Source organism: Myxocyprinus asiaticus, chromosome 31 (assembly GCF_019703515.2).
Source record: "Myxocyprinus asiaticus isolate MX2 ecotype Aquarium Trade chromosome 31, UBuf_Myxa_2, whole genome shotgun sequence".
In the NCBI taxonomy this organism is placed as follows: Eukaryota; Metazoa; Chordata; class Actinopteri; order Cypriniformes; family Catostomidae; genus Myxocyprinus; species Myxocyprinus asiaticus.
This window is the reverse complement of record NC_059374.1, coordinates 10454175-10526263: the sequence shown is the minus strand read 5'-3', so window position 1 is coordinate 10526263 and position 72089 is coordinate 10454175. Positions and strand designations below refer to the sequence as shown.

At 36.5% G+C, this 72089-nt stretch overlaps 2 protein-coding genes and 1 long non-coding RNA gene across 4 annotated transcripts; 2 read left to right on the top strand and 1 right to left on the bottom strand.

The window, feature by feature from the left end:
* Positions 1-26769: 26769 nt before the first annotated feature.
* LOC127422020 (uncharacterized protein C11orf87 homolog) lies at positions 26770-30207 on the bottom strand. The gene is made up of 2 exons (XM_051665335.1): positions 29805-30207; positions 26770-29259 (listed from the first exon to the last, which is right to left on the bottom strand). The coding sequence occupies exon 2, from the start codon at positions 29118-29120 to the stop codon at positions 28671-28673; it is 450 nt and encodes a 149-aa protein (XP_051521295.1). The 5' UTR covers positions 29121-29259; positions 29805-30207; the 3' UTR covers positions 26770-28670.
* A 1231-nt stretch (positions 30208-31438) lies between these two features.
* LOC127422022 (uncharacterized) lies at positions 31439-38288 on the top strand. Its single transcript, XR_007894128.1, has 3 exons — positions 31439-31668; positions 37374-37489; positions 37779-38288. It is a non-coding gene; the product is annotated as an uncharacterized LOC127422022 (long non-coding RNA).
* Positions 38289-47243: 8955 nt separating this feature from the next.
* On the top strand, positions 47244-66610 carry LOC127422006 (eukaryotic translation initiation factor 4H-like). 2 transcript variants are annotated; one of them, XM_051665310.1, is made up of 8 exons: positions 47244-47404; positions 56180-56367; positions 56475-56539; positions 57709-57802; positions 59745-59822; positions 62485-62631; positions 64412-64527; positions 65592-66610. In XM_051665310.1, the coding sequence occupies exons 1-8, from the start codon at positions 47268-47270 to the stop codon at positions 65595-65597; spliced, it is 831 nt and encodes a 276-aa protein (XP_051521270.1). In that variant the 5' UTR covers positions 47244-47267; the 3' UTR covers positions 65598-66610. The 2 variants fall into 2 exon arrangements, with proteins under 2 accessions (XP_051521270.1, XP_051521271.1); XM_051665311.1 differs by lacking the exon at positions 59745-59822.
* Positions 66611-72089: the final 5479 nt, after the last annotated feature.

The window sequence follows — 72089 nt, the reverse complement described above, 5'->3', positions numbered from 1 at the left end:
CCTGGTAACGTGCATGTAAAATGGCTAGAAATAGCATTTTAGCTTAGCGTAAAGCTGACAATTTACACAAGGTTTATTTCTATTTCTTCTGCTCCAAACTTACTTCAAACTTACTTCTCTGTCTGCTCGTATGAATGTAACACATCATAAGAAAGTGTTTCACCGCTTTTCATATGTATAAATGTTTTCCATCTGAGAGGACTAATTATTAAATTAAACAAATTACAATAAAATGCAAAGTAATCTCTTCAGTAATCAAAATACTTTTGGAATGTAACTGTATTCTAAATACCAATGATTTAAATTGTAACTGTAGTGGAATACAGTTACTTATATTTTGTATTTTAAATATGTATTCCCATTACATGTATTTTGTTACTCCTGGACCCTGCCCACAGATGCTCAATTTGATTGAGATCTGGGGAATTTGGAGGCCAGGGCAACACCTTGAACTCTTCATCATGTTCCTCAAACCATTCCCGAACGATGTGTGGAGTGTGGCATGGCGCATTATTCTGCTGAAAGAGGCCACTGCCATCAGGGAATACCATTGCCATGAAGGGGTGTACCTGGTCTGCAACGATGTTTAGGTAGGTGGCACGTGTCAAACTGACATCCACATGAATGGCCCAACCCAGGGTTTCCAGCAGAACATTGCCCAGATCCTCACATTCCCTCCATCGGCTTGTCATCTTCCTTGTCATTAAAGGGTTAGTTCACCCAAAAATTAAAATCCTCTCATAATTTACTTACGTTTAAGCCATCCCAGATGTGTATGACTTTCCCTCTTCAGCAGAACAGAAGTGAAGATTTTTATAAGCACATTTCAGCTCTGTCCAAACAATTCAAGTAAACAGGTGCTGGTTGTTTGACAGTCCAAAAGGCATATTTAGGCAGCATAAAAGTAATCCACACAACTCCAGTCGATCAATTAATGTCTTCAGAAATATGAGCTAAAGAAGCCCAAGTTATGATACCATTGTTGTCAGATTTTCTGTCTTCTTGCTTCAGACCTTTTTCACTTCTTCTGCAGTACAGCTACTGAATCTCCTGTTGTCTCCACTTCTAAAGCACGCTAATATTTATTTTCCATTGTGTTCTTTTCGCTCTTCACAACACCAAACAACACTGCGCTAAGCATAGTCAAGCATATCTACATAGGCGGCAGCCAATTAGCGTGAGGATTATCTTCTTCTACGTCTTCTACGGGTCATATAATTTCAACATGATGAAACACATTGAAGGGGGTAAACCGCACCATGTATAATAAAAACAATTTTTATTGAAAAATATGAGTACAGTCTTCATCTCATGTGAGTGTACACCATTCAGATCACTCTTCACAAAAATACAATTCAGTTGTTAATGTGTAAAACTTTTTAAATTAGCCCCAAATTACTGAATGCACCTTTAAAAACCTCATCTGTTTGGGTGAAAATTGTACTTGCTTTTAGCCCCACTCAGTGGAAATTTCACCTTGGAACTGCAGTGATACCTGAAATGAATCATGTCACCACATTCATGTAATTTTCATGAGACCAGGCTGTTAAATCAAATTAAAGGCAGTAAAACAAACACAACCATGATGTATAAATACTTTTAAGTTTTATTTCGGTGTATTTCCTGTAGAAACAGAAAGTTTGGGTGGGACATATCGAAAGGCCCTTTTTTGTTTAATAGCCTATTCATGAGTTCACATGTTTATGTCATCTTGAGAGAACAGTAGATGGTTAAACTGGTTTGACTTGATGTCCACAATGGAGGTTCTCAAGTGCAAGACTTGACTTGTGCTCTAAGTTCTAAAAATCTGTTTAGTGCATACAGAATAATCCATATTTTTGGTCTGTTTCTCTGGAAGTGAAAAACTATCAAAATCTGTCTTGTTAATGTCTCACCCTGTACAGGTTTGCTGATGCTGCTTTTGTGTCTTGCAGATGTTTGGGTGGAGTGTTTCTCATGCTATCAACCAGCGTTAATGAGTCTCTGAAGACCTGCTGTAGACACATTTCCATTGATTAAAATTTCATTCACTCGTAATGTAAATTGTCACAGACAACCACATCCCAACATATAGGAGAAAATGTTAATCTAATTTCTCCTCAGCACAGCAATGAAGCCAAAAAATAATTTCTAATCATAGTCAAAAGTGGGCAATTAATTGCTATGCATCATTAATGAAAAAGATATTGAGATTTTTTCATCCATATTCTTGTTGCTCTTATGCATGTGTTTATTTATTTTACATACCAAGGAAAAACTCAGACACAAAGGCAAAGCACTAAATTGGCCTGTTTCTATGGAAATAAGGAGCGCTGTCTTGAGAACAAGAGTAGGTTGTTACAATACAAGCTCTATTTTTGAGGCCAGACAGTTCAGTTCATTGCTCACCAGTGTAAAAACTGTAGGATAAAAATTGCTTGTTAAGTGTGAGAAAAACAAAGGGGTGCTCATTAAAGTTAGACATCTTAAGCTTGTTTACTGTATTCTGCTTTTGATTACTTTAGCAAGGAATACACTTCCCAATCTTTAAGTGCAATAAAAAAAAACACTGCTCTCAGAAAAAAAAGTTGACACATTTTTAAATACTATGAACATACATTCCAGTGATCATTATAAAAATGCTTGATACTTTACTATTTGGCAGCAACATAATTTGCTAGACGTTTACATTTAGATTTCTTAGCAACACTTCACATTAATGTTCCCTTTGTTAAGGGTTTATAAAGGGGTTTATTGATGACTAATAATTAATTTGCATATGCATTATAATTAATTGATATGTGGTTAAAATACTATTAATAAAAAAATTACTTTCATGCAATACTTGCCAAAAAGTGAGCAATTTGACCTCACATGTTATAAATGCTTAATAACACATATTCAACATTAGTAACCTATGAAAATGTGCATAAATGTAAAGTGGACACATATGAAGAATTTATTATGAAGTACCTAAAATTTCAGTATGGCTTGATAGTCATCAGGCTTTATTATATGATATATGCTGTGAATGAGCATGAAGTTAAATAGGACTGGGTAAGTTAAGACTGATCTTACAGTGAAATCGGAAATAGTAGGTTGACTTTTCTTAAATTAAAATCGGTCTGTGCTAACCAAAATTTTAAACACTGTCACCAGTGGCCAAAGCAGCGTTGCTGGACGTATGGGCACGTTTGAGGTCCATTTTATGGGTGTAATGTCCACAGAGGGACATTATGTTCACATGACCCAGATAAGATGCGTTTCAGAGGGTATACGAAGTGCAGCACTTCAACATGGTCACTAAAGGATGTTCAACAAATAAATAAGCTAAATAACTATAACTTCTTACAGCACAAAACTATCTAAGTAAGAAAAGTAAGAAATAGGAAAGTCTTCAATATAGAGTGGCACAAAACCGCATATGCACATCCTGAACACAGAATGGTGTGCTTCAATGTAACCGCTGCACGACATGGCCGCATTATCACCTCGGGGTGTGCATTATTTTTCAGTAATTCAACGGTCTGTCATCAATTACTTACTTAACTTGGGTTCAATGTATGTTTAACGTCTTTGTTATTCAGGAACACTACAGTCTTTGTGCATGGAGGATCAAGACAGTTCAATGCAACACATCATTCCAGGGCTATTCATCTGGATTCATCTCAAAAAGCAGATGAGAATCTCTTTCAACTGGTCAACAACTTTAAGGTGAAATATACAATGAGGCATTTTTAATAATGATTCACTCAACTGATGATACTGGTAAAATGAATAATGAGAGCAACTTTTAATTATAGACAAAGGTGGCTCATGATGAGGATACTTTATTTTTAGTCTTGGATGATTTTCATTGATGTGTCTGAATTGGTGAGAAAATCTCTAGCTTTTTGACCTTTCTAAATTCTATCTAAATTTAACCTTGCTAAAGCAACCTGTGTATTGAAATACAGTATGTGACAATTATGTGTGCTTTTCTTTAAATATTGACAAAGATTTCTGTTTGGAGACAAGATATTGAAAATTATTGGTAAAGTGGCCTAAATACTGTATTTCAAGCCCAATGTCCCATTTCAAGTCCATTGCAGATCACAGGACTCACCACCCAAATATGTACAGTTGAAGTCAGAAGTTTACATACACTTAGGTTGAAGTCATTAAAACAAATTTTTTAACCACCACAGATTTCATATTAGCAAACTATAGTTTTGGCAAGTTGTTTAGGACATCTACTTTGTGCATGACACAAGTAATTTTTCCAACAATTGTTTACAGACAGATTGTTTCACTTTTAATTGACTATATCACAGTTCCAGTGGTCAGAAGTTTACATTCACTGAGTAAGCTGTGTCTTTAAGCAGCTTGGAAAATTCCAGAAAATGATGTCAAGCCTAATGTAGCTTCTGATAGGAGGTGTACTGAATTGGAGGTGTACCTGTGGATGTAATTTAAGGCCTACCTTCAAACTCAGTGCCTCTTTGCTTGACAATATGGGCAAATCAAAAGAAATTAGCCAAGACCTCAGAAAAAAAATTGTGGACCTCCACAAGTCTGGTTCATCCTTGAGAGCAATTTCCAAACGCCTTAAGTTACCACGTTCATCTGTACAAACAATAGTACGCAAGTGTAAACACCATGGGACCATGCAGCCATCATACCACTCAGGAAGGAGACGCATTCTGTCTCCTAGAGATGAACATAGTTTGGTGCGAAAAGGGCAGATCAATCCCAGAACAACAGCAAAGGGCCTTGTGAAGATGCTGGAGGAAACAGGTTCACAAGTATCTAAATCCACAGTAAAATGAATCCAATATCGACATAACCTGAAAGGCTGCTCAGCAAGGAAGAAGCCAATGCTTCAAAACCACCATAAAAAAGCCAGACTACAGTTTGCAAGTGCACATGGGGACAGTCTTACATTTTGGAGAAATTTCCTCTGGTCTGATAAAACAACAATTTTACTTTTTGGCCATAATGACCATCGTTATGTTTGGATGAAAAAGGGTGAGGCTTGTAAGCTGAAGAACACCATCCCAACTGTGAAGCATAAGGGTGGCAGCATAATGCTGTGCAGGTGCTTTGCTGCAGGAGGGACTGGTGCACAAAACAGATGGCATTATGAGGAAGGAAAATTATGTTGACATCTCAATACATCAGCCATTAAGTTAAAACTTGGTCACAAATGGGTCTTCCAAATGGACAATGACCCCCAAGCATACCTCCAAAGTTGTGGCAAAATGACTTAAGGACAACAAGTCAAGGTATTGGAGTGGCCATCACAAAGCCCTGACCTCAATCCAATAGAAAATTTGTGGGCAGAACTGAAAAAGCATGTGCGAGCAAGGAGGCCTACAAACCTGACTCAGTTACACCAGTTCTGTCTGGAGGAATGGGCCAAAATTCCAGCAACTTATTGTGAGAAGCTTGTAGAAGGCTACCCAAAACATTTGACCCAAGTTAAACAATTTTAAGGCAATGCTACCAAATACTAACAAAGTGTATGTAAACTTCTTACCCACTGGGAATGTGATGAAAGAAATTAAAGCTGAAATAAATCATTCTCTCTACTATTATCCTGACATTTCACATTCTTAAAATAAAATAGTGACCCTAACTGACCTAAGACAGGCAATGTTTTCTATGATTAAATTTCAGGACTTCAGGATGTTTTTTAAATGTATTTGGCTAAGGTGTATGTAAACTTCTGACTTCAACTGTATGTTAAGGAGCTGCTGATCGCACTTCAACCTCAACCTGAGAACACACTTTGGTCAGTTGCACAATTAGCAAATTCTTGCATTTTACTACTTTTATCTGGCTAATTTATACAGTTTGCCTCTAAGATTGAGTAGTGAAATGTAATAATTTTTTAGATTGCATCTTCTCCTCTTAAACCTCAAGAGAACTGAAGAAAACAACCAAGATCAGTTCAGCTCAAGGTGCAAACAATCATGTGAGGGTAATTTAAGGTGTGTAAAGTTTTTGTTTGTCTTATCTGATTAAAATAAATTGTTTAGAATTATTTATATATATATATATATAAAGAGAGCACAGATTTTGTGCCATTTTGAATAGTTGAGGAAATAATATGTTAAAAGTTATGTCTTAAATTGAAAAGATGTGTTATTGCTTGAGAAAACACTGCTTGAGCCAAACTTGAACCTTATTTGCTCATTGACCACAGGAAAGGAGCCAGTCTCACCATCATCTGCATCGTCCTCTGCATTGGTAAGAAAAAGAACAAATCCAGAAGGTTCTATATTTTCCTTGACCAGAAGGTGATCCCATGCAAGGCTGAGACATCAGTGAGGACTGAGCTGTTCAAAGCTCACAACATCTTCAGTTTCTTCTATGATGGAGCTCTTGCTATTTTTATGCCAGGATGTCCCTTTTACTTACGAACATACAGTGACTTCAAAAAGCACCTCAACACTGCATAGACACTCCATGTGGACATACGCCAGGATGTCACCACACAAAGAGAAAATAAGGAGGAAGTTTCAAGTGATTGGTCAGTCTGTACCATTTCAGTTGACACTTTACAGGTTCCTTCTGCTACTACACAAGGTTTTGTTGTAATGCATTTGCTGTCATCAATATGCACTTAAATTGTTTTATTTGTGTGTTTTATGCCATACTCTTTTTTTGGTGATGTTATTGAAAGGAGTATCAATCAAGATACGGATATTCAATAGCGTTCTCAACAACTGATGGATTGTTTGTGTGGGGTCACCATAATTTCTTCAAATCACTATTTACTGATAATAATTGTAATTATTTTTTCAAAAGGTCTGTAAATATATTGAGTTTTTAAATTTTTGAGGTAGGAGTAAACACTTTGTAATTTCAATGATAAGGAAATGTGTGTTGTTTCAACTACCAATTGAGCTAGAAATTCTGGTACTGAATATACGTGGAACCCATGGAACTCTCCTGGAACATCCCATGATCTCCAGTTGTTTAACAATATCTGTACTATTGTTAAACGTGAAGCATATGTAGCAAGTGGCTCAGTTGTAGTGACTACGCCACCCCGGGACAACGGGGAAAACAACCCAAATAAGGGCACACAGGTACGATCCACTTAGAAGAGGCAAGAGGCGTGAGTTTCCATACAAATATAATTTTATTAAAGCTAAAATAGTTGGCCAACAATCATTTAAAACCAGCAATCAAAAAAGAATAGAAAACAGAGAAAAAGAACACCAAAGAAATTAACAATAATCATGCAGGGGCTGAGGCTCAGTGGCGATTTTAGGGGTGGCCTGTGGTGGCCTGGGCCACCCCTGAAATCTCATTGGCCACCCATATACAAACACATAAACAAAAAGAAATAATACTAATACAACCCAAAAAAAACGTCAAGCCTGAATGTCCATTGGTTTGCCGGAGGTTCACCACTACCGGCGAACAGCTGCAAACTTCGGGCAAACATTTGCGGTGAATCAAAACATCATTTGTATGTGAAAATAACAAGCGCCAAATTTGCTGCAAGTTTGCAGCTAGTTTAGATTTTTTGTAAGGGCAACTCTTTAATCACAGATTGATAGTATCTTTATCACATTATTATTTGCTTTCACTTGGGTTTCTCTAACAAGGGCACCACATGTTTGCCTGACCACAAACATCACAAACAATGTTTACCTGATTCAGCTGAGCTTTTGTGCTGGAGATGCACAACACTTGAAATAGTTTCACTGTTAACTCATGTTCTTTCTTAACGCCTGTTGCACACATCACGCTGAAGCAGCACGTGAGCAGCACAGAAGCAGTGCATTAGGAAAACTTTGCAGAAAACAACGCTTGTGCTTTTTCACCAACATTGTTTCTGCTGCAGAAACTGCTGCAATCTATACAGAAAATAAAGTTATATAAAGTTAATAAAATTATTATAAGGAGTGATCTATTGGTCAGAGTTGGCAACATTTGGCGTGAGACATGCACTTTCAGGCTTTGTCTCACGCTCTCACTCTACCCAAGTAAAACTTATGCCAAATGACAAGACAACATCATTCAACCTAAACAAAATAGAATAAAGTTACAAATACGCTCATAGGATTTTTCCGTCAGCATGGGGATTGGAATTTCAGGCCGCCAAAGCAGATTTAGTTACATTTATCTCGCGTTCAGCCCTTTATAGCGATAAATATGCATCCCAACTGAAACTTGCATCTGGTTTCGAGTGCTTCACAAAAAAACGCAGTCTAGAAATCACGAGACTGATTATTCTCCCCTTAGCCAATCATTTTTTAATGGATAAAAAAAACAATCCAGACAGGGATGTATTCTCCCCTTAGCCAATAATTTTGATGAATAAAAAAAAAACACAATCAGGACAGGAATGTAGCGAACACAGATGGAGGGAAAATAGCAGAGTAAAAGAACAATTCCAAAATAAACTTGATAAATTCACTGTATGGCCACCTCTTCAGTCACCACTACACCACCGCATACTGCAGTTCAAAATGAAACTGTGATTGGTGGATTTACATGTCATATCTAAAAGTCTCTTTCCTGTCAAAGTGGACAGTTCTTGGCCAGAATAAGCTGAAATGTGGGCCAGACATGATGCAGATAGCCAAAAGTCTGGCTACAAAAGTCTAACCATAGTGTGACACATCTGTTTGAGTCACTGCTTGACAAGAGTCCTCTTCAAGCTCACTAAAATCCTCCAAGGGCTTTTATTGGAATTCTGTGATTCAGTGTAGCGCTCCGGGAGTCCGTATAAATTGTATCTGAAAATGCTTGGCTTGTTTCTTCCAATCTCTTTCCAGATGAAATAACTGAAACTATCCCTCTTTTATATCATCTCTCTGTAGAAGACATTTGATTTGTGTTGGCTCTCTCATTGTAATTGCCATTGCAATTAAGTTCTGCTGCTTCCAGAGATACCCAGTTGCAGACAAAATCTGAATAGCCATAAACACATAATAGAATTTAATCTTTTAGGCTATTGATGAAAATTAATAATCACATTATGACACCACATTGCCAGTAAACCCCTCATTATTCTTCATTAGGGGATTATTTTATGGGAAAGGCATTTTGTAAGGCAATATATATTAATAAACAAACAACCCCAATCTCAACCCCAATCTTTTTAATTAAAATCACTCAAGTCATTTAAATCACTTCCTGTGTATGGACAAAGTCTGCATGATAAAATTCCTCTTGTATCAACAAAACTTCAATTCATAGATTAAGTTGATTTCCCAGATTTTGTAATTCCAGCTAGCACCTTGTCTTCTGAGTACAGCCACTTAAAATTATTTAAGGAGAAGGCAGATGTGCCAGATAAACTGGCTGTGTGTGCATGCATACATATAAAAAAAAAAAGTCCATTCGGAAAGGAATACTAATGAATTGCTAATGGAATTTTGAATAAATCCCAAAGGATCCTGATAGGATCAAATAAAATCCCTTTAGAATCAAATTAAGTCCTACTGGAGAAACTGACATTTCTGTTTTTAGAGGTCTAAGCATGAAGTGAATTGTTCTTTACATGGTCTTTTTACATAAAATGCAACAACTCAAAAAAGAAATGGCTGATTTTCACAAAACTTTTTATACATAAGCAAGGCCTAAATTGGAGGAATCATGCCACATTCACACACAACAGTCATGTCAACTCTCTGAAAGATTTAGCATGTTAATGTGGGTATGACATATTGATAGGATATTGGTCTTGGCAGACTAGATCTGCTATGCTGCTGCTGCTACTGCAGAGCAAGTATAGAGACTTGCTACTGCTAGAACATAAACAGACATACTGTGTTAGCACAACCCAATCTCATGAGATGTCATACAAATTCGTACAAGATGGCTAATTCGTATGAAATCGTGCGAGTTTGTTCGTATGAATTGTATAGACCTTCCCGGGATGTGTAATGCAGAAATAATCAAAAGTTTCATGTGTCAGGCGTTGTGTACATGCTTCTTAATTTTATGCCCTTACTCAAACCCCATATTTAAACCTAACCATAGAGTCACAAAACATGATTTGAAGTGGAAAGAGAATGTTTTTGATTGACGGAAGAAAGTAATTGTCGTGTTTTAGAAGGAGACCAGGAAGAGTCACCTGATTTGCTGTTGTAAAACTCAACTCGTACAATTTCATTCGATTTAGCCAACTCATACGAATCCATACGATTTCTCTGTGAGACTGTGTTTGTTAGCATGCAGGACATGCTGCCGCACAAATAGACATAAATACAATCCTCCAATAAAGCAGGGAAAGCTGCACAAACACATAACACATAAACACAAAACACAACCCCCCAACCCAGCAGATCTATTGCCAAGAATTGTGTACTGCTGCTGTTCCGAAGACCCACGTGCACAGAGTGTATGCTAACTTAGGTGTGCCATGGCCACTGGCTGATGGCGTAAAGCTAATGAACAAAATGTTTATGTGTGCCTTGGCCTGCTTGGCTGAAAGGCTTAAACAGCTAGTGACATGATTCATAATGTGTACCTGGACCTGGAAAGCCCAGAGCTTATTTAACTAGTGACTTAGCCTACCTATGTGTGTATTTATTTAAACTAATGACCTAAAGATAGTGATGTGTGCTAAGGCTTACCTTGTTAAAGACATGCTTCTTAATGTGTCATGGCCAAAAGCAGACTTTACCGTGCAAGTTAGTAGAAGCAAAAGCCCCAGCAACCACCTAAGCATTTTCAGAGATAAACTCTTTCAGTGCACAGGAGTGAAACTGGCTAATCTGAAAAACTGAGATATTGAAATGTAAGACAAAGAGAGAGAGACAATTTGATTGGCTAGCGATGTGTGCCAGGCCGGATTTGGCTAAGGCTTACCTTGTTAAAGATGCACTTCTATGTGTCATGGCCAAAAGCAGACCTTACCGTGCAAACTGATAGAAGAAAAAGCCCCAGCAACCACCTGAGCATTTTCAGATAAAAACTCTCGCAGCAGTGAAACCGGCTTATCTTCAAAACTGAGCTATTTAAGATAAAGAGAGGGACACAATTTCATTAGCTAACTGATTACATGTCAAAGGACCAATCAGCTTACACCACTGAGCTGACTGGCTTACAGATAGCAAGTTAAGAATCTATCAGCTTGGGCTATAGTTTCATGGCTGAACAGTCATTACATAGAAAGAATTTACTGTTTATGAATTGTTGCCAACAAATACATGTAAAAAAAAAAAAAAAAGAAGAAGAAGAAGAACTGCTAATCCCTACTGAAACAATTGCTGATTGCAGCTATATTTCCAATAATCTTAATTGATGTTTATAGGAAGGAAATTACATTAGCAATATTTATTTATTTATTTTATTTTTTTTTTATTTTATTTTTTTTGTGACTAGGGTAAGTTCATGTGTGGATATTACTTGTAAATTCCCGAGAAGCAGGTGGAGCGAATTTATACCAGTTTTACATAACTGTTTTTCATTCATTTATGATTTTATAAAAAATAATAAAAAAGCAATAATCTTTCTTACTTTATGTTTTTATATTTTAGAAGCAGCTGGGTGCTAAGGCTTAAAGATAAATGCTGGAATCTCAAGTGTTTCCTCAACCTTCAAATGCCCTTACCAATTCCACATATCTTTACTCCAGAGCACCTTCATAATGAATTCATTAAAATTATTAAAACAACATTATATTGCACTCTTGCAGACAACTGAAATTACACACTATTGTTATTTAACATAATTGCCACAGAGCTTTGTTGTGTTTCTGTCATATAGGCTATTTAGAGTAGAGGATAGATTTTAATCCAGTGAATATTTCTCAGGGTAGGTTTATTTCTGAAAGTCAATTTCTGTATAGACAAATATTATTTAACACTTGTATACACTTATTACACTATGTTTATTTGAGAAGAATACCCTTTTTTTTATTTATTTTTTTATTTTTGTAAATATGAAATACCATCTAAATTTTAAAAAGTAATTTTCCAGAACATATCTGTGTTTAGAATCTATTATAGGCTATTGAAGAGTTCTGCCAAAAAACGGTACAGCAGTTCTGAAACACAAAATCCATGAAGCAACAAAAATAGACAAGGTAACATTAAAAATATCATGTCATTACTTTGACCACCAGAAAGTGTAATTAATTAATTATTAAAACACATGTGACAACTTGCCCCAGTATCATTGTGACAACCTGTCATTTATGAAAAACCCTTGTCCTGAGAATGTAGCTCAACCTTTTTAGCTACAATCTACCCTTGCCTTAATGTATCCCAATGTGCTTATTAAGGTTCAATTGTTTAAATAATATTCCAAAAATAACTATTGATTGTAACAATTAAAGATGGAAAAGGAGGAAGCTGGGACCGGCTTGACAAATACATAGAAATGTAATGACACTTTTCAGTGTGTAAAGAAACAAAAACACACACTGCTTTTCAGCCAGCTACGTCAAATCATAAAACACACACAAGAATGCGGACAAGCTTCGTGCATCTCTGTCCCGTCTGCCGCCGTCTCTTCTCCTTAAATACTCCCGCCTCCCCTCTCTGGAACGCGGGACGCCACTCGGCTCCACCCTGCTCACCACATCGGTGTATTAGGATTTCAGCTGAAGGATATAATTCCAACACCTCGTTCAAGACTTCAAGACCTCGTTTTGAAACCAAATAACCACTCCATGAGAAAACATAGACTGATCCCACTGTGAATTTGGCAATAGGAGGTTAAAAGTTTTGCTGCGGAAATCAGTCTGTGCTTACTGAAATTCTAACCACTGCCCCCAGTGGCTGAAGCTGGAAGTGTTGTTGATGTGAAATTTTTACAGGGTGGTGCCAAAAGCGAGTTGTAAATGATGTAATACAGTCAACAGGAATGCATATTTTACTAACCATACACCCTAACCCAAACCTCAACCCTAAACCTAACCATCTGTGGAGTAAAAATGTAAATTTTAAGTGAAAATGAAACATCCGAATCACACTCATCATTTTTCATGTGAACGTGATTACTTGATGGTTTCCATAGGACCGGAATCTGTGTTGCAGAGATTGCTCATACAACGCTCTATCTATGGCACACAAGGGAAAGGTGAACATGCTTGAATTAATGCAAAAATGTCCGATGGAGGACAGCACTTGCCAGTAATTTGGGAGATGAGGAATGATGCTTGAAAAGTGACTCAACCTTACAGTTACTGAGATATATCCCTTGTGACAACTAAGCCCGGTCTTCCCTACATGTTAAGAAAATGGCAAAATGAATGTGAAACCTTTACATTGTGACAAGCAGTAAACCTCTGAGTCGTAAGACAAAGAGGTCTAAATTTAGAAACATTATGATCAATGAAGGGCCACTGAGAATGCAGATCCAGGTGATCATCTCTGCTCTCAGCACTAACCCCTTTTGTTTCATATCAATGTTGAAGAGAACAGGGTTGTCGAGCTTAAAAAAAGCATGTCCACGTGTAATGCTAGGTTTGATGTTATTGATGTAAACACCACTGGTTCTCATAAAATTACTTTTTGGAGCTTGTTGATGTATGGAAAAGATTCTTCCAAATTTTCAGTTTAGACCATGTTCACACAAATTTGTTTGAAACCTCAGTTTTCATTTTCCTAACATCATCGTCTTCCAAGGAATGCGGTTATGGAGAGAGTTTTTGAAAGTCTCCATTTTTAGTGGAATAGAAACACTGATCTAGTGTTGATGAGAGACGTATACATAGCGAAATTAATGTGTTGTCAAACAAAAACGTGGACAAGGCTTTAGTTGTTTGGAAATGAGTCATTGGTAGGGTGGTGGAATGCTAAAAGTAAATGCAAGAGTTGCATTGCAGACATAACGTACAACCAACCATATACTTGTTACCCTTAGATACAATACATCAGGCCTCTTTGAAAGTGTAATTGATCTCAGTTCACAAACTATCCCCAGTGCAATACAGAGAGGACAACACCAATACTGTTGATACTGACAAATTGCAACAGTAGTCAGGAGACATGCTGCCTTGTCTTACTGGGTAATTATGCCTTCTCTCATTTAGCTTCCCTCCAGCAGGACTAAATTTGTTTGTGAGGTGCAGAGAGGCATATGAAATAACATCAGTTATGACTGTCAGTGCTAAGAAATGGGTTCATCATATCACACAAGCGGTGGTTATATCATCGGTTCAGGGATCATTTATTTCAAAAATGTTTCATGTTTCATGTTTTTTGTATGGTATCTCTGTTAACAGTGTACATTCATCACTAATTCCAGCTATTGTGATAATTTAAAGTAACCCATGGTGTCATTTCATGGTATCTCAGCTTCAATAGTGGACGAGTCTTTTGTCAGGTTAGAAGTTTTGGTAACACTTTCTATGAAGCCCATATTTATAATGCATTTTAAAGGCATTATACATACATTATTCTGCATTCATAATGTCTCATAATACACCTTATAAGTTATAACTTCTCATAAATAATTATAACTACAGTTTTAATACATTATAAGACTTCCTCTATTCATAAAAATACATAAGAATATAATACATTATAAAACAAGCTATATCCAATTTTAATGCAGCAGAAGCTAATAAAGTTAATTATATAAGTGCTGTCATGCAAAAGCAGCATATGTAAACAGTCAAAAGGCTTTATGTCGTGATCATATTAAAAGTGGTCTTTGCCTGCTTTAAGTAAAGTTGCAAAAGCAATATCTTCTTATAAACAGCCATAACACAAACTTGTAACATACAATACAAGTAAAACTTATATAATGGAAGTTATTTATAAAATAAGTCTCTAAGTAAGATGCACAGACATTACAGTTGATTGAGTAGAGTCCAGTTTTTTTTAATTATTTTTTATTTTTATTTTTTTTATTCTCATATATAAATGAGACATTGACATTGCTTTTGTCACTTTACTTAAAGCATACTTATTATATAATGCAAATATTTAGAATACATTATAACTTCTGCAGATAAAACTGGATGTTGCTTGTGTTATAATGTATTATACTCTAAGGTATAACTATGAAAATGTAAGTATTATAATGTATTATAATTGTGGTTACAGTTATTTAAGAGAAATGATAACATATTATAAGGTGTATTGTGAGATTGCATTATAAATACAGGCTTCATAGAAAGTGTTACTGAAGTTTTATCTCGCTTCCATATGCATAGCATAGCTTAGGCTATATATAGGGGAGATCAGTGCTAGTTGTCACATGGGCTGGTTGTCTGGTTGTCTGGTTGTCTATAAGTAACTAAAAGTTTTTAAGTCAAAAATCCAATTGCACAAATGCATTGTAAAAAAAAAAAAATTGTTTGTCATTATGTACTGATCTTTGTTTCCATCTATTTTTTTGTCATTTCTACTGACTTTTTAGAGTCTAAAAGTAATTTTCTTCACCAGTAATTCAATTCAGATTGGTCAAAAAAGTTCTTCCAGTTAAAACACTGCAGGTGTTATTTTTAGCAACTTTTGCACCTCTTTGATTTTACTTAAATTTAAAGGCGCAGTCACACATACCTTTAAAACAGTCATCTCAATGGGAATCCATGCAATGGACTTTCCCCTCATGGATTTCGCGTGGAATTCAAGTTTGGTGAACTTTGACAGGCGAATTTGTTTGACCAATGGGAAGGTGCTTTGTTTGGCAGTGACCTCTGTGTGGGGTGGTTCTTTGTAGACAGCTACACTTAATATTCAGAAAGGACAAGGATATCATTTTACTTAAGTCTCACAGAGTATACAGTGCAGCTTTAAAAAGAGACTGCTTGACAATTATATTTTTGCTGATTTCACATGTACAGTACGTGTGACTGCACCTTAAGGCAGCAATTGAAGCATTCTATTTTAGTGGATTTTTATTTTTTAATTTTTTTACAGTGTTGATGATGCATCATTCATATTTCAAACTACAAAAGGGATGGCCAAGTTAAGAAACTGAATTTAGTGACTGTAGGTCAAATGTTTTGGTGCTAAAATCGGTTTGTGCTTACCAAAATTTGAAGCACTGCCCCTACTGGCAGAAGCTGAAAGTGTTGTGGTGAAATGTCCTCGGAGTGGTGTCAAAAGTGAGCTGTATTTTTAGTACTAAAGAGTTTGGGTATGGGTTATGGTTTTAGGGTAATAAAATATGCATTCCTGTTGACTGAATTACATCATTTACAACTACAAATTAGGGCTGTCATAATTAACGCGTTAACGCATGCGATTATTAAAACATGTAAATTTTTCTTAATCACTGTTAACGCATTTACCGTTATTACAGCATAAACACTGGTGTGAAGGGCAGAAACTTTGTAATGTGTCCTTCCGGAGTCATTACACTGATGCACATGCTGTTCAAAATTGTTCATAATGTTGATAAATTATACATCTTTATAATATGTCAACATTATTAACTCTTTTTTGACTGGACTATATAGTATATGTGAACTAATTTAAGCAAAGTGACATCACACCCCCCCAAACTAACTGATGTCACTTTGTTTAAATTAGTTCACATTTACTATATAGTCTAGTCAAAAAAGAGTTAATAATGTTGACATATTATAAAGATGTATAATTTGTCAACATTATGAACAATTTTGAACAGCACACTATATGGTAAATGTGAACTAATTTAAGCAAAGTAAAGTCAAACCCATGGGTGGGGTCAATGAGCATCAACAGGTTAAGTTCAGAAATCAATATTTGGTTGAATAACGCTGATTTTCAATCACAGCTTTCATGCGTCTTGGCATGCTCTCTACCAGTCTTTCACATTGCTGTTGGGTGACTTTATCACGCATTGTGTTGTACAATAAATAGAGCTGAGAGCTCCTTTCTCCATCATTTTATCACTGACAGGGAAGCATTGTCAGAGATTCTTTTATTTACTGAGGTAACAACCTCCGCGGCTCTATCATAGGAGAGTATTACGACAGTACCACCCAAAGAATGTCAATGGGACCACCACGTTATACTACTATATGCTAAGCTTTAGGCTTTGGTGCTGTGGCATGTGCGTCAGTGTAATGACTCCGGAAGGACACATTACAAAGTTTCTGCCCTTCACACCAGTGCTGTAATAACGGTAAATGCGTTAATAGCGATTAAGAAAAATTAACCCGTTAAACTTTTTTAATAATCGCATGCGTTAACGCGTTAATTATGACAGCCCTAATTTGTAGTTGTAAATGATGTAATTCAGTCAACAGGAATGCATATTTTATTACCCTAAAACTATAACCCATACCCAAACTCTTAACCTAACCGGTAGTGGAGTAAAAAGTGAAAATTTAGAGTGAAACCCATTGTTTATGTGAACGCAATCAATTCCTGGTTTCTATGGGACCAGAACTCGTATTTTGGAGTTAACATGATTACTTCCTTGTTTCCTTGGTACCCGAACCCAAATCTTAGTTCGCTCACACAGCACGCTATCAGTAGCATCACAGGAAAAGGTGAACACATTTGAATGGATGCAAAAATGTGATTGGGGATGGCTGATTGTTAGTTATTCAGCAGAATGGTGTCAATTTTAGGGTACAGTCAGAAGCAGCATATTGATTTCCTGTGTGATCTTGTTGCAATAGCAATCCTTAAAATCAACATGAAATCAAAATGACCTTATTTACTTTCGTACTTTTTTATCTTTGTTTGTCTTCGTAATCTTTATTAAAAATAATAACATTACAAATCCCTCTTACTTTTCAACTGCTCTCCTCCAACCACCTGGCTACATTCTGGTATGCAACACCTACTTTTCACAATCCAGTCAATTTCCAAAACAATAAAGATGGCAATGGCCCAGGGCCAATATGAGAGACTTGCAGGCCAGTTGATGGAACTGTCACTTGCTCAATAGGGTCAGCACTGCTTCTTACTACATCTTATGTCCAATGGTCATGGTACATGTGTTCTGTGAATGTTGTTGTTGATGAATCATGCTGATTTAAAGTTGATGTGTGTAATTTGTTTCAGTGTTATAATATGAGAATACTTTGTCCTATCCCATCTTAAAGTGGAAAGACAATTCTAAGAAGACCATTTGTAGGTTGATTTCCCAAAAAAATTTAAACACTGTGGCTTCTTGATATTGTCAAACAACTCGTTGGAGCATTTTGACCAGCCAGAAACAGCATCAGGTCATAGCATTAGGTCAGGCAAAACCTTGACTGGCCTTGACATTTTTATGCAGATGTGCCTCTAGAATAACTTTGTGCTGAAATAAATATGATAAATCATAAAACAGTTTTATTATGCATGATTAAAAACTACTAACATTGAAACAACATATGGATTTATGTACAACACTTTTTTTTAACTTTCAGATTAATTAGTCACCCAGCCCTAATTTTCTTAAACACACCAAATAATATAAAATTCACACATTAATGTGATGTGGGCTGAACGAGCTGTTATGTGTAGAATGCGGTGCCAATGGCAGAGTCAGCCCACTCACAATGAGACATAGAGCGTGGGAGAGTAGGCTGTGTTGTGGGCACAAGTTTGGCACACTACGCTGTGTAGAAAACACAGGTGTATCCGGCTCAAACTATCTCTTATTGGCTAGAGAAGAGGCACAAAGATCACCCACATGCTTTGTTTGATTTCCTGTTTCCCTTTGTCTGTGGTATCACACAAAAACAGATATGCGCTAATATTCAATTTAAAGAGAAGCCAAAACAATAAGCGTGATTGAGAGGAGATATTCTTCTCTTCTCCCCATTGATGCTCTGAAGGCTTCTGTCGCCATTGTTCACATTCCACTCAAAGTGGGTATTGCTGCAGTCAAACAATTAGCCTTTTGACAAAGATGGGGGGGTTAATAATTGTTTAATATGTGAAGGGTGACTGTATTCGGCTCCAGTGTGCAGTTTAGTGGGCTGACAGCTGTGCTCTACTCCTGTGTTTCCAATCCTACACCTCTGACATGAACAGGTGAACAGCACAATTGTGTTTCTGTAAGGGATAACATCAGTGTTGGGGAAGCTACTTTGAAACTGTAGCATCCTAAGCTACATGTTACTCATAACTTAGTTAACCTACAGTCAAGCTACTCTATTAAAAAGTAGTAAGCTACACTACAAGCTACTAACAAAAAGTAGTATGTAACTACATTGAAGTTTTTTTAAAGAAGACAATATTTTGATAAATACGGGGCGGGTGGCAACCCTAGTCATTGCTACTACAGTATCACTACAGCAATGTGGTTAAAGGAATGGTTAAAGGAATATGCTGTGATCAAATCAAGTTAAGCTCAATTGACAGCTTTTGTGGCATAATGTTGATTACCACAAAAAATAATTTCAATGTTTTCTTTTTTTTTTTTTTTTTTTTTAGAAGCAAAAATCGAGTTTACAGTGAGGCACTTACAATGAAAGTGAATAGGACCAATTTTTGGAGGGTTGAAAGACAGAAATGTTAAGCTTAGAATTTTATAAAAGAACTTACATTAACTATTCTGTTAAAATTTATGTATTATCTGAGCTGTAAATTTGTTTAAATAGTTGTTTTTACAGTCGTTTTTGGGTATGTTGACATTACATTGTCATGGCAATGAAGTTGTAAAATTGGCTATAACTTTACACAGAAAAGGTAAGTAAGCAATATTATCACATTAAAATAATGTTAACACACATATTGTTTACATCTTCGTGGCTATACTTTTGAAATAGTGTGTATTTTAATGTTTACCAATTGACCCCATTCACTTCCATTGCAAGTGCTTCACTGGAACCCAGATTTTTGCTTTTTTTAAAGAAAAGGAGAGGCAAGTCAAAATTATTTTTTGTGCTAATCAATATTATGCCACAAATGCTGTCAATTGAGCTTAAAGGTGCTGTAAGCGATTTTGCCGTTTTGGAATTTCCATGAGCTGAGCCGTTGAATTAGCCACACCCCCTCTTCCCAAAACCCCGCCCTACAAAGATACTTTAGAGACCAACACTGAGCAGAAGACCATCATCCCACCATTGACAAACACCACAGTAGAAACTGTGAAGAAAAACATGGCATAAAATTGTCATTAAGCCTCAATAATTCGCTGCAACCACTACACTATGAGAACATGCAAAATAATTGATAGGCAGGAAGTGTCAGAGACCACGGCCTGCAGACACATTTTTGTTTGCTGTTTACAGAGTCAAGAGCTGTCACTGAGATATCTCATGACACTTATTTCATTCATATCTTTCAGGGAGTATGACATTTTTTTGCATACCTTTCCATGAAAAAATCGCTTACAGCACATTTAACTTGTATTGAACCCGGAATATTCCTTCAAAGTTGCACTACGGAACTCTAGACTCTCTAGTGCAATCTATGTTGGAAACCTAAAATTGCAAGTAACTTGCAGAGGGACATTTTACGTCAGTTTTCTTTCAGCATGGCTCTTCTGCGCAGATGAATTTTATGGTTTGAGGTTAACTGGACTTTGCCTGTGTCATGATGTGCTATTTTCACTTTAATATTATGTTATTCGATTTAACATTTATAACTGAGATATTAATCACTTTCAGGATGATAAACAGTGCTCTTATTTACATATTTTAATATGATCATTTAAGTGTTTTAAGTGTTTATACTACACATATCCCAAACTTAAGAGGTGAAACTCATGATATGACTGATATGAATTCAATGTCAGACATGTTTTTCATTTTTATCCCCTTTTCTCCCAATTTGGAATGCCCAATTCCCACTACTTAGTAGGTCCTAGTGATGGCGTGGTTACTCATCTCAATCCGGGTGGCGGAGGACAAGTCCTAGTTGCCTCCGCTTCTGAGACCGCCAATGCAGGATTACAATCTACAGCCTCTGTGGACAATTCAAGTAAACCATGAACACAAAAAGATGATTCAGTGGTAATGGGGATGAAATATACTTCATTAAACATGAAAAATAAATATGCAGCATGCATCAATAACTAATATTTCCTAATTGTTTCTTTGGAAGTACATTTATAATAGAGACATGATAAGGCTTACATGCTAAACAAATTAATATGTACATTAGGCTACTGTACTATGAAATCAGTTCACAAAAATGGTTCTAAATAGTACCAAATTAGGGTTCTTCGGCTTGAAACAATAGCAGAACCCTTTGTGGGGTTAAATTAATTGAATTCTTTTTTTAAAGGTTCCATAAAGAACCATACTTTGAAAGTGTTATATAGAACCTCAATAATGCTATGAAGAACACTTTTGATGCAAGAAGTTTTATTTTTATTTTTAATTATGATTATTTTTATTTTTTTATTTTACCCATCTATATACCTGATCCTATAAAACATTAAAGACTTAATTACTGTTTTACATTACATACAAACAAACAAATAAATAAAAGCAAGGCATGTTTTTCAATTTGTACTTTTATTTTCTATTGAAATGAAAAATTGTAAATAAAAAACAAAAAAACAACAATGCTTTTATAGCATTCATTAGCTAAATACATTCATAAATTATTGTAATTAAATAACTCAAAATGCATGAATCACTCACATTAATGAATACATCAACATAAACATTGCTCCACACATTAACCCTTAAATGCATGAAAATTTCACCAAACACTCTTACATATTTGGGTCTTTAGAGACCCGACACTTATTTCTATCACAAATGGATCTACAAAATGCCCAGATAGTGTCAAATTTACAAAATATTTTAGAAAATAATCACACATAATTTCAGTAGTACACCAAATAATACATAGTTTCAGTAGTACACCCAAATGACAATAGTCATATCAAACTGTTCATGTGTTGTTCATGTGGTTTACCCCACACCTGGGATAAAAGGCCCCGACACTAAGGGGTAAAAGGCCCCTTCCATTATAGTGATGGAAGTGGAGAAGTGGAAAGAAGTATCCTCACCAACCACAGTTGGAAGACTGTAGCTGCTTTTTAACTGTAAACCTATGACACAAAGAAATTACATTGTATTCATTAATTACAGTGTATAAATTAATGGTAAAAAGAAAGAAAGAAAGAAAGAAAGAAAGAGATAGATAAAAAGGAGTACTTAAAACTCACATTATCTGATAGCTTTAAGGCAGACATATGCTGTTATCAGAGCAGACAATGACTCATACTGCGTGTGGGATGGATACATGAAATGACAATAAAAATTCAAAATATTACCTCCTTTTTCAGAATATTATGTCAGTATTTCAAACAAAATGACAGCTCAGCTCTTGAGTTGGTCACACTTGCACATTCTGGTAGAGATCTATAAAAATAAATAAATAAATAAAGACAACTTTATGGGTAGGAAATCACCAGCTACAGAAAGTTTTACTTTTGTAAATTGTAAAAATTTAAAAATCAAATGGTAACACTTTGCAATAAGGTTCCATTTTTAAACATTAGTTAAGAACATTAGTTAACATTAACTATGAATAATACTTTTAAAGCATTTATTCATCTTAGTTAATGTAAATTTCAACATATACTAATACATTTTTAAAATCAAAAGTTGTGTTTGTTAACATTAATGCACTATGAACTAACATGAACTAACAATTGTATTTTTATTAACTATCATTAACAAAGATGAACAAGCACTGTAAACAATATATTGTTAATTGTTTGTTCATGATACCTAAGGCATTAACTAATGTTAACAAATGGAACCTTATTGTAAGTGTACCAATCAAACTCTTATCCATGTGCTGTGCTGCCTTTATCAAGCAGTGACAAAATTGACTGTTGTCTGATAACTGGCATAGTTTCATTCGTTCTGTGATTATTATTTAGAGCTTATAAGCAATAAAGTTGGTCCATCAGTCTCATGCCATGCAAGGAGAGAAAAACAGATGTCTAGGCTCTTCATGAATTCTCTTCAGGATTATTAAATATTTTTGCAAAAAATAACTAGATGCAGGTTTTATTTGGACTATTTAGTCCTACATTTCTAAATCTAAAGGTTAAGAATCTGAGTAAAATAATTTATAATTATTGAATGCTTAAAGGACAATTTTGTAATGAAAAAATAGATTTTGCGTAGAATAGAATGCTTAAAATAATAACAGATTAGGGAAAGTTCCACCATACAGTTTACTGTATAGCTTATTTGTCTTGGATTTGATGATGTGAATGAGTTGAGAAAATGCAATCTCCCCAACACAAACAGTACAGCCATAGCAGTAACTTAAAATGTTATATATGTGCAACCAATTTAAGCTTCAACAACTCCACTGGAAAACATATCCAAGCATTATAGCAAGTAAATATCTTCGCCAAACAGTTAACAGTTAAACATTCATCCAGACTGCTGTCTTGCCATTACTAAAACGGCTGCAGCTTTCCCAGCAGACACATGCGGCATAGTAGCCTGCCCTTCTTTTTTGTGCTTATACGGACAGGAAGTATACATGCAAGGACGAATGATGTAAGCCTGCAATTTCGAGACAAATCTGACTTGACAGCTCAAAATATAAATGATTGTTGTAGACTTACCGTAGTGAATTGGGGTAAGACAAGGTCAGGGTTTTGAACACTGGTTTTTGTTATGCACAATAATGCTCGCTCAATAATGGACTTTTGTTCATTTTTAACAACAAAAAACATGGTTACTACAGTCATACTACAATATTACTATAGTAAAACCATAGTTAATTTTCATAAGGGTTAAACATAGGGTGACAGCATTAAATTTAACATAAATGTTTATATTCACTAATAAAACTAGAAAACACCCTATTTTATATACAATGGCAAAAAAAGTATGTGAACCCTTTGGAATGGCCTGCATTTATGTATGAATTTGTATTAAAATCAGGTTTGATCTTCATCTAAGTTACAATAATGAAAAAACATAATCTGTTTTAACTAATAACACACAAATACTTGTATTGTTCTTGTACATACTGAATACATCATTCAAACAGTCACAGTGTAGATGTGAACCCCTAGGCTAATGACGTCAACAAAAGCTAATTAGAGTCTGGAGTTAGCAAACCTGGCATCCAAATAATGTAATGAGATTGGAGGTGTGGGTTAATGCTACTTTGACTTTTATAAAGCACTCAAACATTTTGAGTTTGCTATTCATAAAAGCATCTGCTGACGTGGACCATGCCTTGCAAAAAATGAGATCTCAGAAGACCTATGATCAAGAATTGTTGCTTTGCATAATACTGGAAAGGGCTACAAATTTATCAGGCAGAGCTTAGGTAATCGTCTGTCCACAGTTGTCTATAAATGAAGACGATTTAGTACTGTGGCTACTCTCCCTAGAAGTGTCCGTCTAGCCAAGATGACTCAAAGGGCACACCGCAGAATGTTCAGTGTGGTAAAAAAAGAACCCTAGAGTAACAGCTAAACACTCAAAGGAATCATTGGAACTGGTTAACATCTCTGTTCATGAGTATACTATACATAAACATTAAACAGGAATGGTGTCCATGGCAGGACACCACGAAGGAAGCAGCTGCTTTCCAACAAAAACATTGCTGCACGCCTGAAGTTTGCTAAAGACCACCTTGACACTCCACAACGCTAATGGGAAAAGGTACTGATGAAACTACAGTTGAAATATTTGCACTATGTATGGCACAAAAAGGGTACCACATACCAAACTGAAAACATCATCCCAACAGTGAAGTACGGTGGAGTGAGCATCATGATTTGGGGCTGCTTTGCTGCTTTGGGGCCTGGACTGCTTGCCATCATCGAGGGAAAAATGTATTCCCAAGTTTATCAAGATATCCTACAGGATAATGTCAGAGTGGCTATGCATCAGATGAAGCTAAGTAGAAGTTGGGTGATGCAGCAGGACAATAACCCTAAACATCGAAGTAAATCCGATAAAGAATAGCTTTAAAAAAAAGAAAATCCAACTTTTGGAGTTGCCCAGTCAGAGCCCAGACCTTAACCCAATAGAGATGCTGTGGAATGACCTCAAGAGAGCCATTCACACCAGACATCTTAAGAATATGGCTGAGCTGAAGCAGTTCTGTTAGGAAGAATGGTCCTAAATTCCTTGTGAACGTTGTGCAGATCTAATCCGCAACTAATGGAAATGCTTGGTTGTGGTTATTTTTGCCAAAGAAGGATCGACCAGTTATTAAATCCAAGGGTTTACTTACTTTTTACACAGCACTGTGAATGTTTAATGGGATGTATTCAATAAAGACATGAAAGATTAGAATTGTTTGTGTGTTGTTAGCTTAAGCACATTGAGTTTGTCTATACTTGTGACTTTGATGAAGATGAGATCACATTTTATGACCATTTAAAAGAAAACCAGTTAATTCCAAAGGGTTCACATACTTTTCCTTGCCACTGTAACCGAACTGAAATAATGTGATAAACAGCAGCAATTAACTAAATATTTCAGCTTGATCTCAAAAAATTATGTGACCGTGGCAACATTTTTGCAAAACAAAATTACCTGCTTCATTATACATTTTGGCTGCAGTTTCCAAGTGAAATGTCCAGCGAGGGGTGCCAAAAGCAAGTTAAATGTTGACGTAATCAGATGTAATCAGAGGTTTTTAAGGTGAATGTTAGATGTTGGTTTAATGAGTAAAATGTACTTCCCATACCTAAAACTTCTACCTAACCAATAGTGTGTTAAAAGCAAATGAACAAAACAGACATCCTTACCCTAAACCAACACCTAAACCTAATCCGATTTTGTCCTAAAAGCAAATGCAACATGAAAAGCACATTTTCTGAAGCAACCACGTCATTTCTTGTCACTTCTATGACACATTCAGCTCACTTGTTAGCTTGCGTGCTTGGCTAAACTTGAGCCTTGGTCTTCCGAGTCCAAAGTCCAACACTGTATCAGGTGAGCTAATACGAAAGCTAATCACATTGGATTAAGTGTGTAAATGTAGGTGGGTCTGTAATACAAGCATAACAATTTATCATTTTTTTTATCATGTGAGTGTTTCGATGTCATAACATAGCAGTGTGTGAGAAATAGAGTGAAAAATAAAACTTTATAAAGTCATAATTAGCCATTGAACTCATGATTTGTGTGAAAGAGAATAAAACGCAGTTGTTGTAGGACTTTAGTGCTAATTTCACCATGAAACTGCGGCGAAATGTAGAACACGCTACGTAAAACTCAGTTTGCAAAAATGTTGTTATAGTAACGTTCATTTTATGAGACTATGTTGCAATATTTTTATCTAAAAAAAAGAGGCAATGTCCTTCTAAGACTGCAGGGATTCAAGTGAATCAGTAAATCATTAATGTGAACTAGTTCATTTACATGAATTACAATTTTCATTTAATGAATTGTAGTTCCCATCACTAAATATAAGGAAATCATTTATTTTAACCAGTTTATTTACATGAACTGACCAAACAAATGGAAAGAACATTCCTTGTTACGTTGATGTTAAAAGAATGGTGCTACCCCGAGTGGTGTCCCAACTTACCTAATCCTAGTTACGTAAATTTCTCTGCAAAAGCACATTTCAGATCTTCTTGGTCATTCACAGCATATATCACATAATAAAGGTTGATGACCATTAAACCATAATGTACTTTATGTAAATAAGTAATGTTTGTAATGTTGGCAACTCCTTCATAAATGCTTCATATGTGTACACTTTACATTAAAGTAGATTTTTATGGGTTACTAATATTGAATAATTTTAATTAGATATTGAGGTGATAAGTACATGTGAGGTAAAATGGTTTACTATTTGGCAGGTATTGAAAGACACTCTTTTTCTGCATGTTGTTATAAACGTATATAAATTATTTATAATGCATTTGTAAATGAATTATAAGTCATTTATTAACCCCTTTATAAACCCTTAACAAAGGGAACAGTAAAGTGTTACCCATTTATTTATTTATAATTTGTTTATTAAAATGAAGACACATGAACTCATTTGCACAACACTTTATTGGTAATTAAAAATTGTATGCATTGAACAAAATAAAAGCAAAAGTTAAAATTTTGGTCTGTTACATAACGTGATTTCTGCCTATAACTCCAATTTCCAATTCAACACAACGTCAAGGAAATACATAAAATGACTTCTAAAATGTTATCTTATTATTTGTAGCTTTATTGATACACTATTTTAGTATCCTAAGTTTAAAACATAATACTTAATCATTGCTGTTATATTAATCTAGAGCAAAAAGGCAAAAAGAAAAGCATTAATACAGAGCTGTAACACAAAACCTAAATGCTTTAGGTTACATACGTTTTACTATGGTTATACAGTGCTATAAACAAAACAAATATATAGGCTATACTACCACTAGCTGCTGCAATTGCACTTTACTAGTCTCAGGAATAAAGGGGTTAAAACACTAAACCTATTCATGCCGAGCCAGAATGGCACGAATTGAGCCTCTATCTTCAAAAAGCCACTAAGATGAATGAAAAAGAATATCCCAGTTAGGAAATCTATTTGTCAAAAGAAACCACAATGTTGTCTAAAAGAGTGACACCTAAGAGTCGTTAAAACTCAAAACGTATTGTGAGTTGTGTTGAGATTCTACACGATGAAGACGAATGTTTGTGTTCTTATTTCAGCACCGCAGCACTGGACAGCGACTGTACAGGATTTATCCCTTAAAGTCACTTAAACTTTGAGGAACTTCACTATATCCCTTACATCCCAATATCCTACAAAATTTAATTCAGTAATATCTAACTCTATTCTGCCAGTAGGTCCATAATTCATCAAACAACAGCCCTGTTTACAATTGTTCCTCTTGGACAATATGAAGAAGAGTGGACAAGACAATCCCCATGTCAAAAAATCCTAAAGGATTGGAAATGGAATGGATGGAATTTCTATCAAAATTAAGAGCCAAACTTAGGGATCAAACAAGAATTGTAACAAAGTAAGATTAAATTGGACGAAAAGACATTCAATAAATAAATAAGGCTTTTAAGTCTATCCATTATGATCCTATGTGATTCTTGGATAGGAATGAGGATTTCCGGCTTGATCCCATTTTCCTCAAATTGACACAAAATTATGAAAGAAATACCATTAGCATTCAATAACATTCTGGATTAACTGATTAATGCTATTTCCAGAATTTAAGATATTCCGAATGTATTCCTAGTCTTAGATTAGAGGATTAGAGGATTCTTATTTGATTCCATACGGATTTGCTCCAAATTCTGAAAATCCCATTAGCATTCAGTACAGTCCTACTGGATTAATTGATTAATGAGCTTCAGAATTTCAAATGATCCAGTAGAATTTCATTACAGGATAATTTCACTCTATTGGGAATTGCTCCAAATTATGATAAAACTCCATTAACATTCAATACTGCTGCATTAACTGATTAATGCATTTTTTCCCCAGACTTTTGCCTATTCCTGTAGGATGCTATTTGATTCTTAGAGGATTCTTATCTGAAACTATTAGGATTGGTTCCAAATAATGATATAAATTCCATCAGCATTCCATACAATCCTACTGGAGAATGTTATTTGATTCCTATAGGATTCTTATTTGATTCCATTAGGATTGGCTCCAAATTATGAAAACAATCCCATTAGCTTTCCTTTAGGATTTTTGAAAAGTCTTTTCTCCTCAAAAAGCAGTTAAGCTTGAAGACTGTTCATAGATTTCTTCCACAGGCTCCTTCAGAAGCTTAAAATGAAAACTTATGAACTCTCTAGCTTATACAAAGGATTTATATATATATATATATATATATATATATATATATATATATATATATATATATATTCCGTAGGCAATATCATATGAATACAGAGGTTGCATTTACAGTGTTCATCAAAGGCTGGAACTGCGTTATCAAGACACAGCGACCGATTCCAACAAGTTATCGTCCTTCATTTGTCCCGTGTGTGTCGTGTCCTCTGGGATCACAGGTGTCACGCCAAGACTGTCCGTGTTTGGATCACTCTTCCGCACCGCCGTGGGGGGTCTCACCATTTTACACTGTCGGACCACCGGCTTGCCTTTGGCCGCTTTAGGACTGCAGTTGTCGCGTTCGTATTCCTCTTGGGCTTTCTGGATCTTGCGCTTTTTCATCTTGCTTTTGTGAAAGTGGAAGGTCATGATGGAGACTAATATTATCCCAATGATCATCACGATGAGCACGAAAAGCACGGCGGTGGATGAGAACGCCTGGAACAGCTGATCCACCCGGTCAAAGCATGTATCATTGTTGGTCCCAGCGGTTCCGTTTAAGGCACAATGTGGAATGGAAAGCGCCAGTCTCTCCAAGGTCCGGGTACTCATTTATTCCGGTTCGGTTAGTGTCTCTATTGCAGGGGAGAAATTGAGGAGATGAAAGCGAATAGAAATTTCCACCCCGACGAATGTGTGCGCTATATTGCGTTCATTTCTCTCAAATGAATTAAGTCCCAGGGGAGTCCACCTAAAATACATCCAATGAGGAATCCAGCGTTAGACAAAAGTATGCAGGTTTTAGCGCATTACATTTCTAGTCACGTTACAGTTTTAGTTGGCTAAAATCGCACAAACCCCCCCTTAAAACTCTTTCAAATCCACACCTTTGACGCATACTCAATCTATCCTACTGGTTTAGAACAACAACAACAAAAAAAAAAAACGATCTGATTCCTAAACCTCAGAAAAGCGCGCTGCTCATGAAGTTTGCGGCATTTGTGCGCAAATAATGTCGCGTTAAATCGCTCCGCTTTTCCTCCATTCGGCGAAGCTATTCTCTTACAATTGCAAAAAGGAATTTTAGTTCAGTATTAATTTCTCAACTGCGGCATTCCTTCAGATCATCCTCCAACCAGGGCAGTTCATCAATTACTGTTTTAAGAAAACAATAAAGTAGACAATAAATTATCCACCAAAGGATACCGGTGCCTTACAATGTCGAGATGCCATTATTCAAGATGAATAATCAATCAAATTAATAATCTAAGATATACATTAAAACCGTTAGTTTACCTGTCTCTACTGTAGGGATCTCGCTGTTCCGGAGGCGAAGACCGGTCGTGGTTGCAAATTCTGGAGAAAAAGGAGCGGAATCTAGCCAATCGCTTCAGTTCGCAATGACGTATCGCCTTTGATAATCCAAGCGCTCCAGCAACCTCACTCAGACTTGATTGTCTCTAGATGACAATCCAAGGTTTGTTATTCAAATATATGGGGGTGTCAACAAATCTCCCCTCCCTTGTCTTTGAGTGCAGCATCCTCATCTTCTCATGAACTTTATATGCACAATTAACGGGAATGAGATGCGAAAACTTTATATCCTTATCTTTATAAAGGAGAAGAGTTTTCAACAGAATTTTTCAATAATGAAAGAAAGCGTAATGACTAATAAGCCGACGTGATGGTGAATGTGCAGATATTGTTGTCAGTTTATTTTCACGGATAATCATTTTGACCATTAGAGCTACTCATTCTTAAGGACCATTGCTATTTTATGAAATCAAGGAAGAGGAATTTGAATTGAATGACATTAAAATAAAATGGTAAAAATAAACTGGTGTGAGTGTAGTTTTTAATAATACATTTCATTTAGCTGTTTAAATCATCCATTTCCATATACACACAACTTTAAATGATACACTCACTGAGCATTTTATTAGGAACTCTAATAAGCTGTTGTAGCCCATCCACCTCAAGGTTTGAGTGTTGTGCATTCTGAGATGACATTCTGCTCACTACAATTGTACAAAGGGGTTATCTGAGTTACTGTAGCATTTCTGTTATCTTGAACCAGTCTGGCCATTCTCTGTTGACCTCATTAACAAGACGTTTCCATCCGCAGAACTGCCGCTCACTAGATGTTTTTTTTTTTTTTGGCACCATTCCGAGTAAACTCTAGAGACTGTTGCGTGTGAAAATCCCAGGAGATCAGCAATTACAGAAATATTCAAACCAGCCTGTCTGGCACCAACAATCATGCCACGGTCGAAATCACTGAGATCAAATTTCTTTCCCATTCTGATGGTTGATGTGAACATTAACTGAAGCTCCTGACCCATATCTGCATGATTTTATGCATTTCACTGCTGCCACACGATTGGCTGATTTGATAATTGCATGAATAAGTAGGTGTACAGGTGTTCCTAATAAAGTGCTCAGTGAGTGTAGTTGTCACAAATGAATCTGCCATTAAATAGACTATTAGCTTTTCAGTTCAATTTAAACAGACAACTCATGAAACAACAAAAAATAGGGTATGAAAGCTCATTTACAAAAATATCAAACCAATATTAAAATATTCTAATTAGTAAATTGTGTAAACTTATGACATTGAAAACACATGTGACAACTTCCCTGAACCTGACGTTGTCCTGAGAACAAGGTTTAACGTTTTGGTTCAAATCTACCTTAATTGCTTAATTGGACCTACCTTATGCTGAGTTTACACTACACGATTTTAGGCCCGATTTTCACTCGCTGGCAGTTTTGTGGAGATTGCTGACAAAAGCCCAAAATCATAGGCAAATTAATGTATGAATTATCAAAGACACGATCTGAGAGAAGCGCCAACGCATCGCCGATGTCAGCGAGATATCTAGTATGTTATATATCTGGACCTGTCTGCGATTCCAAATCACGCAATGTGAAATGTGTTTTGACTGAATATAACTGGAAGTTTCAGTGGGAGGAGTCCTGATGTACCTGCAACAGAACATCAACTAGCATGGCTGCGGTATCAAGAAAGTCTCATTGGACCGAAGAAATGGAGGAAAAATTTGTGGAACATTGGCAGGAGCACCACTGCCTATCTGATGTTTCCTCTGAACTCGCAAAGAGAAGAGTTGGAGAGAAATTGCCAATTCTCTTGGACAGTCAGGTAAGCAAATAGGTAGATTTTTCAGTAGGAGGTACTTTTTCATATTGTAACCAATAAAATATATGATGCATTTACACATTATGTAAAGGCGATTAAAAACATACACATCATATTCTGAAATGCATAACATAAGATCATGCATTTGTTTTCATATCTCGTATCACTTCTCGCGTGTACTCTGTTGTGAAATGTAATTTGGAGTCCAGGCAGATTCGTCGGGGATTCGTCAATAGTGAAATGTTTTGTGATGTGTTCACCCCTGTCGCCGATTCCTTGTGTAATTTGAAAACTCTATGACTTCCATGACAAGACAGACAGTTGTGTAATATGAACGATACCACAGTCCGACGTCTTTGAAAGTCATGTAGTGTGTAGGAGGCATTAATGTACTAAAGTGTGGTTTTATTATGTTCACTTAATCAGATTGTATTGGATTTTTAATCTGGAGGACACAATTCACAAAAATTATTGTAATGTTAGAGGGTTTTAAACAAAGTATTTGCAACCAACATTCAAAACATCTGGTACAAAAAAAAAAAATTACAATTGTGCAGTGCTGGTAGTAAAGGATTACATGTAATCAGGATTATGTAATCATCTTAAAAAACCAAGTACTTGTAATTGAATAACATTACATTTTATAATGTACATAATCAGATACTTGAATGGATTACTGGTGCAATATTTAATGATTATGCTCCTAAATTTTAAAATAGCGGTCTGAGCCAGAGTCTGATATACATGTGGCCTAGCCAGGTAGCACTAAATACACTGAAGAAAGGTGCAGTCCTGTTCCTCATATAACAAAGTAGAAATAGGGGAAGAGAGATAAGGGAAAATAAATCAGCAATGCAGTCTTTGCTTTATGAGAATGATATTTATTGAAAAAGACTCAACATCTAATCTTAAAAGGTGCTGAAAGCTATTTTTTCATGGAAAGGTATGCAAAAATTTTTCCTACTCCCTGAAAGACCTACTAATCAGTTGATATGAACACACCGGCATGCAGAGGTATTGGCCAGCTGCCCAAAAGCCATTCACACATCTGCCTAAAGTAAGATATTCCACTTATTATCATTCTGTTGTCTGTATTCTGCTCATTAATGCTCTTTAAAACACCCATCTTTGCAGTAGTATCAGTGTCATCATGAATTACTATAACAGAGTGTAACTGGTGAATATTATGGCTGCATATTGCTTGTCAGAGCATTGTCAGAGCATTAGCGCCATGAATGCAGAATGTAAACATGACAAATAACATTATTCACTGTACAAATATTACTTTAAATTATTATCGAGTGGTTAAACAGCTTCTTTTTGTGGATCACATGTGAATTCTACTCAAAGAATGAGGCATGAAGTCATTGATAACACATTTTAATGTCAAATTAGTTGATGTTTTACATGTAGTCTTGTGCATCCTCATATTTAAATGTACCTCTAAATCGCCTCAGTGGTGTGGCTGGCAGAGGTGGAAAGTAATGAATTACAACTACTCTTGTTACAGTACTTGAGTATATTTTTCAAATTTTTCTACTTTTTTAAGTATAAATAAATGATAGTACTTTTACTTGAGTTGATTTAAAATGAAGCATTCAATTTTGCTACAGTTATTTTTCACCACAATTACAAAATACAAAAAATACATAATATTTCAGAATTTTTGGAAAGAAGAAAGTAATAAGTGCTAAATCTGTTTATAAATTAATATGCGCTGTGCGCAGCATGACGGGAGCCCGCAGGGCACAGCATCATGAGCACAGCAGCTTGCATAAACTGCCCCAGCGTCCTCTCTTCTCTAGCTTCTTCAAGACTTTCTGCCCTGTCACTATACAAGAACTGTAATACTGTGATTTTCTGCATATTTAATTTTATTCTGGAAAGTAAGCTGTTCATTCAGGTATGAGGGAACAGTCTGAACACATTTAACCACTGATCAAACTTCACTTGTTTTTAAGGAAGGCAATGTTTTAACTGTGTCAAACATTAACACAATGTAGTTTGACATATATGCGGGGATATCTTGTTTACTTGCTACAATATGTCAAAACAAACTTTTAAATACCTTAGAAAGATACAATGCCAATAGTGTCAGGAAATAACGGGGACTCGTGGCAAAAATGCCACCAAAATTAACAAAAATATCAGAGAAATTCAAAATATGGAGGCAGGAAATGCCCACGCAACAAGTTCACGTGTTTTATTAATAATATCTGATATAATTACAATTACATACATTCACTGAACATTATTTTTTTTCCCGCTGTCCGGTTCCTCGCACCATCGCATGCACAAATGGGCTCTTCGCTTCTATCAATCCGCATCAGTTCGGTATTGTACTCCCGCGTTAAATTCCATAACCGTTCGCCCCTCTTGTTCAAAATAAACTGTCCTAGCGGGTAACACTCTTGCTCACAGTGCTGTACTGTACTTCCCTGTCCTATGCTGCTGTTTATCTGTCTGAAAAGCCTCACCCACTAGAGGCCAAAAGTGCACAAGGGATGGATGTTATGTAAAGAAGGTATGAGAAATCACAAAACATAATGTAAACAAATGCTACTATTTACTTAATAATAATATCTCAATATGTTAAATAACCATAATGTTAATTAAGACTTTAGTATTATAACTGTAATACAGTAATACATATACAGAACAACCACTTTTAGTGTTTGAATCAATCATATCTCTCACTAAACACTAAAATGTTTATTTTTGCCTTATTTTATTCATTTGGCATGTAGGTTGATAATAGTTTGCTTAATAATCTCATTCCATATCTGGATAATTGCTGCAGTATAATAGAGGATACATTTCCCCCTCTTCCTCCCTGATATTGCATTATATTAGTTTTGTACAGTATGTTAACTTAATAGCCGAAATACTTGCACATTATGCAATTTAGAGACGATTTAGAATGTTTCAAATGGCTAATTCTATTTAAATAAATGTTGTATTCTTTAAATTTTCTGTTTATCCAATAATCCTCTTGCAGGTCTTTGGCATTTAGAAGCTGCTAGTTTAGTATCTGTTTCTCAAACTAGAGACTGTGATTTACTTGTCTTTTTGTTGTGCATCTGGGCCATCCACTTCACTCTCTATCCTGGTTAGAGATTCTTATTTTCAAAACAGTAATGCATGGAATAGCCTTCATCACTCTAAAACAATAACTTTTGATCAATTTAATGCATCCTTGGTGAAAGGAAGCATACATTTTTTTCAAGAACAAAAATGTCTGTGTTCTAAAAATGGAACCGTATATACTATATATAATATAATTTTCATAAAGTAACTTGTAACGCAATTGAGTAGTTTTTTGGCAAACTACTTATTTACTCTTACTTGAGTCATAATATTTCAGAATTATTTGAATTCTTGAATTATTTCTTCAGTAGTAGTACTTTTACTTAAGAAAAAAATTTAAGTTATAAGTTTTCAATATCTGATAAATATGGCCTACAGATTCTCCCGAGCATGTTGTTAAATCAAATGTTTGTTCTAACATTCTACTAATGTAAAATAAATGTATTAGCCCCTGGGGCCCCTCACATTCAATATACTGAGATACAAGAATGTGTTGTACCCATCACATTAAAGTTTGTTAATGAAACCCAACGCAACCTAATACATGACCATCCATCATGTACTACTAAAGACACAGCATGTTTTAATTGGGCCACTAATTTATTCCGTAGGCTGGCTACCCAGTGCCCTAAGAGATTAATTACTACATCATTTGTACTATGCTCACTAAATGCACAAAGTGACCTCCATTATCGCTCCAGCCGCTCAGCACATTCCATCGATTCATCTTTCAAAATCTTTCAGGCTCTGATGGCCCCTATCAGTGGTCAGGTTGTGGGCAAGGCCACCATGATACTGGTTTCTGTAGTTTTTAAAACACTTATAAAACTTATAGAACTAATAAAACTAACAGTAAATGTGTTTTAAATGGCAATGTACCTCAGCTTCTAAAAGTTCTTTACTAGTATACCTATAGTAAATGGAGATAGTCAGTATATCAATACTAATTTCCACTCTGGGATCATTAAAGTACAGTTATCTAATACAATAACTACATATAATTTTTTTAGGAGGGTAAGAGGCAGACATTTTGTAGATTTCAGTTGCTGTGCTTTCACTAAGTTTAATAACCAGAATTCGGAAACAGTAGGTTGACTTTTCTTGAGCCAAACGAACTCTGTTTATCTAAATCCGAAGCACTGCCCCAAGTGGCTGAAGCGGGAAGTGTTTTTGAATGAAAAGGCATACGTGAGCTCCAGTTTCCCAGTGAAATGCCTACAGAGGGGTGCCAAAAGAGAGTTATTTTTAGCTGTAAAGGATGTAAAAGGACGTGTAGTAAAAGAGGAATGGGTATTTTACTGTATCTCAAACCTCAACTCTATTGCTGCATTCCATTCAACTCGGAAAGTCGGAATTTCCAACTTCCTATAGGAAAAGTGCGATGGAATGCCACTTGAAGTCGGACTTCCAATTTGGAAACTCATGCTGAAATGTTCAACTCTGATTTTGCTGAAATGCGGGGGCATGACATCACGCAAACATGTCGGCACTCAGGGAAATGTACAAAGGTAATGATAAACATGAACTTTTATAAAATAATTCCCATCAATGAGTCAACGTTCCTACATTACATGATAACAAAGCCGGCTTAGCAAATGTTTGCAGAGACAGATGTTCAAAATATGGTAAATTATACTGCTTTTTTCTTATCAATCACCAGTACAACAAATGCTAGCACTGCAACATAATTTCTCAATATGGTTGCTCAGAGACATCTCTGGTGACAACCAAACAACTGCTGAGCTAATGGAAGGATTGCAGTTTTGTTTGTTTATACGTCATCCTCCAAGCACACTGTCAGAAAAAAGGGTACGGTCGAGGTCCATTTGTGATCACATAGGGTACAGCTTATGTGGTTGTACCCTCACTGGGTCAAAGTTACACCTTAAGGTACTAATATGTACCTTTTAGGGATAGATCAGTTACAAATACATTTCTGTCCATTATAGGGTCCATGTATGTGCCATTTCCCCCAAAAGAGGTACAAAATACTGTGATCAAATGATTTGCCTGGTGGGGAATGGGGTGGTTCAATGCTGCCAAAGCAAACCCTTCAAGTGCATGAAATTCTCTTCATTGTTCCATTCGTGATCTCAACAATTCAATAAACACGCAACTGAAAATCACCCAAAACAAACATAAATCTAAATAATAAATTATATAAATAAAATGTTATACAGTAAAATAGTTCATGTTCTCTGGTCACATACAACAGGTGAAAAAATAATAATCCATATCTGACCTCTGGATTTTAGTGTTTGTATTTAGAGCATCAAGTTTTTTTTTTTTTTTGGTATGTATGCACTGGTGCGAAAGAAATCCGCTCAACGTCGCTCACCACGCCAGAGAGCTGGTGCTTTGGGCCGGTGTACAGCAAATGTGTTTCGGCTCTGATTGTTTTCCGTCCATGAGCAATAATATCATTTTTAATATGCGTGATTACAGTTGGAAAGATGCCAGGGTTAATTCCTAATGCCCGAAGTATTAAAAAACATTGTTGATTTATTACACTTTTGCTTCCCCAGCCACAGTATTGTCACAAGAAATCCAAGTATTATGACATTTATTGCCTGTAATCCTTGATCATGCTTATACTGTATATGCTTCTCTGTTTTTGTTAGCATACTTGGCACCAATCTCTTGGAGCGTGTACCTCTGATTTTCAAGGAGGAGAGGAGTAAGGTGAAATTTGGGCACAGTCATACAGTCTGAAGAAACTGCAAAGAGCCTGTCACAGGTCTGTGTCAGCAGTGAGTGGATTGCTGTAGTATAACACACTAGATAGCCAATTGCACAATAATGTTTTAAAGGACATATATTTGAAGTCTTCATTTTTATTTGAATAGTGCTTTTCACAATACATATATATAGCTTCTAGTCACTGATAGCATAAACACTCTTTTTAACTGAAGAGTAACAGAATATCTTTGAGTGGTTGCAAAATTTAAGTTTAGATGGGAAAAATTGCTTGTACATTTAAGATTGAACAAATATTTTCCTCTGCACTTTTTATTTGGCTCCAACAGGAGTTTGCTGTCATTGATGAGGATGCACCTTTGAGGGACATGTAAGTATTTTGCATGAACAGTATGGCAAGATGCTACCAGATACCTTGGTTTTTAAAGACCGGATGCAGCAAAATTTTTCATGGCGGAGAAGGGAGAAAGAAGATGGAATGACTGGTGGATAAAAACTCTCCAGTGTAAGTAATATCACAGATAATTTTATGTCAATTATCAGCTTAAAATACATGTTTGATTTCAGTGTAGCACATGGAACAGCAGGTTAGAACTACATTGTAAAGACCAGGGAGGCATGAAAATGAGAGGAGCATTTTGGTCATTTTAATATTTTTATATTGCTGAAAAGTTGTTGAATAGTTTGCCCAAAAAGGAAAATTCTGTCTTTTACTCACCCTAATGTAATTTCAAACCAACATGACTCCTTTTTTTTTCTTTGTAACACAAAAGGTGAATTTCTGGTGGTGTGACATAACCACAGAAAAAGTATTTGAAATAAAAGGTGCAATGTATTCCAATTTTTCTGTAGTGATATGATCACTTTGATGAACAGAACATAATTTAAGTTATTTACTATCAAATTAAAGCAATAAAGCATGGGGGGCCTGGGTAGCTCAGCGAGTAAAGACACTGACTACCACCCCTGGAGTTGCGAGTTCACTCCAGCCAGGTCTCCTAAGCAACCAAGTTGTCCCAGTTGCTAGGGAGGGTAGAGTCACATGGGGTAACCTCCTCTTGGTCGCTATAATGTGGTTCGCTCTCGGTGGGGCACATGGTGAGTTGTGCATGGATGCCACGGAGACTAGCATAAAGCCTCCGCATGCATGGTCTCTGCTGTAACACACTCAACGAGCCACGTGATAAGATGCGTGTATTGATGGTCTCAGAAGCGGAGGCAACTGAGATTCGTCCTCCGCCACTCGGATTGAGGCGCATTGGGAATTGGGCATTCAAATTGGGGAGATAAAGGGGAGAAAATCCACACACACAAAAAAAACAATAAAGCACTGAAAACCTCACTGGTTCTCACTGCATCCTATGAACAAACTTGGAATATAGTTTAAGTAGCACTGATTAATTTTACTATGGTTTATTGGTATTTTCCCCTCTTTTTGGGCTTTTTTTTAAGTCACCATCCACTTACATTATGGCCAATAAACACTATGAAGATTTCAAACATTCACCTTTTGTGTTCCACAGAAGAAAAAGATATACAGGCTTGGAGTGACATAAGGGTGAGTTAGGACATAATTTTCATTTTTAAATGAACCATTTCTATAAGAGTGATGTGACCACTTTAACATCAAGTAAATGTGAATGATTAACTTTCCATTACTATAAATTTTTTTCAGTTATGTGATGAAATTGACCGAATCCATTCATCAGCTGTCCAGTGCTTCAAGGAGGGCTTCACTAGTATTATGCATGAGCTTGCACCAAGAAAAATCCTTTAGGCTAAAATATACATTGAAGCAAGAGAGTGTGTATATATATATATATATATATATATATATATATATATATATATATATATATATATATATATATATATACTACTGTATTTGATGACAAATTGTGATTCTGAGATGTTTAAAGTGTTAATTCTATGACATTGTGAACACAAATGTGAGAAATGTGAAATTATTGAATGTTTCATGTTATTAAATAAATGTGATTAAACATGATGTTGGCAGTTTTTAATATGCTTTATTGAGTACAAATTCATAAGGTACAAAGTGCATTTGTACCCCTAAAGGTACAAATTATTCACTTTTTTTCCTGACAGTGCATCGGGCAATAGAATGCCTTTATGGTTGGAGATCGGAGATTTCAAGACGGAATATCCCACATTCAACTTTGAATGGAACGCAGCAAAAACCTAACCGTCAGTGGAGTAAAAATGTATTCTTACACCCTGTCCACACCAGACTCGAGCACCATGGCACGACACATCAAAAGCAAATCACTCCCATTATAATCAATGATGCTGTCTACACTGGATGCATAAAGGTGCGGTCACACATAACTATGGACGAAATTCCATGAAGTACAGTCATCAAAATGGGAATCCATGCAATCATGATTCGTGTGATGGACTTTTTGTGGTGAAGAATTTTCCCTCTTGGATTTTGTGTGGAGTTAAAGTTTGTTGAACTTTGATAGGGGAATTCGCTGCGTTGACCAATGGGAATTTGCTTGGTTTGGCAATGTCTTCTGTGTGGGTGGTGCTTCATACACAGCTACACTGAATATTCACAATGGACAAGGATATCATTTTAGCTGTGAGTTTCTTATTAATTTAAGTCTCACAGAGTATAAAGTGCAGCATTAAAAAGAGGCTGCTTGAGAATTTTATTTTTGCTGGTTTTACACACGCTCAATGTCTGCCCACGGCATCTTCACCCCTGGAATTTCACCGTGCGAAGGCATGTGTGACCGTGCCTTAAGACGCACCGTCAATTTTACACTGCACACACTGGTGCTACTCCTGCCAACAAGACAAATAAACAGTTTAGAACGTTTGACGTGTCCAGTGTAGACAGTATGTTAGAGGGAAAATGGAATCGTGCTCATCAGTGATTATGCAAACATGATTACTTCCTGGTTTCAATGCAGTACAAGAACCCGATTCTCCCACATGACTGATGCAGCATGCATCCAGTTGTACTACATGAGAAGATAAACACATATGAACCAATGTAAAAAATGTCTGATGGTAGATGGCACTTGTCAGTTACTGCGTACTGTGGCCAATGTGGCACTGGAACATTCGGAAGCAACATTCTGACTTACAATGTGATCATGTTGCATTAAGCAAGGCCAATGGACTAAATACATGGCCTTGGCAAAATTTTATCAAGAAGACACAAAATACTGTGATTTTTTTTAATTTATTTTTTTCCATGTGCACCAGGAGGCGGATGCAAAATTGACTGTAATAAAGCAAGTTTAACACCATTACGAGTGAACATAATTAGTGATGCTTGCTAAAGCACCATTACTATTAGTCATAACTAGACTAAAAAAATGTTAGTAAAAATTCATAAGTTGTTAGATATACTCTAATTTCTAAGTTATCAACTTAAATATTATGTATTTAGAAAATCAAAAAAGAGAAAGATTATCTGAATGTATAATTGTGTGCATTATGAATGCATATTTTTAAATCATTTCAACTATTTATTTATTATTATTATTTATTAAAATTGAGTTGGCCCAACTTAATTAAGTTGGTTACCAACTTGGTTACCAACTTAATTATTATGAGTGTTGCAGCAGCAATTAAAAATGAGTTGGACCAACCCAATTTCAAGAGCCACAGCTGAACATATTTAAAATTTACAAGGGATGACATTCAGACCTGTGGATCTTGCAACAATATCTACAGAAGAGAAGATAATTACAGGTTTTCTTGATAAGTCACTAACGATTTTAAAGTATTGTTGTTCTTAGCATTCACTGTCAGGAAATACTGGATATAATTAGTTTTTTAACTGCCTTTATGTCCAGTTAGAAGCCATACATTTTCTTCTATTTATTTATATATATATATATATATATATATATGAAAGTTAAGAGGGAAAGAGGAAGAACAGAGGAGAGGAGGAGGAATGGGGTCTGGAAAGGTCCTTGAGCTGGGACTTGAACTTACATGTGATTAAACATACTAGCAATGCCTAGCTAAGTGATAGAACATGCTAGCAACATGCTAGGAACATGCTAAAACATGCTAGCAATGCCTGGCTAATTGCTAATACATGCTAGCAACATGTTAAAACATGTTAGCAATGTCTAAGTAAGTGCTAATACAAGCTAGCAACATGCTAAAATGTGCTAGCGATACCAAGCAAAGTGCTAAAATATGCTAGCAACATGCTAAAACATGCTAGCAATGCCTAGCTAAGTGATAAAACACACTAGGAACATGCTAATAACATGCTAAAACATGCTAGCAATGCCTAGCTACGTGCAAAAATATGGTAGCAACATGCTAAAACAAGCTAGCAATGCATAGCTAAGTGCTACAACATGCTAAACATGCTAGCAGTGCTGGCTAAGTGCTAATACATGCTAGCAACATGCTAAAACATGTTAGCAATGCCTAGCTAAGTATTCTCTAGACTAGGCTTTTTCAAGCCAACCTAATGTTTGTCCACAAACTTTTCAATCTAGTTTTACTTAACACTGTAACATTTTTGAAAAAAAAAAATTTTTAGTTAGATTACCTTAAATATAACAACTGAGTCACATTTACTATATTTACATTTATAGAAGCATAAATATTTCTGTTGGTTTTACTTAACACTGTAACCTATCTGAAAAAAAAAAGTTTATTTAGATTTACATTTAATAATTGAGTCAGCTTTATACATTTTTCTTTGTACAAGAAAATTAATTTTGTTGTTGGTTTTACTTAACATTCCACCACAACTGAAAATAAAAATGTTACAATTACTTAATATAAATAAGTTTAACAACTTAGTATATCATGTTAAATCTATGGGGAATATATGCATGCAGATTGTTGCCTCAATTTTTTTAGTCGATAAGGTTTAATATTTTTTAGAGTGTAAGGTTAAGGATTTGAACAAACCCCTAACAACACATATTAAACTTCAGCATGTAACTCACATCATTTGTGCTACAAACGTGAGTGATACCTCAAATCATGCTGTTTATTGAGGATCAGACTTAAGACAAAACAGACAAAAGAAAAATCTTACACTGATGGAGGGACATGAGCCATATATAGGGACCAGAATAACTCTTTTAACTTGGGCTAGTCAGCAACCACCCAAAACACAAAGCAATGCCCTGGCAACCACCCACAACACCCTAGCATCATGTTTTTGTATGTGCAAGTACCACTCACATTTTCATTAGGAAATGTAAAAAATCTTTAGATTGAGATCTAGTTGCTATTATAATTTGGTGTCTTGACATTTAGAGGGTCTCTTCATCTGTTGACAGGACTTTGGCATCAGTTTGTGTGGGAGAGCACAAGCTAAAAGCATCTTACTTACATTCTGTCCAACATGACAGCCAGTAGTGGTCAGATTGGATCAATACTGGGACTTCTGCCCAAAAAGGAATAATTATCAGACTTCATGGACATGAGAGCATTACTATCATCCAGATGGACTTGATAAAGCTAAATCTGCTGTGGTGTTGGTGACCAGCTAGCTGACATCACAATTTAAAAGTTCTACTGTGGCAATATACTAGGAACTTAATGAAATTCTGTTATGACATCACTGGAACATTACAATATTCTCCAATGGCATTATACCGTAACTTAAAGGTGCTGTAACCAATTTTTTTCATGGAAAGTATGGAAGTATGCAAATAATTTTCCTGCTCCCTTAAAGAGATATCTCACCGTCTCTGTGACAGCTGTAGACAAAAATGTGTCTGCAGACTGCAGACATTGATGCTATTCACTGGTCAATTATTTTGCTCATTCTCATAGTGTTGTATTTGAAGTGTATTTGACATTATGTTTGTCAATTGAGGGCACTATTGTGTCACTGTTGAATTTGACAGCCACAGGAACAAACGATGCTGCTCTTTTGCTCGGTTTTGTTCTCAAAATTATCTTTGGAGGGCAGGGTTTTGGAATGAGGGGTTGTGGCTAATTCAACAGCTCAGTCATGTGAAAGCATCAGAACGCTAAAATCTCTTACAGCACCTTTAACAAGTTTCTCTTATGTCATCACTGGAACATTTAAAAGTCCTTCATTAACAAGATTAATTTATGACATTATTTAAAATGTTCTACAATGGAACATAACAATATTTTATCATGACATCAATGGAATTTAAAGTCAGTCTTTTAGATGAGACAAAGGTTGACACAATCCTTAATTGTACTAATGCTTCTTAATTAACATAAACCAACTGGATATTGGAACCTTGGGTATGGACTACTGCAATAACAACTGAAATTGTACTTCCGAGGTCCTCTGTAAAATATATGAGAATCTGCCTTGATTAAAATGAAACAAAAACTTGAAATGGGCTTTTCATAATACAGTGGGGTCCAAAAGTCTGCAAATAAATGTAAAGGATTTGAGAAAGAGGAAATATTTAAGATTCTGCACTATTTCTAGGCTCCTTCTCCTTTTTTACAAAATGTCAGATTTCTTCAAGATTCTCTATGGGACATTGCAAAATCACGTTGGGATAACAGATTATAAGGTGTTGCACAAACTTCTGGAGTTCATGCCAGCTTGAGTGCATAATCTTATTAAAGTAAAAGTTGCATTTAATTTAATGTCAATTAATGTAAACCTTTCACTCAAACTGTCATGCTGATAATATAATTTTTAATGAAAATGTTTCTATTAAATAAGAAAAACCCAAGCGTATATATTGTCCAGGGGTTGAATCTGTCCTTAAAGTTGTCAGCATTTTGATTGATATAAATCTAATTAAAAACAGCTTTTCATTTCAATAACTTTGCCAATTATTTAAGGAGTACAAGTCAAGATTATGTTCACCAATCCAAGCAAACCATACTGTATCTATTCATGCAAGGCCTCTCCTCAAGACATCATTCCTTTAGCATTCTCTGCCTAGTGCTGTTAGCTTGTCCTCTCATCAATCATGCACATTCAAATGATGTGAAAGGCTTTCAGCGCTTCTCTGCCCTGTTTCCACATAAATCAATCATACATCTCTATTGCATACTAATAAAATGGTTTAAGCTCACACTGAGTGTTCAAGGCTCTGCATCAGTTACAGAGGAGGAAACAACAAATTTGCAAAACCCTAAATGAGACTTATCTTGAACCGCTAGCATAAAAAGACTGAGATAACAACAACAATTTCATCCTATGAAATCTGTTTCTAAGTATGTCCTTTAAACACAGAGTCAGGTATTTCACCACCCTAGTTTGCTCTGTTATGTAACAGACTTTAATTCTTTAACTGTCAGTGTAAGATTAAAGACTAGGGTGAGCAGCTTTTCTCCACCCAAAGCCAATGTCTGTCTCTTTTACTTGTATATGGCTGTGCTACGACAAATATCACAGAGGACTCTGTCTCCATCCAGTGGCGGTTTAATGTATATCATACCTTTGTCTGACACAAACCACTGATGCCATTTGTAAGTCAATCAATATTTTAAAAAGTGGAACTAATTTGACACATTTTTAAGATAATTTTACACCGTATTTAAACATCATAGGAACTTTATTGTTGACCCTATTCATATACTTTACTGTGCAAAAGCCTTAGGTACATAGGAGACCTATTTGAAGAGTGCAATGCCTTAAGCTTAGTGCTTTGCGATATGTCATACGTGCAAAGCCAGTGGGCATGGCCATGAAGTTTTGGTATTTTGGTGCAAGCATGTGCCAAGTCTAGGAGCAAGTGGGTTGGCAAAATGGTATGTGCAAAGCACTAATGGGCTGGGTCAAGTGCAATTTATTTCTGAAGTTCTTCTCCTGTTATTGAACTGTCTGTGTCCTATTATATATTCAAGTTCCTGTCAAGTAACATCGATATAAAGGATTTGGTAGTGTAAATGGGCTGTATGCGATGCATCACCTGCTCTGTGACTGCATTGTCGTCTGCACTGCTCCAGACTGCTATATGTGTTGTATATGTTCTCTATAGGCCCCTCTGGGACTGTTGGTTCTCATTTCATCTGCTTGAAATAGGCTTTGGCTCTCTCTCCCATTGTTCATTTATAGTGTTTATTTTTTAAATATGTTTCTCTGTTTAATGTTTAATTTCTAAAAACTTGGATCATTTTGTTCACATATCTGATTTAACATTTTATTCTTATATAATTTGAACATTTTGTGCACACATCTGATTCAATATTTCATTCTTTCATTTGGACACTGTTCTAAGTGCACATGTTCTACAGACCACTTATACAGTATAAATGCTTTAGAGAAGCCCACAAAACTATTTTGGAAGATAAAACTATTCCCTGACTGCTTTTGGGATCTGTCAAATTATGTGGCATTAATTTGAACTTTATTTGATGCTATGATGATTGTTCAGTTCCACTTTTTAGGCTTTAACAGCCATTAGTCACAGCCAGTATGCACAATTTTCACATGGAGCAGAGCCCCAAAATCTCTGGGATTTAACCATACAGGCCTTAAAAATTAAGATACAAAAAAGAAAGTTTATTTTATACTTCTGGAGTTATAGCGCTCCAACTTTGGTAAAACAACATAAAAACGTATTCTTTGTTTTTGTTTGGACACCATTGGCATATAATGCAACAATGAATGCTAAAGTAAACTGATTTTAGTAATTTACCTACCTATCTCTGTGTAAAATAATGAAATCACCTTTTAAAGTTATTTTTTGACCTGTAAGTTTGCTCCAAAATCATAGTCAAAAACTGTCATATTGACCCATCTAGAAAATAACTGATTACTCAGTAAATACGGATCCTTGGCATTTAATATTTTGCCTTTCATCATCATTGTATGTTTATCTATCTTCAGAACACGTGTTAACAAATAAACTATTTAAGACGTTCTTTAAAGTTTCTGAAATTTGGTTGATTTGACATAACCAATACTGGACACGTGTTGGCTGTTTTTTCTTCACTATTCGGTCCAACAAACAAACAAATACAATTTGAGTTCATACCTAGCCACAATCAAAGTGATTTTAGCTAGTCAGTCCACCCGGCGCCCATCTTTGGAACGCTATCATGCAGGCTGGACAGATATTTTTCTATGTAAACAACCGGCATGCAAGTGCAGCTCCAATCTATTTGAATGAGAAAAGACCGAAATCTCAAAAACGGTTGGTCAAAATTACGATTCAAGAGCATATTTAAAATCAACAGTAAAATCTGACAACACTGGTAACATAAATTGTGCTTCCTTTCCTTAGATTATGCTTACAAAAACGCACGTTCCCTTGCTTTTATAGCTAATGCGCATGCGCTTTCGCGAGATGATTGACAAACGATGTCTGTATCTAAAAGGTGATTGGCTCTTTTCCCTGTAAGGCGGGACTTTCTTTTCTATATCCGTTGACCGTTGGGCGTTCCAATTTCTCCTATTCATTTTAATAGAAGTGGCCCATCTCTGCTAAATACTCTCTGGCACAATTTGTATTTGTCAACAAAACAAATTTCAAGAATTACAAGCAAAAAATAAATAAATAAATAAATAAATAAAAAGGTATACAAAAATATTTAAGATCAAGAAAAACATAAATTCAGTCAAGTGTGTGCAAACTTTTCGCTTGTAGTGTATGTAAACAGTTCTTATGTAAGTCTATACAAATCAATATGCAGCATGCTTCTCCCCATTAGCGCACATCTCGACTCAACACGCCATTGCCTTACTTAAAAAACGAGCAATGTCGTCTTTAAAAAATGTGTATTTGCATAAGAACTCCACAATCAACATACAAAAGTTGTATTTTAAATTTGGAGTAAGTTTAGTCAATCAATATGTATATTTATTATATAATCACTTAAGTGTCGTGATTCAGGCACGCACAAGCCAGCAAATGCTCACAGCCGTATATTTTGGGGTCCTTCTGCGTCAGACTGCTGCTTTCTCTGAACAGCATCGTTCGGCAATGGCGGACTACGATCAATACGATGACCGGGATCGGGCTTACGGGAGCTTTGGCGGTGGAAGGGGGTAAGAAAGCCCGCGGTAGAGCATGCATCTGAGTGCATAAAAAGGGAGGTAGCGGGTGGGTGCGGGGTTTGCATGGGATCGAGCGGGTGTAGGCCACGCAGCAGCGGCGCGCTCTCCCGCGATGATGAATGGAAGGCCGGGCACGAAACTCAGCCCACATGGACTGAATGTCTCACGGCAGAGTCAGCATTTTAGTGTCTGTGAACGTAATGTAAAGCCACCCCATATCTTCTCTATAGTAAACATGATTATTGCAATCATAATTGCTGTATTTGATTAGTTCGACTGCGTGCTGGATGGATATAGCACGAATTTAATATCTGCACTGGGCCTTTAACTGGCTTTTGATTCCATCTAATTTATTAATAGTGTTTTATAGATCAGATATGTAGTATTTGATTTTGGATCAAGTCTGGCGTACTCATCACGAAGTTTTGTTGACATTTTCGATCAACAGATCAATCTGATGGCATACACGTGTGGTCTTCATGAAATCCCCCCTCCAGATGGCTTTGTATGCATGCATGCGTGCACATTGTCTCTCACAGACATGTGAGAGTTATTTCAGTTACTGAGAATAGACACAGAAAGCAAGCATTCCTATGTTGTTTGTAAACATGTCAAAATGAGTACCATAGTAATGCCACAGTTTTTGGACCTGTGTCATACATGTATCATGGTAGAGTGGTATTCATTTAAGTACATTGGAGCATCATGTAAATACCATGGTATATGAATTTGTTAATCATTCAGTAGTACCATGGTGTGTGTGTGTGTGTGTGTGTGTGTGTGTGTGTGTATATATATCAGTTGAAGTCAGAAATGTACATACACCTTAGCCAAATACATTTAAACTCAGTTTTTCACAATTCCTGACATTTAATCGTAGAAAACATTCCCTGTTTTAGGTCAGTTAGGATCACTACTTTATTTTAAGAATGTGAAATAACAGAATAATAGTAGAGAGAATTATTTATTTCAGGTTTTATTTCTTTCATCACATTCCAGTGGGTCAGAAGTTTACATACAATTTGTTAGTATTTGGTAGCATTGCCTTTAAATTGTTTAACCTGGGTCAAATGTTTTGGGTAGCCTTCTACAAGCTTCTCACAATAAGTTGCTGGAATTTTGGCCCATTCCTCCAGACAGAAGTGGTGTAACTGAGTCAGGTTTGTAGGCCTCCTTGCTTGCATGCTTTTTCAGTTCTGCCCACAAATTTTCTATTGGATTGAGGGCTTTGTGATGGCCACTCCAATACCTTGACTTTGTTGTCCTTAAGCCATTTTGCCACAACTTTGGAGGTATGCTTGGGGTCAATGTCCATTTGGAAGACCCATTTGCAACTGAGCTTTAACTTAATGGCTGATGTCTTGAGATGTTGCTTCAATATATCCACATAATTTTCCTTCCTCATGATGCCATCTATTTTGTGAAGTGCACCAGTCCCTCCTGCGGCAAAGCACCCCCACAACATGATGCTGCCATCCCCATGCTTCACGGCTGGGATGGTGTTCTTCGGCTTGCAAGCCTCGCCCTTTTTCCTCCAAACATAACGATGGTCATTATGGCCATTTTTGTTTCATCAGACCAGAGGACATTTCTCCAAAAAGTAAGAACTTTGTCCTCATGTGCACTTGCAAAATGTAGTCTGGCTTTTTTTATGGTGGTTTTGGAGCAGCGGATCCTCCTTGTTGAGCAGCCTTTCAGGTTGTGTCGATATAGGACACGTTTTACTGTGATACTTGTCAACCTGTTTCCTCCAGCATCTTCACAAGGTCCTTTGCTGTTGTTCTGGGATTGATTTGCACTTTTCGCACCAAACTACGTTCATCTTTAGGAGACAGAATGCCTCCCCTTCCTGAGCAGTATAATGGCTGCGTGGTCCCATGGTGTTTATACTTGCGTAATATTGTTTGTACAGATGAATGTGGTACCTTCAGGCATTTGGAAATTGCTCCCATGGATGAACCAGACTTGTGGAGGTCCACAATTTTGGAGGTCTTTGCTGATTTCTTTTGATTTTCCCATGATGTCAAGCAAAGAGGCACTGAGTTTGAAGGAAGGCCTTAAAATGCAGCCAAAGGTACACCTCTAATTGACTCCAATTAGCCTATCAGAAGCTAATTGGCTACTTGCCTAAAGGCTTGACATAATTTTCTGGAATTTTCCAAGCTGCTTAAAGGCACAGTTAACTTAGTGTATGTAAACTTCTGTCCCACTGGAATTGTAATATAGTCAATTAAAAATGAAACAAAATGGTGTCATGCACAAAGTAGATGTCCTAAATGACTTGCCAAAACTATAATTTGCTAATATGAAATCTGTGGAGTGGTTAAAAAATGAGTTTTAATGACTTCAACCTAAGTGTATGTAAACTTCTGACTTCAACTGTGTGTGTGTGTGTGTGTGTGTGTACTGTGCAAAAGTGAGATGTTTCACAAAAGCATTTGTCTTAAGATGGTTATTTATATCTTCAGCTTTAGTGTGTCAATAGGAAATATAAATGTTAGACTCCCAAACATTACTTTTGCAAATAGAAAGATTAGAATAGAAGACTCCGAGTACCCAGTAGCAGTAATATATCATTCAGTGTGGACAGCACAGATCTGTAGATGTCGGACATGCTCGGCCAAGGAGTAACGTCATACTGTACACGTCTCGGCATCAGTGAGGGTCTATGCACGGTATTCATTTCAATCTGACACCAGAGGAATGTTCTGGCATATTGGATCCCATCGGGAGCTCTCAGCATCGCTTTGCACAGACTTAAACTACTAGTACAGACAGAAAATAACTGAAAAGATTGCAAATATCCTTTCTGCAATCTTTGTCCAAAGCCAATGAGTAACTATTTGCATTGTTCTCTTTTAGTAGCTGGTTATTAGACTTATATGGGTAGCCTATATTTACATTGTCCAGGCCAATGAATTGCCTGTTATTTAGACAGTTTTTGAATACCAGCACTGCCAAAAATTGAAGTGATTGTTTGCTATCATGAATTCATATATCGGTATTATATTGGTCACCCTGCTCTCTAGATATTGTGTTGGCCATTAAAAAAACATTGAAAAAAATTGTTGCATAAAAATATTTGACTCTTGATTTCACAAGCGAAAATAATATTTAAAGCCGGCGCCACACTAGCAGACTCAAAACGACTTTGGCCGAGTGTGTCTCACATGCAGACTGCAGATTAAGAATGGTGGAGGGGTGACAAACATGCAGACTCTTTCTGCAATTTCTCTTTCTGATTCTCTGTCACGTGGAGCTTGATGAAAAACGGAGTACCGCATGAGCATTCACAATTGCAATAGTGATTTAGATGCGTTTCATGAAGTAACTTTACCTTGTGAATGTGTATGATTGTTCATTTTATCCCCTCAAGGCTTGCCGTAGAACACGCATGTCCATATAGCCTATACAGTGGCAAGAAAAAGTATGTAAACCCTTTAGAATTGCCTGCATTTATGTATAAATTTATCTTAAAATCTGGTTTGATCTTCATCTAAGTTACAATAATGAACAAACGCAATCTGTTTTAATAACACATTGTATTGTTCTTATATTGAACATCATTCAAACATTCACAGTGTAGGTTGGAAAAAGTATGTGAACCACTAGGCCAATGACGTCAACAAAAGTTAATTACTGTCTGGTGTTGGCAAACCTGGCAACGAGATTGGAGGTTTGGGTTAGAACTACTTTGACTTATAAAAAGCACTAAAAAAATGTATTTGCTTTTCACAAGAAGCATCTGCTGACGTGGACCTTGCCTCACAAAAAAGAGATCTCGGAGGTAGGGCTGAAACGATTAGTCAACGTTATCAGAAACGGCGACAATAAAAAACATTGTCGACAAAAATGTTCTTTGTCGAATAGTCGTTTGATCTCATTTAACGTAACATGAGATCATACAAAACTCTAATGATGACACGTGAGAGTAGCACTGCAGCCACGCCTGAATGAAGAGAGGAAGAATTACACCGCTCACAGTCCAGATGCACTCTAAACTTTCCAAACAGCTTCAGGTGATGTATATCGCAAAATATGAGGGAATTATACAAAATTACTAAGTACAGCAGCACTCTCATGGTGAAATACAGCGGAGCCAGAGCTGCCGTTCCACTGAAGCAAAACTTGTGTATCAGAGCGTCTTTAAAGGAAACACCTCACCATTATATATTTAATGTATCCTTTATTAAAGTTAGTAATAATAAGAAAGCAGGTCTTGTAAATAACTACAAACTCCGAAACTGCCATTTCTCTGTGCGGTCAGCGCCTCTTCTATGAGTTGAGCGAAGTGTCCCAATCTAAGGGGGAGAGAGATTGAAACTGCACACGGCTGAGGCACACACTGGGCGAATTTCAATCGAAAGTGATCATCCCTATGCCCTACTCACTACGAAAGACAGAGCTCTTGATGTGGGCACTCTGAAGGGAGTATGGCATTACAGCATCAAGTGGACTGATTCACAGAGCTATCGCACATCTTCAAGTGGCTTTAAATAAAATGCACAGTCATATGAACTGCTTTAATGGTGTTTTTATGGTTCTTTTATGTCATTTTTGGAGCTTGACAGTAACGAACATGACTGACACACAGTATCGGATTTGGATTGGGCTCATCGGACTGATACCCGATCCATCTAAAAGCTTCAGTATCGGAGCCGATACCGATCCAGGTATCGGATCGGTGCATCTCTACCAGACATCCTAAGAATATGGCTGAGCTGAAGCAGTTCTGATAGGAAGAATGGTCTAAAATTCCTTCTAAACCTTGTGCAGGTCTAATCCACGGCTACCGGAAATGCTTGGTTGAGGTTATTGTTGCCAAAGGAGGATTGACTTGGATTGAGGAATAACTTGGATTGTTATTAAATCCTGGGGTTTGTTTATTTTGTATGATATGTTCAATAAAGACTGGACCACTGGAGTGGTGGTGGTGTAGTGGACTAAAGCACTGAACTGGTAAGCAGAAGGTTGTTGGTTCAATCCCCACAGCCACCACCATTGTGTCCTTGAGCAAGGCACTTAACTCCAGGTTGCTCCAGGGGGATTGTCCCTGTAATCAGGGCACTGTAAGTCGCTTTGGATAAAAGCGTCTGCCAAATGCATAAATGTAAATGTAAGACATGAAAGATTATAATTGCTTGTGTGTTGTTCGCTTAAGCACATTGTGTTTGTCTATACTTGTGACTTTAATGAAGATGAGATCACATTTTATGACCAATTAATGCAGAAAAGCAGCTATTTCCAAAGGGTTCACATACTTTTTCTTGCTATTGAAGCTTTCAGTAAGCAAAGAGACTCAGCTTTCAGATTTCATTAGTTCTTTTAGTTTAGGAGAAAAACGCTTGGTGATAGAATCACTATGGATTACAATCAGCATTTGTGATATGCAGCTTAGTTTGATGAAAACGTTTAGATCAGCTTGACATCTTGTCAGTTCTTCAGTATAAAGAAGCTCATTGGTCACTTGAAGAGAACATGAGCTCGCTTCGGCAACAGAATGATTTTTTTCCTGTCATGCTGGATCCTTTTGTCCCATTGCTGGAACCATTACCTCGGCAGGGAGTCCCGACGGCTGCTGGCAGAAGCAAATGGGAGCTTCGTTTCTAACCTGGTGGCTGCCGATTATGTAAATGAAGCTCATGCCTGAAAATCACTGCAAAAATTGGCTAGTGTGGCACCGGCATAAGAAGAATGAGAGTCAAAAGCAGAGGCAGCACCATGTTTTGTACAACAGATTAAAGCTGTATCTGTAATATCTGATTCAAACATTCAGGAGAAGTGCAGAATTGAAGAGAAACGCATCATCTTTCCTACTGCCTCCACTGCAGTTCGGCAACAAAGAACTCTCTTATCCATTCTTTCAGAATGTGAGGCTTTTTTGCACATATTTAGTGAACATGTTCACCACTTAAAGGTGCACTCAGTAATTTTTTTCCTCATTAAAAAAGTTTAACTTCTAAAGACATGAATTGTAGTTTGCAATATATGTAAGAAATCATGAGCACTCACATTAAAATGAAGACTCCAGTCATATCAGTCACCTTATAAAAGCTGTTTTATTCTACATGGAGAGGGTCCACACAAGGGGGCTGCCATTTTAGAATCACATGACCAGCCGAATAGTACTCGCTTAATCTCAGTAACCGCACTGTTATTTGACACTTTCACTCATTGATTTCTGCAATGGCATCTCAAACTGCAAACTGTTGATTTTAAGTGATGCTACATCCAAGCCGATTGTTGTCAGTTTAAGTTCAAGATGACACAAAGACAAAAGTTACTGAGTGCACCTTTAAATCCTTTAATTAAAACTTTAAAGGTTTTGAAGTGCCGAATTGGCTTTGTCGGCTCTAAGGACAACTACAAAAAGTACTGTGGTGGTATCATGGTACAGTGGTATCAAATGGTATTAAATGATACCATATTCATGTACCATGGTATTTCAAAGAATATTTTAGTCTAAAAACCTTTCTAGGTTAGAAACTAACTGTTGTATAAATAGTAATACATACTACGCAATCTTTATATTAAGATTCTTTTTCAGTTGCTGGGTTTTTCAGTGGCTGATACCAGTATTGTGAGTTGAACACAGCTGATATAATGCTGATGTTAGGGCTGCAATTAATGACTATTTTGCCCGATCTGGACAATGTTGTTAATATTTAGTAGAGTTGGGGGCCTGGGTAGCTCGGTGGTAAAATACACTGGCTACCACCCCTGGAGTTTACTAGTTCGCTAGTTCGAATCTCAGGGCATGCTGAGTGACTCCAGCCAGGTCTCCTAAGCAACCAAATTGGCCTGGTTGCTAGGGAGGGTAGAGTCACATGGGGTAAAACTCCTTGTGGTCACTGTAATATGGTTCGTTCACTGTGGGGTGCATGGTGAGTTGAGCGTGGTTGCCGCGGTGGATGGCGTGAAGCCTCCACACGTGCTATGTTTCTGTGGCAACGCGCTCAAGTACTGAGGCGAATCACTACGCGACACGAGGACTTAAAAGCACATTGGGAATTGGGCATTCCAAATTGGGAGGAAAAAGGGGAAAAATAAAAAATATGTAGTAGAGTTTATCAATCGAGTACAGATGGATATGAATGTTAAAAGATCATCTGTTTGTTTTGAAGCATAATGACAGCAGTCCAGTATTTGTTTGAATATTTTTACATTCAAATGATATATTTCTTTCCATTCACATACCCAAGTATGGGAGGCATCGAAGCCCTTGTGGCTGATGAATGGGACTTCAGGGGTATCCCCTGGGAGAAAATGTGTAAGTCTGAATGGACCATTTTATATTTTCATTAAAGAAAAAAAGACTAAGCTACAAACTAGTAGTTTTATTGTCTTTCCTTGTCATCCATGCCAGAGATGATGACGACATCTAATTAATTAGCCCAAATTAGAACATAAATCTAATTGTTCATTATTAAAGGCTCACGCGCTGATTAATAAAGCTAAATTTAGAAGGAAAAAACGTTATGGTCTAAAGGCGCTTTGGAACCACGTTAAATTATGCGGCGCCCCATACTCGCATGCGGGGAAAAGAGGCAATGTGTGCAGGGCATATTCAAGAATACAGCGCAGAAAGATCAGATCTGGTGTACACGGCACTGTTGTTTTGTCGTGCTGCTCACTAGAGACGAGAGGGCACCTGATCGCACGCACTTGATCGTCTAGATGTAGAACATAGGCTAAATATCAGAAGTTAGTCAAAAGCTTATCGATATTGTGGATTTTTTTTTATTGTGATAAATATCGAGATCGTCTTATCGCCCAGCCCTACTGACAAGTTGCGTCTCTTTCCCACTGCTCCCTATATTACATGCACTATGATGAGGAGAAACCATCTAAAATGCTATAAAACCTGCAGACTTTGACCTGAGTCATCAGTTTCATATCCATGAAAGCTGCACAATTGATTACATTGAAACTGAAATCGCGATATGATGTTTATGACGTTTGCAATACCGCAAAGCACAGTTTAACCAAAATTATTGTGATCCCTTTCTTTGTTGAGATTGGCTTTATTGACATGGATGCATGCACGCCAGCTTGCTCAGTGAAGTTTAACTCACTTGTGGTAAAGACAAACAGTTGTGCGAAATGGAAATAAGCACCTGATTTTGAATTAATAACATTAACACATTATAAAACAGTAAAATGTAAGTTATGCACTGGAGAGAAACAACTCTCAAGTGCATCAGACAGCACAAGCACTCTGTCAACACACCTGACGCAGCAACCGGCCCATATTAAACTGTATGCTTATGATCTTTCTAGTATTTAAAATAAAGTGCTCCTGTGCGCCGGACAACTAGGGTCGTGTTTTTTTCTGCTTCAATTTGTCTCTGTCATTTTTCAAACAAATATTATCATAAAAGCATATTTTTCATTTCTGTAAAGTGGCATCACTGACAATGAAATTCGTTGTCGATTATTTTCATTATTGATTTTATCGATTTAGTTGTTGCAGCACTAGCTGATATACAGTATAAGAAAATGCAATGATAAAAAATGAGACCAACAAAATTGCAATTAACTCAATACATTTAAAAACAAATGTTTATTCGTTTGACAAGGCTGTTTTTGGAATTTACTCAAAGGGCAAACTACTTCTGTAAATGAGATGCTGTTTTTGGTCTATGGCAATCATTTCAAAATGTTTAAATATCAGTTTATCACCATTATGCAAGTAAATAGTTATCTGACAATTGGTTATTTTGGGGGTTGTAGAGCTGATATAGGTGTTTGTTTGTTCGACCACAGACCCCGAGGTGGTGGCGGCCCAAGCGGCCCCCGAAAGCAGAAGGAACTCCCCACAGAGCCGCCCTACACAGCTTATGTTGGCAACCTGCCCTTCAACACAGTGCAAGGAGACATAGACGCCATTTTCAAAGACCTCAGCGTCAGGAGTGTGCGATTAGTTAGAGACAAAGAGACAGACAAGTTCAAAGGTGGGCTGCCATGCGCTAAACAACACATTTTTAACAATGAGGATTTAGCATTTATGTAACCCTGAATTGTGTTGTTTTTTTGTTTGTTTTTTTTTTTCACTCTCAAGGTTTCTGTTATGTAGAGTTCGATGACTTGGAATCTCTAAAAGAGGCTTTGACGTATGATGGTGCTGTAAGTGTTTAAAATTACCTGGAAGTTACTATGTTGTTACTGTTATACTAGTCGTAAATAATGTTACTTGTCTAGTGGTCAACAATCGGTTTTTTTTCCAATAGCTGACATAAAAAAAAGTTCCATTTTACACAATAAGCGATTCACTCAAAATATTTGAAAACTGGACATTTATACTCCGACATTAACACTTCAGTTGTTCGACAGTTATCGGCTGATAATCTCAAAACGACAAAATATTTGCTGATTAATTGGCCTGGCCGATACATCAGTATTTCAATAGCTGCGTCATTTTGAGTATGGATATACTGATATAGAAATTGTCGAATTCCAATAATTATTTTTGTTATAGGTGATAATTCTGTTAAATCATGCATCAGAACAATGTACAGTAGTAAAGATTGAAAACTTTAGTAACCTGGTATATAAAAGGAGTATACTTTTTTTATTTTTTATTATGTGAACATGCTCATATTATCTGCTTCCAATATTGGGCAATTCAGACCAATGTAGATAGTACATAGTAAAAGCTGGGTTAGCTTTATACATCTGCGTTGATCCTACGGCATAGGCTACATGTAGCTACGGCAGTTATGGCATTGTCTACGCCATTGCCTGACATGTACCTCTCCAAAAATTTAACAACGCTTTGTGTACACGTTAAAAGCACTTGTTTAGAGTTGGTTATATTGCCTATATGCACTGTAATGTCCAGCTTTAAAATGACAGCCATTATGTGTTGGTCAAGCAAGGTTTTTTTGTTTTTTTTAGCACATTGTGTCAAAATATTTATTTATTATTATTCAAGTTATTCAAGAGCAAGCATACAGTAAATGCCTGATTTATTTTCTCTCTGCATATAAAACATGTTTAATAAATAATGTAATAATCTCAACATGTTCATACTTTGAACTAATTTTTAATGCTATAATAATTTAAGAAATACTTTAGAATCCACAAATTGCATTGCTTTTGTTTATTTATGAAATTGATAATTTCAGAACTAAAGTATTTTTCTCCATATACTAGCACTTGGCTGTTTATTCACAGATAGACAAGTCTATGGTGTAGGTTCGATGCAGAAGTATAAATTGGCCTTTAGGCTAATACAGATTATGATTTATTTATATAAAGATGATTAATTACAGTGTTTCTTTAACTTTCTTTAGCTACTAGGGGACCGATCATTGAGAGTGGATATCGCAGAGGGCCGAAAACAAGAACGTGGCGCCGGAGGCTTTGGCTTCCGGAAAGACGACAGAGGTACTGTGTCTGCCAGTATATCGGGTTATTTAAAACACGTTTTCATCATTTGTTAATGCTTCTTTTTGGTTATATGTAGTGATCTAATATTTTATTAAGTCTTATTTTCTTTCATTGATGTGTTTTCTGAGTCTGCTTGTCTTAATATTTGTCATGTGCTGTTTGATTATTTATTTATTTCATTTCTTTAAGGATAAAATGGTGTTTCCAACATTTCAGTGTTTTCATTTAATGCTATGTTAGGGCTGGGTGGTATGACTGTCTAGAGGCTTGCTTTGCAATTGTAGAATTGTGTCGTTGATACAGTAATATGGCTATCAAACCATCTATGGCATGGCTATCTGCAACAAGAAACGGAGTAATGCAAATGATGTCTCAAACAAGTTGTGATAAGGAAATACATTAAGTTGGTAGTTGTTGGGCACAACACAAAGGTGAATTTATAGTTGCAATGTCGCAAATTGACTCATTAAAATAGATTTCAACTGATTTGCAGGTGTTTACGTGTGTTTTTATTTCGACTGTATTATATTCAATGCCTTTGAATGTGGCTCAACCAATCAGATTTTACAGCCGAAACTAGGGATGGGCATTATTGAGTAATTTTGTAGTCGAGTACTCTAACACAAAAGAACGAGTAATTGATTACTCATAAATTAAAATGTAATTTAAATATATCAGGGAGGACACATTTTGTTTTATTTACAAACGTTAACAAGAATGGCTTTAAAATAAGCTAACTTCAACAAATTGAGTGTTTCTTTTAGAAAAAAATGAAATGAACAAAATGCATTAATTCAGTTCTCATTACTTTTTATTACAATTCTCATTGCATTAATGACTCGATTGTAACTGCAAGATTTTGTGAATGATTCAGAGGGAAAGTACAGTATAACTCAGCATTTCCTACGGAACTCAAATGTGCAAAGGAAAATCAAATTGCGAGTAGTATTTGTAATAGTCGATTAGTCAATAACTTGTGCACATCCCTTGCCGAAACTTTTCATTTGATCAAATTAGTCACCATGTCAGTGTCCAAGGGAGCTGACACAGTGTTCAAGCTCGGGTATTCTTAGTTTTTCCGCATTCCGGATCTCGCCCGGCCGACCTCGTTGCCTTCCGATGTATATTTTTCCGACTGCAAACGAATATGAACCAATTGACACATGCGCACTACTACAGTATGCGATACTCTTTATGGCTGGAACATGCGCCGGTGATGTGCACAGACGAGGACCACGTCCGCTGGTCAAGAAAACCTGGGTGGCGCACGGTCAGGCCGCACTGCTGTGCTGATGACGAAATATGCAATTCATTTGCAAACAGTTATAATTTTAACTTTACTGTTTTGAGTCTTGTGCCTTTAACTCAAATGTTATTGAATTTCCTGCTAAAATATTTAGGTTGGTATATATTATTATAGTTATATTAAATTACTCGTATCCTGATTAAAATTTTGGTCATACCGTCCACCCCTAAGTAATATGTAGAATAATTTTGCACTCTGATTTTTTTTGTCTTATATCTCATTCTGACCTGTTTTGTAAATTATATTGTTTATGAAGCTAAAAAAAAATTACATGCACTACTTACTCTGAACAAAATGTTTACATTTCTCAACATAGAAATTAAGCCTGTTGACTTCTCAGAGTCATTACCTTAATCATTTTTCATGTGTGCACATTTCATCTTCAGATCTTTTATTCTTTTCTGTTTTTCATACTTAAATCTTAGTCTTATTAGCTTCCTTTCCCCTCTAACAAATGGAGTGCTTTTCTGTTGACTTATCTGTCCCACTGGTTTCTTGTAAGCAGTGTTGGCAGGTGATCTGATTGGTTCACTAGAATAGATATCTGGTGGGTCTCTTCTTCACCCTACTCTCAGTTTTGAATTGCAGCATAATGAAACCGAGAACAACCCCCACCCCCCCTGTCCCTTTCAGGCCGTGGTGGCTCACGTGGGCCCAGAGGAGGGGGACGTGACCCCAGAGACGACTACGACAACTCTGGAGGTGGAGGAGGTGCGAAGTGTGAATTGGGCAAGATATCGAACTCTTGGGGTGTTGGCTCTAGATAATCAGCTAATAACTTTAGGACCACATCTGTGACATGCTGACAATAGCGCCACTTCCTCAGCTGTATTTTTTCCTGAAAGATTTTTCTCATTTATTTTTTCAGTAGTAATTCCATAATGTATTTCATAAGCCATGAACCAAACCAACCAGCTCTGAGGTGAAACACAAGATTACAAACTTTGATTTGAAGCCAAAAAGTATTTGAAAATCTGACAAGAAAACAAAGGTACATGAGTACTGTGTATTTTAAACGTCTTTAATGAGGGAATGAGCTACAGTCCTATGAAGCACTGGGAATGTCATAATTAAGTGGAAAAATATAAAACTATTGATTTGTTGATTAAGTTTTAGGTTTATTGCTAAACATTCAGATACATACAAATAGTAGTTGGAGAGTGTAGGGAGGCCGACTTGATTGTGTCATTTACAGTGAAACATGGGAGTGCACCGTTGGTGCTGGGCTCTTTTGCCGCCATTTTGGATTAGTGGATTGTGTCCCACAGGATCATGGGTAGGGTTAGGGTCTGTATCTAAAGGTTAGTTATCATTAAAAATCAGTTCCCCTATGGAAAAAATTATTGGGATTTTGTTTCTTCCGGAACCAGACTGTTGCACTCAATACCACAGACAATTTCAGTGTTTTCCTCAGTTTGTAACAAACGTAATTGTTTTTTTTTTCAGTATTTACATGTAACAAAAGCCAAGCAGGCAAGCGGGTAGCATTGCAAATAAACATTTTAATTATGCAACTGTCGAATTGTTTAGACTATTACTATGATTGTTGGGAAGCTACTTTTAAACTGTAGATCACCAAGCTTCAAGATAATTGCGTCAAACTTTAACTAACATACTTTTCTTTTATCCAGTGAAATAAAAGGCACTATCTGAACAAACTGATTTGTTAAAACAAAGAAACCAAACACTCTGATTCACTTGTATGAATCAGATTTCCCAATGAATCAGACTTTAATTTCCCTGTTCACTCAATTGTAAGGCCGCACAGTACAATGCCTTATAAAAAACAACAAAAAATAAGTTGCGTGTTTGTAGGGCTGGCAATTGATACAGACTTCCTGATTTAATTCTGTTTCACAATCTCGTGATTCCTTTCCAATTGGATTTCTTTTCATTTGGGTATATTTCAGTTAGAATTGGGGTTAAATTGGGAAGTAATGGTTCGGAATAGCATTCTGGCACCTCCGATTTAAAAAAATTATATATATATTTATATATATATATATATATATATATATATATATATATATATATACACACACACAGTTGAAGTCAGAAGTTTACATACACTTAGGTTGAAGTAATTCAAAATCATTTTTTAAAGACTCTACAGATTTAATATTAGCAAACTATAATTTTGGCAAGTCGTTTAGGACATCTGCTTTGTGCATGAAACAAGTAATTTTTCCAACAATTGTTTACAGACAGATTGTTCCACTTTTAATTGACTATATCACAATTCCAGTGGGTCAGAAGTTTACATACACTAACTGTGCCTTTAAGCAGCTTGGAAAATTCCAGAAAATTATGTCATTTAGACAATTATGTTAGACAATTAGCTTCTGATAGGAGGTGTACTGAATTGGAGGTGTACCTGTGGGTGAATTTTAAGGCCTACCTTCAAACTCAGTGCCTCTTTGCTTGACATAATGGAAAATCAAAAGAAATCAGCCAAGACCTCAGAAAAAAAAATTGTGGACCTCCACAAGTCTGGTTCATCCTTGGGAGCAAATTCCAAACACCTGAAGGTACCACGTTCATCTGTACAAACAATAGAACGCAAGTATAAACACCATGGGACCACACAGCCATCATACCGCTCAGGATGAAGATGCATTCTGTTTCCTAGAGATGAATGTAGTTTGGTGCAAAAAGTGCAAATCTATCCCAGAACAACAGCAAAGGACCTTATGAAGATGCTGGAGGAAACAGGTAGACAAGTATCTATATCCACAGTAAAACGAGTCCTATATCTACATAACCTGAAAGGCTGCTCAGCAAGGAAGAAGCCAATGCTCCAAAACCGCCATAAAAAAGCCAGACTACAGTTTGCAAGTGCACATTTCTGCCCATTTGTGAACTTCACATAACTGATTTTAAACCCTCCAGTCAACATGCCCCATATGCATCCATTATAAGTGTGTTACTGTAAACATATTAAAATTTTTACAAACTGAGGGAAGATTCAAAATTATGTGGCAGTTAACAGCATGTCACAGATATTGTCCTTAGACCTTAAACTGAAAACAACCCAAAATATTCATTTTACTTCTATGATACAAGGGATTTTATGATCAACAGGGTACATTTATATGTATGTTCTCTTATTTTTTTTTTTTACATATTCATGAATTCTCAGAGACTCCATCTCATTGCCATCAGTCATGTTGTCACAGGAGTCTCCCTGCTGGGGTATAATTAAACCACCCTCCCAAATTAAAGTTGTCTAGAAATACTGATCTAAGATCAAAATCTCCTTCCAGATGAGTGAGACAGAAGTCCTGAACCTATCCTGGATCAGTTTTTCTGTACAACTTTGCAGTGAATTGGGAGCATGATGGACCAGTTAGTCACATCCTTCCTTTTTCCACAGGATATAGAGAAGATGACTTCATGGGTGGGAGGAGTCGAGGAGGTGGTCGCCCTGGCGACAGAAGGGGGGGTGGAGGTGGAGGCATGGGGCGCTTCAGAGATGGACCTCCTCGTGGAGGCCAGACAGACTTCAGAGAACCTTCAGATGGTGTCGCAATTTAACATTTTCTTTGACAAAGCAGATACCTTGTATACAGACTTGAAAGTCAACATGAAATAAAATGGACCCTATTTACTTTCCTAATACATGCTTTTGGTCTTATAGTGAATCGTGCACTATAGCACATTTTTCCAAAGGGAATTTAGTATTTTTTTTTTTTTTTTTTTTTGTCTTTCAGATCTTTCATCAAAATGTAATAACTCCCTTCCTGGGGAACAATTTTTTTTTTTTTTGGCTGACATCACCGAGGCCACATGGGTGGGGAAAACGTTACCTAATAGCACAAAAGTAGGCCTGTCGCAGTTATTTAAATAATCACCTGATTGCGATTATTTCATCCAACCACGATTATTAGAGGACTGTGATTATTGTTCACTTCAAATTTTTAATCACATTTTACTATTTAAATAAGGGAATTTTAAGCAAATACGGAAATGCCATGGACGTCGTGTTTTTGCCTCATTTTGCGGTGTTATTGCATCATGTGAGCACTCCAAATAAACTGACCGTCCCACTGATCTGCATTACGGACTGCATTCAAAGCAGCTCCTGAACAGTCTGCGGAGGTCCGCGCCAGACTCCTGTGCAAGGATTTTGATAGGTATCGCAAAGCGTTCCAGTTTCACTTGAATGTAACATTCGCGTAATGTCAAATGTTCTCAATTAGTGCAGGTTTATACACGCAGTGTTAATAACCCGCAGTGACACGGAGGATACTGCCGCTTTGAATAAAGTAACATTTTCAAAAGCACATCAAATCTCAAATGTCTTCATGCGCATTAATTCAGTGTGATTAATTATAAGAAATAAAGTGTTTACACAATCAATCCCCTGGAATGTAATAAGGAATTTTCCTACGAGTCCCAGGCAGCAGCCAGCAGTAAGCGCAACTCCAGCTCTACTGGCAACGTGCAGTTTTACAGACAACAAACCACAGCAGACAGCTAAAAATGGACTAAGACTAAAGTTTAACAAAAAGAGAGAAACATTTTAAGTATTTGGAAACTTTAATATTTTTCAAGTCAATTTTTTAAAGCCTTAATGGAAGTCATATATTCCTGTTTTATATGATACCAGGTTGAATACATGTTTTAAGGTGTATGAAGCACTCACACCTTAAAAAGTATGAAAATTTGCATGACAGTTAATCGTCAAAATTGTAAAAGCCCTAAAAGAGACAATTACTCCTCGTAATTGTTTAAACCCTGAAACCGACAATTAATCGCCATAATCGCAATTATTTGTTTGACAAATAATCGTCAGCCAAATTTCATAATTGTGACAGCCCTACTCAAAAGGCTTGGTTATAGGCTGCTGTTGTATGTAATGCAGCCTTTTTAAAATCATTCCAATTGTGAGCGCAGACATTTATTGTTAATATATACGGTTAAGCACAAGGCAATAATGGTAAAGAAATAACAGTAGACTTGGAAAAAGAAGCATTGCATGTTGAGATAAAGGGGTGGACTTGACCTTAAGCCCCCATGTGAGGGTGCCAGCGGGAGTAGTCCTCCACAATTCACTGCAAGCTTTCTTTTCGGTCTGGCATAGAACACCCACATTCAATGCATTCCCAATGGATAAGATCAAGTACCACCCAGAATTTTGTCTCATTGAATATCTATTGCACTTTGAAATAAGTCATATTACGGAAGTAAAATTGGGTGGCGAATTCCAGTTCATGTTGACTTGAAGTCTTGATTATGGCAATTATTATATACAATAATAAAAAGTATAATTCTCAATCATTTTCATTTCCTTTTCACAGAGGAAAGAGCACAGAGGCCAAAGCTACAGTTGAAGCCCCGTACGGTGGCAGCTCCCCTTAACCAAGTGGCCAACCCCAACTCAGCCATCTTTGGGGGTGCCAAACCTAGGGAGGAGGTAATTCCCAAAGACAAACACTAAGAGACTGCAGCCTCCCTCTGCGCTCCAAAAGGGAGCGAAAAAGAGGGGGAGGGATGTATGGGGGGGAGGGGAGGTCCCTGGACGACAAAGGAAAAAAACGTATCGATGCCAATAGGAATGTGATATGGCCTCAGTCATAATTCCTACCTGTTTGAGACGAACGGAGGAGCCCCTACTTCCGAATTCAGATTGCGCAACTATATATTTATTCAACTGGGGGAAAAAATACACAAAAAGACCACGCCCACATCGATCGTCATGACACCTGCACACACCAACAGGCAGTTCATGAATGCATGGCAAACTGTTTAACAATGGTTTAATGTCCACTTTTGCTTCCATGTAATTAGTCCCTGCTCTGTACGGTAGTTTTCGTCAGGGGAATGTTCTTTGAAGAGTTTTTTGTTTTTTGTTCTTCAAAGAGTTTTTGTAGACTAAACTACACACATTAAGCCCTTTCATCGTGCGACAAACAATGTCGATTTGAACTCAAATGTACTTTGTTGCAGAATCTTTATTGCGGGGCAGCTAGCTAATTTCTCTACAGTTGACATTCAATCGGCATTAGCGTTCGCGTGAAGCAGTATTAGAGGTTTATCGGATTGCTAATACAACGTTTTATTGTTCTCTGGATTTTTGCTGAACTACACCTAGACATAATTTCTTTATTTCATAGCATCGCCCCTTTCGATTTAAACACAATAACCTTGGAATGCACACTGGATTATACATGTGGTGCTTGTTTTTTTGTTTTAGTTTTTTGCCTGTCCTGACGGTGTCTGTAAATTGCCATGTTTAAGCACAGTATAGTCCAGTTGTACAGTCAGTGTTCAGTTTTTGAGCTGTGAAAAGGTAATTTAACAATGTTAATTTGGTAGATCGACACCAGTTCCACCTACTGCAGCGTTTGTGTCGAATTTGTTCTAATATTGCTTTGTCATAATGTTCATGTGCAAATGTCAACATTTCACCATCTCCTAGAATGGACCCTGTGTAACCATTTTGTTCTTTTTTTTTGTGTGTGTTTCCGTTCTCTTAAGAATTAATATGTATCAGTGTGGCTGCATTATTCCGGAAGGCTATACTGGATTCTACCGGCTTTGATCTCCAAAAAAAAAAAAAAAATCTTTCAAAGACTTCTCCCAGACACAAGCAGGCAGGGGCACGAGGTGCTGGTCTCCTCCCGAATCCTAAACGAACCCTCATCCGATTGGCTTAGAAAGCATGTGGAGGTGGGGCCTCTAGAAAAGGGTGTGGGGCGTAGTCTTTACTCTGCCCTTGTCTGTCCTCGCAAACTCCTCCCACACACCTGAAAGAGCCAAAACATGGAGGACAGCATCTCCAGGTTGATTTCATTGTGTTTAAGGACTTTATGATGTATATTCTCCCTTTCCAAAGTATCTTTGTGTTTAAACCAGCCATTTGGAATTTGTAGACACGTAGGAGTAAAACCTGCTGTGTCCTTTTATATTTTGCTCTTTAAATTTCTTTACTGTGTTTGAAAATTAAAAACTTGTGCTTGATTCTTAATTAAACAACTTCAAAGCGAAGAGAGCATTTTAATTTTTTAATTCTTTATGAAAGATTTTAGACTAAGTCAGGCCAATCCAGGTGAGAAATCCTTTCAGGAACAATGTGCCACACCATTCATTTTGAAGAGCAACACGTATGCATGATTGATTTGGTTGGTGACACTTGGGTCTACAGTCTACAGCAAAATTCACAACTTGATGGCAATGTAATTCTTACAAAGTCATTTTAAACTACAATCCATTTTTTAACACCATCAGTTGTACTGCCTTTCCATGTGAAGCTTATTAAACAAAAATGAACTGCTTGCACGTTACCAATTGAGGTGACAACAGGCGCTGTAGATTCATCATCTAGTGGATCAGTTGTAGAATCCTCATGGGAAATCCACGTTGCAATTTTTTTTTTACTGCATAAAAATGAGGAAGTTCAACACTGCTTTTCTTACTGTACTATAGAGGTCGGCTGTTTTTATTCTTTTTCTTTTCATTTTCCTACACTGTTTATGGCAATAAATTGTATCATCTTACAGTGTTTGAAATGGATGTGTTGACGAGACAACAGGATGAATTTATTCTCTGTCTTGTGAAGCTATATGGTGTTTGCCTGAGTCATTTAAAGAAAAGGTTATTTTACCAAAACTTGCCCTCTGAATTATTGCAGTTGGTTTATCACAAGAGCTTCAGGAATTGTGTTGCAATCTTCTCAAGAATAAGGACATAGGTCTTGTCAAAGCAAGACACAAACAGTCTTATCCTCGTTGGGACAACAATGGTCTGTGCACTGAGTAAGACACAGGAGGTATTCTTTCTCATCAGAAACATGAGCTAGTATCCTGCAAATGTAAAGAATAAAGGATTTAAAGAGGAGACCCTGATTTTGGGGTGTCAAATTATTTAAATAAAAGGTATTTATTATGTGATTTTGGGAAAAGGGATACATAATATATAAGGACATAGAGGTATACTGTATATGGAAACCAGGACTAATTTGGAGGTGAATCTTGTGAAGATATGTCATGGTAAAATATCATCACACTATACAGTGTATATGTGTGTGTGTGTGTGTGTGTGTGTGTGTGTGATATATATATATATATATATATATATATATATATATATATATATATATATATATATATACACACACAGTGGTGTGAAAAAGTGTTTGCCCCCTTCCTGATTTCTTATTTTTTTGCATGTTTGTCACACTTAAATGTTTCAGATCATCAAACAAGTTTACATATTAGTCAAAGATAGCAAAAGTAAACACAAAATGCAGTTTTTAAATGAAGGTTGTTATTATTAAGGGAAAACAAAATCCAAACCTACATGGTCCTGTGTGAAAAAGTGTTTGCCCCACCTGTTAAAACATAACTGGTTTATCACACCTGAGTTCAATTTCTCTAGCCACACCCAGGCCTGATTACTGCCACACCTCTTCTCAATCAAGAAATCACTTAAATAGGACCTGCCTGACAAAGTGAAGTAGACCAAAAGATCTTCAAAAGCTAGACATCATGCCGAGATCCAAAGAAATTCAGGAACAAATGAGAAAGAAAGTAATTGAGCTCTATCAGTCTGGAAAAGATTATAAAGCCATTTCTAAAGCTTTGGGACTCCAGAGAACCACAGTGAGAGCCATTATCTACAAATGGCGAAAACATGGAACAGTGGTGAACCTTCCCAGGAGTGGCCAGCCGACCAAAATTACCCCAAGAGCGCAGCGACAACTCATCCAAGAGGTCACAAAAGACCCCACAACAACATCCAAAGAACTGCAGGCTTCACTTACCTCAGTTAAGGTCAGTGTTCATGACTCCACCATAAGAAAGAGACTGGGCAAAAATGGCCTGCATGGCAGAGTTCCAAGACAAAAACCACTGCTGAGCAAAAAGAACATTAAGGCTCGTCTCATTTTTGCCAGAAAACATCTTGATGATCCCCAAGACTTTTGGGAAAATACTCTGTGGACTGACGAGACAAAAGTTGAACTTTTTGGAAGGTGTGTGTCCCATTACATCTGCCGTAAAGTGACTCCACATTTCAGAAAAAGAACATCATACCAACAGCAAAATATGGTGGTGGTAGTGTGGTGGTCTGGGGCTGTTTTGCTGCTTCAGGACCTGGAAGACTTGCTGTGATAAATGGAACCATGAATTCTGCTGTCTACCAAAAAATCCTGAAGGAGAATGTCCGGCCATCTGTTCGTGACCTCAGGCTGAAGCGAACTTAGGTTCTGCAGCAGGACAATGATCCAAAACACACCAGCAAGTCCACCTCTGAATGGCTGAAGAAAAACAAAATGAAGACTTTGGAGTGGCCTAGTCAAAGTCCTGACCTGAATCCTATTGAGATGCTGTGGCATGACCTTAAAAAGGCAGTTCATGCTCGAAAACCCTCCAATGTGGCTGAATTACAACAATTCTGCAAAGATGAGTGGGCCAAAATTCCTCCACAGCGCTGTAAAAGACTCATTGCAAGTTATCGCAAACGCTTGATTGCAGTTGTTGCTGCTAAGGATGGCCCAACCAGTTATTAGGTTTAGGGGGCAATCACTTTTTCACACAGGGCCATGTAGGTTTGGATTTTGTTTTCCCTTAATAATAACAACTTTCATTTAAAAACTGCATTTTGTGTTTACTTGTGTTATCTTTGACTAATTTAAACTTTGTTTGATGATCTGAAACATTTAAGTGTGACAAACATGCAAAAAAATAAGAAATCAGGAAGGGGGCAAACACTTTCACACCACTGTATGTATGTATATATATACACACACACAGGGTTGGGGAGTAACGGAATACATGTAATGGGATTATGTATGTAAAATACAAAATATAAGTAACTGTATTCCACTAGTTGCAATTTAAATAATTGGTAATTAGAATACAGTTACATTCAAAAAGTTACTGAGTTACTTTCAGATGGAAAACATTTATACATATAAATGATGTGATCCAAAGTGCATTTGAACAGCGGTGAAACACTTTCTTATGATGTGTTACATTCATACAAGCAGACAGAGAAGTATGTTTGAAGTTTGGAGCAGAAGAAACAGAAATAAACCTTGTGTAAATTGTCAGCTTTACGTTAAGTTAAAATGCTATTTCTAGCCGTTACCAGGCACGATCATATTTTTTTTATCAAGAAAATTCATGTTGGATCATATTTTTTTTATTTTTTCTAGTAAGACCTTTGATATTAGGGCAAAAATCATATTATTGATCATTTTTGCATTATTTTCCTGTAACAATATCTAAAAATCCTTAAAACAAGATCAATTTGATTGATCTTGTTTTAGAAACAACACTGCGTAAGATATTTAGGTTTTTCTGAGAATGTATTTTTAACGTATATCTTGTCATACTGTGCTGGCAGAGTTTTATAGTCAAAACAAGTGAAAAAAGGCAACATCTTGAACCTATGCTAGGTTAACCTAGTAATTACGAAGGGTATGCATACTTTTTTCTTTTTGAAATTTTAGTTTCAGGTTTTATTATTATTATTATTTCTTTTTAATTTACAACACTGTGTACCAGCTGGGGAGTAAAGTCATACTTTAATCTTTCTGAATTTGACCTCTCTCATCAACGAGACGTTTCTGTCCGCAGAACTGCCGCTCACTGTATGTTTTTTGTTTTTTACACCATTCTGAATAAACTCTAGTGACTGTTGTGTGTGAAAATCCCAGTAGATCAGCAGTAACAGAAATACTCAAACCAGCCTGTCTGGCACTAAAAATCATGCCACGGTCGAAATCACTGAGATCACATTTTTTTTCCCTATTCTGAAGGTTGATGTGAACATTAACTGAAGCTACTGACCTGTATCTGCATGTTTTTATGTATTGCACTGCTGCATCACGACTGGCTGAACAGATAATTGCATGAATAAGTAGGTGTACAGGTGTTCCTAATAAAATGGTTGGTGAGTGTATAGACTGGTGGCCAAAGGTTTGGAATAATGTACAGATTTTGCTGTTTCGGAAGGAAATTGGTACTTTAATTCACCAAAGTGGCATTCAACTGATCACAAAGTATAGTCAGGACATTACTGATGTAAAAAAACAGCACCATCACTATTTGAAAAAAGTAATTTTTTATCAAACCTAGACAGGCCCCATTTCTAGCAGCCATCACTCCTACACCTTATCCTTGAGTAATCATGATAAATTGCTAATTTGGTACTAGAAAATCACTTGTCATTATATCAAACACAGTTAAAAGCCATTTGGTTTGTTAAATGTGTTTGTTTTTGAGTTTCCACAGTATGCAATAGACTGGCATGTCTTAAGGTCAATATATGGACAAAAATGGCAAAAAAAGAAACAGCTTTCTCTAGAAACTCATCAGTCAATCATTGTTTTGAGGAATGAAGGCTATATAATGCTTGAAATTCCCAAAAAAAACCTTAAGATTTCGTACAAAGGTGTACAGTCTTCAAAGGACAAAGACAAAGGACAACTGGCTCTAACAAGAACAGAAAGAGATGTGGAAGGCCAGATGTACAACTAAACAAGAGGATAAGTCTCTAGTTTGAGAAATAGACACCTCACATGTCCTCAATTGACAGCTTCATTGAATTCTACCCACTCAACACCAGTTTCATGTACAACAGTAAAGAGAAGACTCAGGAGTGCAGGCCTTATGGGAAGAATTGCAAAGAAAAAGCCACTTTTGAAAAAGAAAAACAAAAAGAAAAGGTTAGAGTGGGCAAATAAACAGAAAATGGACAACAGATAACTGGAAAAGAGTGTTATGGATCTTAACCCCATTGAGCTTTTGTGGGATCAGCTAGACTGTAAGGTGCATGAGAAGTGCCCGACAAGACAGTCACATCTATGGCAAGTGCTACAGTGGGGTGAAATGTCACCTGACTATCTGGACAAACTGACAGCTAGAATGCCAAGGATCTGCAAAGCTGTTATTGCTGCGTGTGGAGGATTTTTTTATGAGAACTCTTTGAAGTAGTTTAAGAAGTTCTGAAAAAAAAAATTCAAATTCGAATAGTAATTTTTCACGTTATTAATGTCCTAACTATACATCGTGATCAGTTGAATGCCACTTTGGTGAATAAAAGTACCAATTTCTTTCCATAAGAGCAAAATCTGTACATTATTCCAAACTTTTGGCTGCCAGTGTATATTATGTATAAATTTATTTTAACAAATAGCGTCAAACATATTTACATACATAAAAGTTTCTTGTATAATACACTTTTCAGTTAAAAACATTTGGCATAATGTTAGCGGACATTTCAGGTGATTAAAGCTGCTAAATAATCACAGATGCAAAAATATTAACAAAACTTCAACTAGAAGGTAATAATGTTACTTAGCCAATCTGATGTGGTTGTTGCATTTTCATCAGTGGACACTCACAATGAAATGCATGCTGTTTTTTCTTCAATCATTGGATCAGATCATAAGCAGAGTTCATGAAACATAAGTACTGTCATTCACATGTCAAATGTTTTAAAAATGCACTTTTTAAACATTTTAAAATGTTTTCACTGTAATGTTCTAATTTCAAAATAGAATGCAGAAGATGAAAGTTGAGTTTTTAAGCTTTAATTTGATACCAAGTTTGTGAACATTGAAGGTTTTGATATAAAACAAAGCATTTGTTTTATAGCTACACTCAAATGGCCCACCTGTTGGGCAGTGACAGTTAACAGGTTTAAAATGGGTGTGTAAGACGGCCTCTGTAGCACCCCATTTTCACCTACAGTCACCAAAATTGGTACATATATAGTTCTCATCAAGCTGGACAATTTTCAGATTATAATTATTAGCTCTGCCCAACAGGATTTTTGGAATATTGCAGTCTCTGAACTTTTAAATACTCCTCTTAGGTGATTCATGAACCTGTCACCACATTATGCCAAGACACTGAAGATGTTAAACTGCGAACAGATTTTGATATATCGAATGGTGTTACCATGGTGAGGCATTAAATTAATGGCGAAAAATGGGAAACAGGAAGTGTCTTATATCTTCTGTGTGCA

Excerpts from the sequence above, each read along its gene's own strand:
- LOC127422020 (XM_051665335.1), bottom strand. The coding sequence starts at position 29,120 with ATGAGTACCCGGACCTTGGAGAGACTGGCGCTTTCCATTCCACATTGT.
- LOC127422006 (XM_051665310.1), top strand. The coding sequence starts at position 47,268 with ATGCTCACAGCCGTATATTTTGGGGTCCTTCTGCGTCAGACTGCTGCT. Across the intron at positions 47,405-56,179 it reads AGCTTTGGCGGTGGAAGGGG|ACCCCGAGGTGGTGGCGGCC; the intron begins GTAAGAAAGCCC and ends GTTCGACCACAG. Across the intron at positions 56,368-56,474 it reads AGAGACAGACAAGTTCAAAG|GTTTCTGTTATGTAGAGTTC; the intron begins GTGGGCTGCCAT and ends TTCACTCTCAAG.